Here is a 72,089-nt window from a genome sequence, read left to right as displayed (position 1 = left end):
ATAGTACACTCTTGGCATTCTCTCAACCAGCTTCATGAGGTAGTCACCTGGAATGCATTTTAATTAACAGGTGGGCCTTCTTAAAATTGTATTTGTGAAATTTCTCTCCTTCTTAATACATCTGAGCCAATAAATTCTGTTGTGACAAGGTGGGGTGTACACAAGATAGCCCTATTTGGTATAAGACCAAGTCCATATTATGGCAAGAACAACTCAAAAAAGCAAAGAGATATGACAGTCCATCATTACTTTAAGACAGGAATGGAAGACCCAGAGTTAGGATAAGGAGGATACTGTAAGTTCATTAGACTTACCAGCCTCAGAAATTGCAGCCCAAATAAATGCTTCACAGAGTTCAAGTAATAGACACATCTCAACATCAACTGTTCAGAGTGTGTGAACTGTGTGAATCAGGCCTTAATTGTCAATTTGCTGCAAAGAAACCACTACTAAAGGACACCAATAATAAGAGGAGACTTGCTTTTGAGCCAAGAAATATGAGCAATGTAGATTAGACCGGTGGAAATGTGTTCTTTGGTTTGGAGACCAAATTGGAGATTTTTGGTTCCAACCGATGTGTCTTTGTGAATCATGGTGTGGGTGAATGGATGATCTCCGCATGTGTATCTCCCGCTGTAAAGCATGGAGGAGGAGGTGTTATGGTGTGGGGGTGCTTTGCTGGTGACACTGTCTGTGATTTATTTAGAATTCAAGGCACACCTAACCAGCATGGCTACCACAGCATTCTTCGGTGATATGCCATCCCATCTGGTTCAGGCTTAGTGGGACTATCATTTGTTTTTCAACAGGACAATGACACAACACACCTCCAGGCTGTGTAAGGGCTATTTGACCAAGAAGGAGAGTGAAGAGTGCTGCATCAGATGACCTGTCCTCCACAATCCCCCGACCTCAACCAAATTGAAATGCCTCCAGTGGGATGAATCAGACTGCAGAGTGAAGGAAAAGCAGCCAACAAGTGCTCAGCAAATGTGGGAACTCCTTCAAGACTGTTGGAAAAGCATTCCATGTGAACCTGGTTGATAGAATGCCAAGAGTGTGCAAAGCTGTCATCAAGGCAAATGGTGGCTACTTTGAAGAATCTCAAAGATAAAATATATTTTGATTTGTTGAACACTTTTTTTGGTTACTACATGATTCCATATGTGTTATTTCATAGTTTTGATTTCTTCACTGTTATTCTACAATTTAGAAAATAGTAAAAATTAAGAAACATCCTTGAAAGAGTAGGTGTCTAAAACTTTTCACTAGTAGTGTATGTTATGGGAAAGCTCATTCAGTGAGGCTCAAAAGATGAGCGCTTCAAACCTCCACCTCACTGTGTGGGTAGTTCTGGCAGAGCCACGTGCAGAAGCATACCGACTGAGTGCAATAGTTTGATTATCAACAGAGCAAGAAAAATGGACGCACAGCAGTGACGGCCAATTCTCCACGGCTGAGAAAGTTGACTCCTGCCCACCTCTGTTTTATTTAAGAGCTGCATATGTCCACATTGCCTTCCAGGTCTCAATGCATTAAAGGGGATGATCTCGATACAGCTTTAGCCACTTCAGGGTAATGCAAATCACTTTAATATGTTAAGAAGATTAAACTGGATAAATGTCTAGATAATTTTTTGGGGAAAAGCCACATAAACCTCTAGTGTTTTAATTTAGGGAGGGGGGTGTGTGTGTCAGTTCAGACGATCAACAGAAACCCTCGAAAATCAAATGCGATTGGCTGAAGAAAATGAGGCTTATTCCAGATTTTGCATTTTAAGCTTCTTGGATATAAGACCATCCCACTTCCTTCTTATTATTTAAACACCAACCCTTAGGACAACAAAACACAGGTCACAATCTCATATCTCCGTTATGCTACTCTTGAATTAGATTTGGTTGTTTTGTCTTTTTCTGCCTGTGCCAATACTTTATATGGTCTTAATTTTGATCATGAAATGTTGGTATTTTCTAAGGGTTCATAATCTATTGGTAAAAGTATGAGAGATAACTAAGTAGATATGGTGAAAATAATATGTAAATTATATCCCTAAGTAGTTCAAACTTTCAATAATACTTTGGATAACACTATCAACAACCATTGTATTTCACACGTTTTGTCATTGGTTGATTGGTTTCCCTGGAAATTATTTTGTTTTTTATCAAAATCATAATTTCCATTTATTTATTACTGAGATATATCAAATTACTTAATTCAATCAGGTATATTCCCAATGCAGGATTGCTTGTCAGTCCTTTTCTATCAGAGGAATTGTGAAACTGAGGGTGTCTGGCTGTCAGCTTGCCGTTCTGTTAAACACGGAAGCTGCACTAGAAATCATTGAGTGTGAAAATAAAAGGGAGAAATGGAACAAAATAATTTAAAGGGATTAACAAATCATTTGCATACCATTTTCACTGCTTCTAAACCACAGGATCAGAGGACTGACAAGGAAGTGATGGCTGCTCCGTCTTATCAGCAACTGTATTCTCTAGAGAGGAACAAAGCCAGCTCAGATCAATCAGAGTTTTCCATTAAATCAGATATGGAACAGATATTTTTTTGATCAGTTTATTATCTATCAGAGCTACCTCTGATAGAAAGAGAAAGAGACGCTCTTATTTCAATTAGGCAAATCGTCTTATTCTTCAAACTAAAATGTGCAGGTTGCCAAATTTGTGTTTACCCCATTTTCCTGACATCGTCTCCATCCAGAGTTAAGACAATAACACCACCAGGAGGGATGGAATGGGGACGGCATTATGGAGACTTTAGCATTAAGAGCAGTCCTGGAGCTATTCTTAAAGAAGGTGAATCAGAGGATTGGGACAGAACTGTAACTAAACCCAAAGCTGGACTATGGATGAGAAACATAATACAATTTGGGCAAAATACCACAGAGCCAAAGCCTCCTCGTAGGCTGTCAAGTTTATAGTCTACGACTTCTTTAACTTTATCATCACTCAGAAACATTTGTGGCACACTAAAGTTGAAATCCAATAGTTCTGTCTCTATAGAGAAGAGATGTGGTGGCAAGACATAGGCAGGAACCTGCAGAGAAGAGTCTGAATAAAACAAGCATGATTTGAAATGCCAGCGTTGGATTTCATCGCACTGTTCAGTAAGGCCACAGACAACTAAACACAAAACACGTTTCATGAGCCTACCTCCAGACTGAAAGTGAAAACATCCTACAGTACATCGTTAACATTATTGCTTATACTGAAGGTGGCCGAGGTTGCTCTTGTGGTCTATGCTACAGCATTAGTTGGTTTCTGTGCCCTCATATAAATAGAAATGTAATCTTGTATGTTTCTCCTAGCATTCACAGCAACAAATGCACTTTCCTGCGCAGATTATGAATCTCTGTTCAAACAGATCTGAGAGTCAACTGGCTAAACTGGCAAGACGGAGCTGCCATTTGAATGATATTCACAAAAACCACAGATTGTGTACTGACTGTCTTTTCATCTTCCTCTTTCAGATGTCTTTGCTCTTGATTCTTTCTGTTTTACCCCACCAGAATAGAGCGAACTGTGAAAACGCATGACCAGGGTTCACTGAAAGCAGCCAACACGTTTGGACAATAATCCAGGATTTACAACATGTTATACGTCTGCTTGCATACTAACCTGGCCTTAGCCATTCCCACCACATCGGTATTCCCCTGCTCTGCCCTTACACACCACCCTCATTGGTGATAAAAACATAATTTCATGGTAATTGAAAGCATATTTTACTCATAGTCACTGTGTAATACTAAGCAAGAGAGGGAAGGAGAAAAATAAAAAATAAGATCATGTCAAGTCTACTCCTCCTCTCTGGTGCTCGTTGTTGTCACCCCAGTTGTCTAATCATTACGCACACCTGCCACCATCGTTACACATAAATGTTACTCATGACACTCAGCTGGACTCCATCACTTTCTTGATTACCTCCCCTATATCTGTCACTCCCCTTGGTTCTTTCCTCTGGTGTTATTGACTGTTTGGGTTTCATGTCTGTACGCTTTTCCTGTTTCTTGTTTTGTACCATGTTCTATTTATTAAATGATTCACTGCCTCTACTTGATCCCAGACTCCCAATGTACATGTTATAGAATAACACCTCCCCGAAGTGGAGCATCAGGGAGTGTTTTTTTCTTCTTTTTTTCTGGTGACTTTGGGTCCAAATGCCACTGCCGAGCAACAGGGGATGCCTCAGCTGGCTCGTCAGGCTTTCATGCCTCAGCTGGCTCGTCAAGTTTTCAGGATTTGGTTGGCTCGGTAGGCTCCCATGCCTCAGCCACCTCGTCAGGCTCCCATACCTCAGCCGGCTTTAAAGGTTCCCGTGCCTCGGGCCAAAGCAAACGGGGATGCCTCAGCTGGCTCGGTTGGCTCGTCAGGTTCCCCGCGCCTCAGCGACCGGGCCATTCATTGTCCTTGAGACAGTCTTTCTGATCGGCGTCCTGCGGCTGGAGCCGTGTGTCAAGGAGGGGGTATTGTCATGTCTATTCCCGCTCCTCTCTAGTGCTCGTTGTCGCCTGTTGTCTAATCATTACGTGCACCTGTGCCTCATGACACTCACTTTCTTGATTACCTCACCTATATATATATATATATATATATATATATATATATATATATATTACACAGTGGGGAGAACAAGTATTTGAAACACTGTCGATTGTGCAGGTTTTCCTACTTACAAAGCATGTAGAGGTCTGTAATTGTTATCATAGGTACACTTCAACTGTGAGAGACGAAATCTAAAACAAAAATCCAGACAATCACATTGTATGATTTTTAAGTAATTAATTTGCATTTTATTGCATGACATAAGTATTTGATCACCTACCAACCAGTAAGAATTCCGTCTCTCACAGACCTGTTAGTTTTTCTTTAAGAAGCCCTCCTGTTCTCCACTCATTACCTGTATTAACTGCACATGTTTTAACTTGTTACCTGTATAAAAGACACCTGTCCACATACTCAATCAAACAGACTCCAACCTCTCCACAATGGCCAAGACCAGAGGGCTGTGTAAGGACATCAGGGATAAAATTGTAGACCTGCACAAGGCTGGGATGGGCAACAGGACAATAGGCAAGCAGCTTGGTGAGAAGGCAACAACTGTTGGCGCAATTATTAGAAAAAAGTTCAAGATGACGGTCAATCACCCTCGGTCTGGGGCTCCATGCAAGATCTTCCCTCGTGGGGCATCAATGATCATGAGGAAGGTGAGGGATCAGCCCAGAACTACACGGCAGGACCTGGTCAATGACCTGAAGAGAGCTGGGACCACAGTCTCAAAGGAAACCAAGAGTAACACATTACACCGTCATGGATTAAAATCCTGCAGCGCAGGCAAGGTCCCCCTGCTCAAGCCAGCGCATGTCCAGGCCCGTCTGAAGTTTGCCAATGACCATCTGGATGATCCAGAGGAGGAATGGGAGAAGGTCATGTGGTCTGATGAGACAAAAATAGAGCTTTTCGGTCTAAACTCCACTCGCCGTGTTTGGAGGAAGAAGAAGGATGAGTACAACCCCAAGATCACGTTCCCAACCGTGAAGCATGGAGGTGGAAACATCATTCTTTGGGGATGTTTTTCTGCAAAGGGGACAGGACGACTGCACCATATTGAGGGGAGGATGGATGGGGCCATGTATCGCGAGATCTTGGCCAACAACCTCCTTCCCTCAGTAAGAGCATTGAAGATGGGTCGTGGCTGGGTCTTCCAGCATGACAACGACCCGAAACACACAGCCAGGGCAACTAAGGAGTGGCTTCGTAAGAAGCATCTCAAGGTCCTGGAGTGGCCTAGCCAGTCTCCAGACCTGAACCCAATCGAAAATCTTTGGAGGGAACTGAAAGTCCATGTTGCCCTGCTACAGCCCCGAAACCTGAAGGATCTGGAGAAGGTCTGTATGGAGGAGTGGGCCAAAATCCCTGCTGCAGTGTGTGCAAACCTGGTCAAGAACTACAGGAAACATATGATCTCTGTATTTGCAAACAAAGGTTTCTGTACCAAATATTAAGTTCTGCTTTTCTGATGTATCAAAAACTTATGTCATGCAATAAAATGCAAATATATATATATATATATATTTTTTTTTTACCTTTAACTAGGCAAGTCAGTGAAGAACAAATTCAAATATCTGTCACTCCTTTGGTTCTTTCCTCAGCTGTTATTGACTCTGTTTGGGTTTCATGTCTACGCTTTTCTTGTTTTGGACCATGTTCTACCATGTTCTATTCTATTAAAATGATTCACTCCCTGTACTTGCTTCCAAACTCCCAGGGTACACGTTACAAATAAGGATAAGAATACTGCCAGTACTGTAGCAATAAGGAAAGTCATAATAATTGAGTGAGGGGTAGAGACAGAGGAATACAGAAAGAGAGGTCAAGAGGGGTAAATGAGGCCTCCTGGGTGGCACAGTGGTTAAGGGCGTTGTACTGCAGCGCCAGCTGTGCCACCAGAGACCCTGGGTTCGCGCCCAGGCTCTGTCTTAACCGGCCACGACCGGGAGGTCCGTGGGGCTACGCACAATTGGCATAGTCCGGGTTAGGGAGGGCTTGGCCGTTAGGGATATCCTTGTCTTATCATGCACCAGCGACTCCTGTGGTGGGCCGGCGCATTGCGCGCTAACCAAGGTTGCCAGGTGCACGGTGTTTCCTCTGACACATTGGTGCGGCTGGCTTCCGGGTTGGATGTGCGCTGTGTTAAGAAGCAGTGCGGCTTGGTTGGGTTGTGTATCGGAGGACGCATGACTTTCAACCTTCGTCTCTCCTGAGCCCGTACGGGAGTTGTAGCGATGAGACAAGATAGTAGCTACTAAAAACAATTGCATACCACGAAATTTGGGAGAAAAGGGGGTAAAATTTAAAAAGGGGTAAATGAGCAAGCTGGAACATCACCACAATACTCACCTCAACCCAACACAATAGTCCACTCAACCAGGGCAAACTTCATAGGTTAACATATGCTGCTATGGGCTTTACAGTATGGGGGTCTGTACAGCATTGTACACAACATGTAAATCATTCCTCTTTGTGGAAACGGAGAGGAACACCGACAGACCCAATGCTCTTCACCCATCAGAGTCCAAGCTGGGGGGGGGGGGTTCAACTAAGCTATATGGAATTGCTTTAAAAGGATCATTTAGCTATTTGATTTTGAATTTTAAGACCCCTTGAAGTATCCCAAATATATATATACAAATAATTTTACTTCTATTATCTTACTGCTATTAGCCCACATAAGTGCATTGAATAACATATTCACTACATGGAACAAGAGTTCCAAAAAAATATCAAAGTAAATTTCTTCTGAAGTGTCTCTCCTATATATCCTTTTTTTAAACGTGTATTTAACCCCATATTTTTTGGGCAAAAAACAGTCGCCATATATACTTCCATTCCTTTTTTTCAACTGGTACCAGGGGACATTCAGACGAGTCTTGTGAGGCCTGTGGGTGTCCTAGAGCAAAACAACGGACATGTACATACATGTTCGTGGGAGTCTCACCTTTGCACAGAGGGGTTACTGTGTCGCCCAAACGGTTCGGATGCTACAGACAGAAGTTGGCAGTTCGGCAGTACAGACTTCCCAACAAGTCTCCTGACACTTGTGGAGGTAGTAGAGCAAAACGGAGATAATAGTAATAATAGTTTTCAAGCCAAACCGTTCAGACGCTACAGACGATTTTGTGAGAAGACAGATTTTTGGGATGTCTCAAGGTCTGACAAACATCGCTGTAGCTCTGTCACCGTTACAGAAGTGCGACATAGGTGGATGCGATGTATTGAGACACATCCAATGCAAAACAAACTGATATCAAGTTTAAAGTGACAGATTTTATGGGGATTTTTTGTATTATGCTAATTAGATTTCAGAGGGGGCGCGGAAATCAACTACAGTTTTTTTTTTTTTAAACCTCTAGGCTATCTTGCCTCTCTCCATTCAACTGAATATGCATAATCAATCCATCACTTCTCGTATCAGAGGTAATGCTTTACTCTTTAGAGCATTCCATGAATCATACAAGTTGTGTAAGAATGGGTGATGACTGAATAAAGTGGGTCACAGGTCAGTTTAACAGGGTTGTTATTACGACAAACTGGACCATTAGCTACGAAATAAACACCCTCAATCTTGGCTAAATGAGATGCTGTAATCCTACCAGCCAACTACACCCACTTGATGACATGAGACAGACATCACATTTAATTTGCAGACCTTGGGTCTCATGTTATGATAACTAATGGTATTGTGAAGTATCCTCAGACATCTAAATATAAATTGCTGACTCTTCCACTGAATGAGGACGATCGCCTACAGAAATTCAAATCCACATCTCTGCACTCTCACATCCCCAACAGGAAGACCTTTCAGGAATCCTGCATGGGTGGACGTGTAGGCTTTCCTGGGAATGACAGGGTCTGTTGGAGAGGAACCCCACCCTCGCGTTCTCCACCATGCCAAGGCTGGTGAGAGTGGGCAGCTAGCACTGAAACGGCAGCCTGCCGTGGGCACTGCCAGGCTTAATGCTGCCCTGTCGTCATCAGAGGCTTGCAGAAAAGAACACTGAGATTCACCAAAAAAAGAGGAGGGGGATCTTCGAATTTAAATCCTCTCTCAACGCCCCCACATGGTTTAGCAAAGCGTAAAAAATCATTCACACAGAGTGAGACAGAAAGAGAGAGAAAAAGATATTGAGAGAAATAGAGAGGAAACAGCTATTAGCAGCAGTAAGCAAGCTCAAGAGATCATAGTGAGGCAGTTCTAATCGCAGTAATGGTTTAAGCCCTCATACCCTCCACCAGATGTGGAAAAAAACATCTCCACAAAAACCAAAATCCCCATGCCTAAGACTGTGCCCTGTGGCTCTGGGCCCTTCTCAAAAACCAAACTCCATAACTGACTTACATTTTAGAATACCAAGGAAGTGAAGAGTACTCCAGAGGCCAGATTTGCTTAAACAAAGCTGAAAAGATTGATTTACAATCTTGCAGGTACTGTAAGTTGATGCACAACTGATACCTTAATGCAAAGCTCACAAGTTCAAGTAGTGTAGCTGCACAACAGACAACACACAGCCTAAACACTTCTTATTGATGGATGGACCTTGGGTAGGTGGTAGGTTGATGGTAGGTGAGCCAACACATTTTTTCACTTTTTTCACTTGAAATGTGATTTGCCTTGGTAGTGAAAAGTATGCAAATATTTACCATTAAAGCAGTAGATGGTGAATGCCATCCACATAAATAACACTCAATGCAAAACACTTCTACATATTCTTATGTGTGTTCAATGGCCCATGTTGTTATACAGACTATTCATGGCAGCATTCTGTGGAATAGATTTCAGCACACTATTCCCAAGGGGACCCTCTGTGATCTTAATACATTTCCCACGGGTTATCATTAAATGATAAACAACTTCAATCACTCCCAAGGAGTTTGTCCATATCCCACTCTTGACCCTCATTAACACTTCATGACATCAAAAAAGTTCAATATAAAGGAATGTGTAACAGCACGTAGGTTTTTAAATCTACCGCCAACTGAAACAAACTCCTAGTGCTATCAACAAGCATTTCAACTCATCATGTTATATCATTACTACTTCACATCCACATAATAGATGCTTATGGTGCTTTACGGCTCAATTAGTCATTTCAAAATGCATTGCAACAACATACGTACAGCCTCTCCAAATGGGAAACTAAATTCAAGTCATGTGGTGAATCATTACTTTGTAGTGTGGACAAGGAAATCTGTTGTTTCTGTGGGCCTTTGCTTTTGTTTTTGGTAATAAAAACCTATTTAGAGGCAGCGTTTGCTGGACTTCTGCCCATTCCGCTCCATTACAATTACTCAGCAGGCTAGCATCGGGGTAATGAAGAGGGTGTCACAGTGGGTGGACCGGACAGTGACTGACCACTGCTCTGGAGCTCTGTTCTGTTCTTCAGACACTGGCTCCTGCAGTGGGCCCTAATGGCACTGCTGGCAGCACTACAGTGGCAGCAACAGACACGCTGTAGACCTACCGCAGAACAAACACACGTGTACTGTACAGTAGTACACTACCTGTATGAAACCTCCTGCTCAAGCCTCAGCTAGTACTGCATGTGTTTTTAAAAGTGTCAGGGAAAAAAGGAATTACATTTCAAAGCCCAGTAAATAAAGTTTGTATTGATTTGATCTAACATGTAATCTGTTTTGCTGTCTGCCACCGATTCTGGCAATAAAAGGGAATTATGTAAGACAGTATTATAGATAATACGACCATACATCAATTGGAGTTTGGCTGACATAAGGGCAATAGATCACTGCTTAGCTCTAGAATTTATAAACTACCTCCTAAATTGAGGTGGCTTTCAATTTTAGTTTTCGATTTAAAGACAGAATTTTGTCTGAGTTGATTTGTTTTGTGTTTAGTTTGTCTAAGGGGGGCTCTAGATCTCTCAAACTGAACCACACTTGCCATTGGGCCGATTCTAAAACGAATACATTGCTCAACAGTACACTTGCAGGGTTTCACACCTGTTCAGACCATTGTTTTATATAAAGTTATGGCAGGAAATCATCTGCCATACAGTTGGCTGTGACATTAGGAGCTACTGATACACTATATTTTGTTCCCTTTCACATCATATCTTCATCTTTGGTCATAATGCTGAATGCACATGAATATGAGTAGAATAATGCATATCAAGGGATGTGCTGGTGGTGTCACCTTTTGCTAACATGATAAATGACAGTATGATTATTTCATAGTTTGCCACTATATCAAATTCAAAATAATTTAATTTCCACATTGTATCTTGAAAATCTGCATTTTTAAACTGAGTCAAATTCATACTGATAATACAGTAATAAAATAATGTATGCTGTTACATACAATGGTTTACAATTTTAAAGCATATTATACCGTATCTTAGTGATTGAGTGAAGCAGACTTTATATTCCACTGATTTTATTCCCAATAAGATAAAACATTCTTCTATGATGTAATTACTGAATCATCTGCAGCTATCACAAAAAGACGAGTAATACAGTGATCATTTTCTTTGCTTATGGTACTGTAGTGAGTAGAAACAACATAACTGAAAATTGTGTTCAGTATAGTTCTACGATTTAGATTAAAATGTATTTAAGATCCTCCACATTTATTTGTCTGTATTTTAATTATGTACAGAACATGTCAAATCTATATAAAAATGTACAAATTAGATTTCAAATCACAATGCAGTTCTGGCTAAGAAACATTTAGCTAAAATATAGGGTGCTTACACCACCCTCTGGTAAACAATGGTTATAACAACACTGACAACGGAGAAGGATGTGAAGGCTCAGAGAAGCACATAAACCCGAGTAAAAAATAGGTTATGGTGACAGAGGCCTAGTGTTGTGCCATTAATTGATTAGAGAGTTTGAATAATACATCTATTGTACACACTGAAGACACACAATTGCTCATAATCACTGCATTCAATGACTTAGGCTCAAACAATTATTTTAATTGTTTTACTTAGATGTGCTTTAGTACTCTCTAGTGTTTAAATAAAGAAGTTAATTGAATGGTATTTTTCAATCAGATACATTACAGATTCCTTGCCTTTTTAGCGCTGGCTAGACGGGTGTATCTTTGGAGCACCCTGTCCTTTGCTGATCTTCTCTCTGATTTGATGATCCCCAGGGAATATCAGGCACTTGTTGATGTCCAGTTCTGGATCAGTCAACTCTACCCTCCCAATTAAAAAAAGAAGTTGTTTACTTACATCTCCCAATCTCATCCCTGATTAAGAAGAGAGTTGTGCAGGATTATATAGAAACAAATGTTTTTGTAAAGGGCAAAGCATTCTGAGATGAGATATTCCCCCAACATATACAGTATTTACATCAGGGGTGTCAAACTGACTTCGTCCCAGGGCCGCATTCGGTCTTCAAAGAGGTCCAGAGCCACACTGAAAATGTGTCAAAATTGGCCAATTATTCTATCCATTGTTTTTAGAAAGTGTAGAAATGTAGGTCCATTATCATTTCTACATGGTTTTGATTGGATTATAGTCATGTTAAAGTATATTTGGAAGGTTGTGGTGATTTCCACGTGGAATGGAGAAATAACAACAAGTAGGGCACTGACATTATCCACTGGATAATTTGCAATGTTTAACTTTTTTTGTTGGTCTGTATTAAAATAAAATATACACTATATATACAAAAGTATGTGGACACTCCTTCAAATGAGTGGATTCGGCTATATTTCAGCCACACTCATTGCTGACAGGTGTTTAAAATTGAGCACACAGCCATGCAATCTTCAAAGACAAACATTGTCAGTAGAATGGCCCGTACTGAAGAGCTCATTGACTTTCAACGTGGCACACTCATAGGATGCCACTTTTCCAACAAGTCAGTTCATCTAATTTCTGCCCTGCTAGAGCTGCCTCGGTCAACTGTAAGTGCTGTTATTGTGAAGTGGAAATGTCTAGGAGCAACAACGGCTCAGCCGTGAAATGGTAGAACACACAAGCTCATAGAATGGGACCGGCAAGTGCTGAAGTGGGTACCTCGTAAAAATAGTCTTTCCTTAGTTGCAACACTCACTACCAAGTTCCAAACTGCCTCTGGAAGCAACGTCAGCACAATAACTGTTAGTCGAGAGATACATGAAATTAGTTTCCATGGCCGAGAAGGAGCACACAAGCCTACGATCAGCATGCGCAATGCCAAGTGTCGGCTGGAGTGGTTTAAAGCTTACAGAAAATGAACTTTAAAAAACGTACATTTTTCTATCTGCTGTCATGACAGAGGCCATTAAAATATTTTGCAGCGAGGTGGGGCGCCCCCGAACCAAATCTCGCTTAAGTCCCCCAAAAATGCTATAACCGTCCCTGCCTAGATGACTGGAGAAGTCAGATCATTAATCAACACCCTGTTTGGCGATTGGACCACTTTCTATAGGATCGGAGTCATACACAAAGACATCTGTGTACAGGCTGCTACTTTATATTTATTACATAAACACTATTTACACATTTCAAGAACACATGCTACAGAACTCAAGATCTACAGCTCCTAACAAACAATACAAACATCTGTAACTCTCCAGAACAACAAAAATAAATACCTGTTGACGAGCAAAAATGTCAGACCAGGCTATAAACACTGAGAAAAGATTCAAGTTTTGAATTCAACCATTCAATACAAGTCTTGTTTATAACTATGCAACTGATTGTGCAGCAGATTGGTGTCCTGGTACTGCTACAAGCTCCCTTTGGTTTGTGCTTCTCTGCAGCGGTGATATAGCACCTAAACACATGGAAAAGGGCTTTAAAAGTTCTGAGTTATAACTTTTCTTTTTATCTAGTCATAATATATTTGCAATTAACACCTGAGGTTGCCTACTCATCTAAGAATATGAGCTAAGGCTCTCAGTCTACATAATGCAATGTGCATTTATGGTTTAAACGGCACTGGTGTGCCTATGTCCTGCATAGTGTACAAAATTAGCCAGTATCTATGCTGAAATATGTACAGCTCGGCCACATTATAACAGTTGTAAAACAATTGGCCATTATCTATGTTTTTGATTTATAATCCAACTTCTAATTCCCACACCAAGTCAATGCCATCCACTGTAATGATAATACTGATATTTCTCCATAGTGAAGTTAATGATCAGAAAACAAATTAGAATTGGTATTCTCTGCATTAATTTGATGGGGATGTGCTGACTTTTGTAATTGATTAATGTGTTCCCTAGAGTGGGCTTGTCATGTTAGTCTATTGGTGTGGTGAAAACTGGTTTACTACTAAACATTCCATTCAGAGCATGAAAATATTCAACCAAAACACTGTCTAAACTAACAAAAGCACAGGCTCATGATGCTTTCAAGTGTAGACACATTAATGCCACACTCAGATATGTACACTTACACATAAACAAAGCCTTCAGTACCATGGTACATTGACACATCTTTAGTACACACAAACTAGTGACCATAGTAACAATATCTACATTCAATGTCTCTCACACACTATACATTAAGGCATGAGGTGTCTTCTTGGATGCAGTGCATTAGCAGAAGAGGGCTAATTGAGATATACTCAAATGCATTTCAACCACAGCATGTAAATGCGGATTGTCAAGTGGAATGGACAAAACTGAAAAAAAAGAAACAAAGGTCTGAATCAAAACATAAATCTTCTAAGGGTAAATTTGATAAAATATATGATTAATACAATATTTCAAAGTGAGACAGTGGTTCATTGATGCATTTACCAATTTGACAAAACACAACAAAACCATTTTACAGACAAACAATTCCAAAACATTGAATAATTTCACTACTTGGTAAAAACAGAACATTGACGACTAAACAAGCCTACATACTCGGATGTCCAGTGCAATACAGAATGATCCAAGTGATTAGGAGTTGGGATGGTATGCCAAGTGATTCATCCTTTTACAAGATACATATGTCAAACCTGCCTTTTTCAATTAGATTATAGCAACAAATCACATATGAACTTGATCTAAAAATGTAAAGCTACTGCCTTGTGCTCCTGCACTGCCATAATCTATACCTTAAATTACAGATTACACATCTATATGAGCCTTGTACATGCAGTCTATTTGTATAATTGAGCATTTAAACAACATTCTGAGATATCATGTTAAGTGGATTCATGGTATTTAAATTACTGTGAAGCTCGTTTTAGTGATGTCATAAAGGATGTAGGCTATATTTTCTAAGTGCATGAAGGAGAACAATATCCTACAAGTAACTTACATTATCTTACAAAAAGCTATGTCTACAATCTATTATTTTATATATATATTTTTTTTACAAGTAAATTCTTCACAATAATGTATATTGGCTAGAAGGGTGCTCCATGTCATATTTTCCTTCTCAAGCCATAGAGCCACTTCTTTTGATCTGAAAGCAGTTTGCCTGCATACCATACATGTAACCAGAGGTCAGCACAAGCACTGGAGAAATCTGAAAAAACTATCCATAAAACAAACTAAATCTAGTAGACTATCACACCTTACAATAAGTTGCCCAAATAGCACAAAACAACATGGATTTTCAATTTCATTGATAAGTTAGCAGCAATCATAATTATGTGTGTGAAACAAGTCAAGTTGTGTTATTAATTCTGGTCACCACCGGCATTCCATAGTAATTCCAGGGCACTGCAATGGGGACAACTTCATGTAAAGTGTTGCTAGAAATCGGTGATCCACTTTTGATATACACCTGCTGTAAATACTCACAATAATGAATGAGCACCATGCTTTTAAATCAAAACAATACTGTGGGTTGTCGTTGGTGAAATGACAACAGGGATATAAACATCCTCTTCAGATATCTCTTCAGCGTACACCGAGGATTGTCTTGTAGTGCTGTTATTTTTCTCATCCTATGATCATCTCTCCAAGCTCATTTAGACTGTTTGAAGCTTGTCAGACATGTGTGTCCAGTAGTGTAATGGCCTCGGTGCTCTTCTGATCAGAATGCTGATACATACAGGTGGTGCTCTCACCTCTCTTGAGAAGAGTCCAGTAGCAGGGTGTGAAGAGGAGTTTATAGATGAATGATGAGACCCAGACACGAGACAGTCTCCTGTATGTGTACGTCTGAAATGACCAATGACATGCAATCACAGGGATACCCTATAAGCATAATGTCAAACTTCTAAAAGGCAAGGTCACTGCCATTACAGACAGACAAGCCTAAGACACCACCGTCCAAGAGGGGAACTGCTGTACATGTGGATTCTCCAAGTCCAAGAGTTGGCCTATTGGTTTCTGAAATGCACCAGATCCATTGCTATAATGTGTAATGGTCCGGTTGATAGTGGCATTCACCATAAAGCTGTGGGGTCCAAGATACGTGGATAATTATATCAGACTGTCCTGATAAGGTACAATTGCCGATTTTAAGGAAAAGGAAACTTGGTAGTGCAAAGCTATTCCATTGTTGCAACACAGTGTGGTGAGCTTTGTTTATGTTTGTTGGCGTTTCAAAAGCAAATGCTGAACAATACTCTGTGATTCAGGTTCTCTTGCATCTTGTCAAAAGACAAACGTGGCTGTGTAAAAGAAAGCCCTTTTCTGACATGTAGCCATACGTCACAACACAGGGGTCGTGTATACACTCACATCAATGTCAGCTGTGCAAGTTGTACAGAAAAATGCAAGATACAATAACTGTACAAAAGAGGACAGGAGTCAAATCTCTGCTGTTGTCATTTAAGTCGTAATTCTGTACAGACTTAGTGGTTTCCAGTAGGCAGATGATCTAAGGGGATGTCCTATATGACTTGACTAGATTCATCTTAATGCAGACCTAATGCATTTTGTTGATATTTCTGGTTGAGTGATTATAATTGTACTGTACACATCCTGGTTTGGTAGATTGTGCAAACACTTAAGGGCAAGAAAGTGTTATCACTGAGATTTGATTTCTGTGTTACTTTGCTGGTTATTGGTCTTTGCTATGTCTGTTGCAGCTGATAAGCACTTGGTTGTCAATTCAAGTCAGTCAATGGTTATCATGAGCTTAGGATCACAGTTCTATACCTTGAAGCCAAGCCCCTTCATAACTTGCTCAGTTCTCCCCCTGGTGGTGTATGCAGGAATATCAACAACATATTGAGCAGTCACCAGCACCATCTACCTTGATTGTTCATAAGGTTTAAGTCACTGATCTTTAAGGTTTGAGCTTCATTGTCTTTGCATGGATATGCTAACACAAAAAGAAAGAGACTAATTACGTTCATTATCGGATTTAGCTGACCCTGCAAACCTGGGGGAGTGTAGCTTGGCTGCAGATGCAAAACAGAAATGAGGGAGGGAGAGGTGAGGGCCTGAATGAGTGGGCCTAGCGTCTGGCCAACAGTGCTGATTCTCCACTTTCCCAAGCCATCTCTACAGATCCCCACAGAGGGCCTTGCCTGTAACTTGAGTGCCAATCAGACGACAGCATTGGAACCAGAAGAGGCAGAGTTGGCAGAGGGAGAAGAGGGAAAGTTCCAGAAGAGCCACTTGCGTTTACACTGCCTCCTCTGGTACAAGTAGTCCTCCTTGTCCCGCTCCTTCCTTGCTCTCTGGTAGTGGTCATCCTCCTTCAGGAACCACACTGGTGGCCAGCGGTGCTTCTCAAAGTAGTCCTGGTTGTCTGCAAGAGGCATGGCTCAACAGCTTTAGCAACATCAAATGCAGACAGATGTGCAGACAGAAATGCTTCATATAATGATAACTTTTCTATAAATCCTGCATTGATGTAAAGGGGAGATTCAAATGACAGTCGTAGTTTCACGCACATACAGGTCTCTTTAGTTAGTATTTCACTTGCATTACCTGTAGACGTGGCCTTCATGTCTCGAGGAAACTTGCGGCACACACTATTATAGTTGGTGCAGATGTGGTGAAGGCACCAGCCAGTTAGCTGTTGGGCACAATGGAACTGCCAGAGAGACACAAGATATTATAGAAGACCCTATTCCACACATTCTAACATTCTAACACTTGTTAAAGAAATTAGCATTAGAAATAGAAACAGTTGTGAGATTGGAGAAAAACAGTATAAAGAATAAATACACTCATGGAATTGCAATAGGAACAAGGCCTCCATCTTACCTGAGACATCTCCAGGTATAACAGCACATCTCCGTCAATATCAGCCCCCATCATAGCAGCCTCCATCAGGACTGTCACTGTATAGAGTTCTAAAACAGAGGCATGACATGCAGGGTATCCCAAGAACAACAGAATAATAATCATTTGCAGTAATTATGATAATTGTATTGTCAAGTTTTCTGATGATACCACCATTCTTGGTCTGATGTATAAACATGCTGATACTACTGTGTACAGGTCAGAAATTCAAAGGTTTGTCAAGTGGTGTGATGAGCACCAGCTCATCCTTAATGTAAAGAAAACAGAGAAGATAGTGTTTGAACCCAAATCTGTTAGTGACCATGTGCCTGTGGTTGTCCACAATGTCAACATAGCACAGCTTAGTTTGTACAGGTACCTGGGTGTATATATGGACAATATGAGTCCAACAACACCTCTACCTCCTATTGCTTTCAGGAGTTGTCCTGAAAATAATTATCCTGATCTACCATGCGGTCATATAGATATTCAACTGAAATCTCAAGTTGCCCACCTCATACAAACTGCCATGAAGGTCATGGGTGTGAGGCAGCATCATTTCTGATCCCTCCCATGTACTTCACTCTGAGTATCAACTCCCCCCTTAAGGCAGACGCTATAGGGTCCCTACTTGTAAGCTGAACAGATATAAGCCCTCCTTCCTTCCCATGTCCATCAAATACCTAAACAGCAATACTGTAAGTCAACCTGAGCTATGATAGTACACCACTGACAGAATATAAGGGAATGTGCAACGTATTTGGCTATAAGTGTACAACATGTATAATAAGAGTAACATGTAGTGTATATATTATGTTGAGTGTGTAATGTACATAGTCTATTTTGTTTACAGCAGTAATGTGTCTAAGACAATATTTCCTTCTGGGACATTCGAAGATCATCCTATCCTTTAAAACCCAGTCTGTCACTGTGCACATTGCCAAATCTAACTTGCAACAGAATTATTAAAGTAACAGAAACAACTCTCTCAACACACATATTAGCCTAATAGACACTATGAAGAGAATGAAAAAGATGGGGAAGTGTGTTAAACCATAAGTGTGCATGTCTAGTGTTGCACAGATGTGGCTTTGTGTATGACGGTGTGCTCAAAAACAAGTAGAACCTGTTAGTGCAACTAGGTGTGGGAGGCAAAGACGGTTGGCGAGAACAATGAGTTCCATGGCATCCAGGTCAGTGCGGGAACAGAAACGCCCAGTGTACAGGTATTCCAGCACAGCCCTCATACAGCTGCGAGTCGTGTTAGGAAACAGCACCTGAGACAAAAGGCACAGATTGACATCATTCCTCCTGTTCCTATTCACTAGTGTATTCTACTGTGATCTTGTGTGTTTGGTTATTTAGGTTAGTTATTCAGGCTGGTTATTCAGGCTGGTTATTCAGGTGACTTGCAGGAGGTCTTGTTATTGTGCACAAAAATGTAATATAGTGGCACACTCTCTAACTCCAGTGAGAGGGTATAAAGAATTGACTTACTTCTTTGGTGCAGCTCTCCACAAAGGGCCCCCCAAACATAGCTGCCATCCAGTCACAGCTGGAGATGAGCAGGGGCTTATGGGCCATGATCGTTCCATCATCCAGCTTGAACACTACATCTGGAACACAAAGAGAAATCATACTGCATCCAGGGAGAAACACAGAGTGTACAAAATCCCTCAGTATTATGGTGTGCGCTCACCAGAAAAGGTGCCTTTGGCCAGGCACTCTTTGACTCTGTTGGTGCGCCGTACATGAAAGGCTTTGGTGATTTCCTGGTTCATGAAGGACTCATTGTTAAGGATATTGGCCACCATCATGCGCAGGTCAAAGACCTCCAGCAGCTCAGCAATGTGTGCGATATGCATTAGCTCCTTCTCGTGCTCGTCCAGCTGACCAGTGTACAGGTAGCGCAGCACAGCGCGGAAGGGCCCCAGTTGCATGGACTGGTCCATGTGCACCACGGTCATAGGCCTGGGGCTGTAGGTCACTGGGTCATCCACCAGCTCCTCCTGGATGCTGACAAAAGCCCTGCTCCAGGTAGACAGCAGTCTGCCCCTCCGGCCCCCTTCAGAGTCCCTCAGGGTGCCGTCACTGGTGCAGGCCCGCAGGTTGGCCCTGTCACCTTCGTCAGGGCTCTCACATACATCGAAGCTGGCAGCACGCATCAGCATCTCACGGCCAGACAGAGCGGTGGCGCGAGGGGGCCGCTCGGTCTCCTCAGACCGGGCGTCCAGGACGAAGAGGTCATAGAACTTGGAGGAGGACGTGGCCAAGTAGATCTTGTGGGCGAAGATTCTCTGCTTCTCCTGTAGGACCAGGATAACATCGGAACACAGGGGGTCCTCTAGAAGACGGACAGGATGCTCCTCAGTGGTGGTGGGGGGAGGTGGCACAGTGATGATGGGTGGTGGGGGTTTGGGAGGCAGGAAGGGGGCCTGGAGGAGGGACCGCTGCACGTTGCGCAGGTGTGACTTCCAGAACTGCAGGTGACGTCGTGAGATTAGGGCGGCCCGGATGGCGTTATCAAATACGTCCTTTACTCCAAACTGAGCCACAACGCTGGTCTCATAGTACGGCACGCCCAGCTCTTTGGCCACCTCACGGCCCCTCTCTGGAGGCAGAATCTCATTGTATTTAATGGGTCTGGAAGATATGACCATAAATTAGACCAAAAAGAGGCCAAAGGTTAAGTGAGTTTACAGACTAAATTAACATGATTCAGAGCAGCATGAGGATGAATAACATTGTATATTGTTTACAAATCTTAGTACAAAGTGGTACCTACATTTCTAATGATGACACAGTGAATCTATCAATCACAGGCTATCAACTTTAACTTGAGATGAAAAGCACTGTTTTAGATTGAAAGCACTGGACTTAGGAGTTGTAGGGCACCTTGCTAGTGGCCGTCGTGCCCGGTTGACTGCCTCCAGGTCAGCGTAGCGCAGGTCCAGCTGGCAGCCCACCAGGATGACTGGAGCCCGGGGGCAGAAGTGTTTGATCTCAGGGTACCACATGGTCTTCACATGGTACAAGGAGTTGGGGTTGGCGATGGAGAAACACAGAACCACCACATCCGACCTGCAATGACGGGTGGGGTTATGGAAGGGACAGACAGGAAAGGTCCACTTACTTTACTCTGCACCAGTACCATGACTTGCATGAGTAAACAAGGTCAGCTGATCTCACCTTCCATACGCAAAGCGTCGGTCCTTGTGATGGTCCCCGAACGTGTCCCAGAGCCGCAGCGACACACTGACGTCATCCACCACATCCCTAGATCGCTCCAGAACCTGACCAGAGAGACATCTATCATATGCATGGATATTACCAACAACTACAAAGTGTGAAACTAACACCTGCCCACCAGCCTAATGTGCTACGCCCAAGATATACATTGTCTTGCAGGTTTGCTAATGTGCAACAACGGTTTACCCAACTGTAGCACTTAAAACAGAGGATTTCAGTATTGTTTTCCTTCACCGTCAAGTTGCTGGTGGACCAAACAGTTCATTTCAAACCCCATGCAGTCCATTACAAAAAACATAGCCACAAATAGAGCAAACCGACAAACAAATAAAGCTTTTCATTAATTAACAGTCAAAACCAGAGAACTCCACCACTCACCTCCTGGCAAACTCTGTACTGGTCTATGGCCCAGACAGTGGGTACATGTGTAGCAAGCAATTGGTACTGAGTGAGTGTGGCATTACAGGCCCGGGCACAGATAAGGCGGGTCTTCCCAACAGCGTTGTCCCCTACCACCACACACTTGATAGTCTCAACATTTGGCCTCTCATAGTCCATGTCAGAATCCATCAACTGGGGCCTGTCAGGGCAGAGGAAAGCAGAGTTTGATAAAATTCCAAAGGGATAATCAACTGGAGATATCAAATATCACAGAGGTACTGAGGAGCTTGTTAAAAACATTTCACCTCATCAAAACCCCTCTGACCCCATCAGGTATCAATACTGCAATCAAATCACATTTTATTTGTCACATACTTTGTAAACAACAGGTGTAGACTAACAGTGAGATGCTTACTTACGGGCCCTTCCCAACAATGCAGAGAGAAAGAAAATAGAGAAATAACAGAACACGTAATAAAACACATAATAATAGATACACAATGATACACGCGGTACCAGTACCGAGTTGATGTGCAGGGGTACGAGGTAATTGAGGTAGATATGTGCATATAACTAGGAATATAGTGACAGATAATAAACAGTAGCAGCAGCATATGTGATGAGTCAAAAAAGTTCGTGCAGATACTATTTAGCAGTCTATTTAACAGTCTATTTAGAAGTCTTATGGCTTGGGGCTACCACTCGCCATTCGGTAGCAGAGAAAACAGTCTATGACTTGGGTGGCTGTAGTCTTTGAACATTTTTATGGCCTTCCTCTGACACCTTCTGGTATAGAGGTCCTGGATGGCAGGGAGCTCGGCCCCAGTGATGTGGCTGCCTGGCTGAGTGCCTGTGCCAATTCGGAAGGTCCCTGATGTTCCTTACTCTTTCATTTCAAGAGACACGCTGGGGATTTCAGAGTTCTGGAAGTGAAGTAGGATGTGTTCCTAAAAATAAGCACAGACTCTGCTAACTTAATTTGTCTAGCATCTGGGTTATACTCAGGCAGTATCTGTGTCTTGTCATTTTGTGTTTCCCTGTGTTTTATGCAGACTTACATACTAAGTTATACTGAAAGGAGAGGACATTCCATTTCCCAGAACAATGTGTTATAGGATCACAATCTCTCTCCAACATAAGCCACTTTCAACATAACAAAATATAACATGATTCACATTATTACCCGATGAGATACATCTTTGATCAAATTAAACAGAACACAGGGAGTCCCATTATGCAAGGATGCAGCTGAAATCACAGTTCTCTATAGAGCACTTGCAACCAAAACACATTTTTCAATAAATTCAGCCATGGTCTTACCAATAGGCCTGGCAATGTCAAACAACAGTGTTCTTTTGGACAAAAATACTCACACTGACATCTGTCTCTTGATGAATTTATACATTCAATCATCTAAGCATTATTTGATCAAGAACCCCTCCTTGGCAATCTTAGCAAGCCCCCCCCCCCCCCAAAAAAAAGAATCTAACCATAGATCAGTCTAGGATCCAAGAAAATTGTGGTGAACATAATTAGTTGACAGACAGACAGATGGACACCTATCCACGTCTAGAAAAATAGTGGTTGCTGATCTCGTTATCCAGTTTCCAAGGGAACCAGATTTGCTTCTTGCTTCTGTGTCATACTTTACCCTACTGTAACAGGTGTATGGCAACTGAATGACCTTTACAAAGTAGACTGACAGCCACTCGCAAAAACGTAAACAATGTGGCCAGACATGAGCCAGACTGGACCACGAGGAAAAAATGTAATAGCATATCTGGCCAGCTAATACACCGCCGTATCTTAACTCGTTAATAAAATGTCCATTCCCAATATCCAGACAACCTCCGCAACTATGAGTTGCAACAATGTCACCACCGTCTTTGACAATGAGGGCGCGAAACATGATGACATTGTGTTTCGACGAAATTCGAGTGTCCACTCTGCATGGCTGTACCGTTGGCTGGTTATGCTTGGTCTCTGTGGGTTCCAATATAGGGCTATTAGACCTGCAATGTAGTTAGTAGGCTATCTGCAGCACGCCAATTCATTAAAATAGCTTCAATATTATGTTTGTGAATGGAAGAAGGCTGCGAACTTGGAAGGCGGCAGAAGCTGAATTATGTGGTGGATTGCCAACCTACTCCTCAATGCCATTTTCTCTCGTTGGTAATGTTGACTATTTGTGCTTAAAACTTCTTAAGGATAGGGGGCAGCATTTTCACTTTTGGATAAATAGCGTGCACAATTTCAACTTCCTGCTACTCATGCTAGGAATATATTATATGCATATGATTAGTAGGTGTGGATAGAAAACACTCTGAAGTTTCTAAAATTGGTTCAATCATGTCTGTGACTATAAAATAACTTATGTAGCAGGCAAAACCCTGAGGAAAAACTGTTCAGATTTTTAACATTTTTTTTGCCTCTGACCGGTCCCTCAGTTGTCTTTGCCAAGGGATATTTGATAGCGACCATTTTACAGTTCCTACGACTTTCCCCGGACGTCACCAGTCTTTGGAATTGGGTTGAACTTAATCATTGGTGCAACAAGAAGAGGCACATCCTGGAACAACGTTACACTGTTGAGAGTTACTCAAGAGGAAAAAAGGTGCATGGTTTGTTTAGTTGCTCTATTGAATACAGATAGCCCCGTCTACAATTTGATCGATTATTAACGCTTAAAAATACCTAAAGTTGTATTACAAAAGTAGTTTGAAATATTTTGGCAAAGTTTATTAACTTTTGAAATGTTTTGTAGTGACGTTGTGTTTTGACAAGCTGTTTTTTTTCCAGATCAAACCTTCTTTATAAATTGACGGAATTAATTGAAAAAAAGGACCAATTGTGATGTTTATGGGACATATTGGAGTGCCAACAAAGAAGCTCGTCAAAGGTAATGCATTACGCTTGTTCTTTTGTTTACTGGTTCAGATGGGTGCATGCTATCAGATAATAGATTCTCATGCTTTCACTGAAAAGCATTTTTAAAATCTGACATGTTGGCTGGATTCACAACGAGTGTAGCTTTAATTGAGTATCCTGCATGTGTGATTTAATGAAAGTTTGAGTTTTATAAAATTTTATTTGAAATTGGCCTCTGCATTTCCAGGGGTAATTGGCCACTTGAGACGCTAGAGTCTCACTATCCCCAAGAGGTTTTAACAAATAGCCATGTCATCAATCATAATTTAGCAAGAACTCAACCGAGGTACTTCAGCTGCAGTTCAGACCTCTGTCTAATGCCGAGGTGATGCAACCAAATCCTGTCTGTCATAGAATAGCCTATACAACAACATGTCTAGCGCTATCTTGTGTGCAAAGAATAATTCCATAGTTATTTCGTTATATTATGGACGTATGGATTCTCATGAGCCTATGGACCCTTTTAGTTAGGCAGCTTTAGATGCAAATTAGACTGACATAACTAGTACGTTTGATATATCATAGCCTAAAAAACTCATTATTTCAGAGGATTCCATTAATTAGATAACTTAGCCATACAGACCATATGATAGCCGCTTTATAATATAACTATACTAGAGGCTATATCCGTTCCAAGAACTGACCATACGTGCAGGTCAGCAAATTATAAAGGGTTTAGCTAATAACATTCACCCAGCTTGCTACAAAAGCTATTTCCATCAAGCCGAGTCACTGGTCATTCAGCGCCACCGTTACGTAACACCCAGAGGTTCCTTCCTTGTGCCATTTTGTGTTATTGAGGTGCATGCCAAAATGTTAGATTAGTATAGGCTATTATGGGTTACTAACCCATAAGCCTATCCCGTTGCGCATTTGGCCAAAATGCCTCCTTACCTCAACATAAGGAAATGGTGCATCGGATTGACCGATGTTTGAGACTGAGAAGAAGAGGGCTCCATCCGATGCGGCTAACACTCTACCGTAGCCTGGGCTGAACGTCATTTTCGCAGCAAGGATAACTATAGGGAATTAAATATATTAAATATAGGGGATTAAATAGCGGCCACGCCGCTAAAATCACCAGAAAAGTATACTTGGTAAAAATAACAAGGTTATCATCACCGTGTGCCTGAGGACACTTGTGGTCTACATGAGTCCGTCTTCACCGTCAACCGCAGGCCACGCCGCGTCAAAGAACCAGTTCCAGTCACCTACGTAATTTATTATAGAAGCACGCGCACCAATAAAAACCCCATTCATTATAAAACAGCGTTCCACTGCAAATCTCCCGTAAATCCCATTCAATCCAAACGTAGGCTATTTAGCTGCTGTATCTTCTGGTTCAGATTCTACTGTAAAGACATTTAGTCTCAGCTCGGCTACTGTACAGATCATTATTACGGTTAATGTCTAAACTCCAAATATTATGTCTGAGATAAGCAATAAACTATATATATCTCTTCAAATCGTAAATCGTAGGCTATTGCAAACATAATGGAATGTGATCTGAGTGGACTTTAAAGTTGCCATGACTGCCATCCACTCAATGGGGTTGTTTTTTCCCCTCTCAAGTATTCTGTTCACAAAACATAAAACCTTACAAATATACATCAAATATTTGCATGACTATAATGGACAAATGTACAATCCAGATGTGGAAAGCCCTTCGATAATTAACCATGTGTCATTTGGCAAAGTTCTAACCTAACTCAAAGCATAGCCTTTATAAACAAGATTTTACACACGTTAAAACATGTTAAATAAACACCCACAGGCATCATAAATACTGATCCTTTGAAAATTATTTTAAGCTCCTTACCTGTTCTCTTGTAGGCTGGCCAAACACTGCACCTTAGTTTGTTTAAGAAAGAATGGTCATTCATCCTTCCACTTTCAATATTCCCCCCCCCCCCTTTCCTTTTTTGCCTGCCCTTCCCCTCTCTTTCTCTCTCTCTGTGAGGCATGCTGTAACCCCCTACCTTTCCTTTTTTGCCTGTCTCTCTCTCTCTCTCTCTCTCTCACACACACACACACACAAAGTCACATGTTTTGGTATATTTTAACTTTGTTGAAAGAACAGGAAGATTAAATTACATTTTACCATTAGAGTTGAAAGTTTCTATAAACTTACCCAGAGCAGTAATTTTCCACAGTGTTAAATGTCCTTGTGTGGAAAGAACATCCAGAGTAGGCCTACTGGATACACCAAAATGGTATAATTGTGTAATGACAGTTAGTAATGTATTTTCTATAGATTGATAAATTGCCCAGACACAATGTTTTTAGATAACAATAATGAGCCAGGGGCTGCATCACACCCATATCGGTGCACACTCTCTCATTTTACAGTAAAAAAGCTATTGTTAACAGTAACCCCCTTTGGGAAGGACTAATTAGTTATTGACTTTCATAAACACATGTGTGTTTTTGGCTACAGTAACCCTAATCAAGACATTGCTTGAGACAATGACATTGCATATGTTAATTGACATATGTGAATAAGTACCGAAATGTGTCCACCATGTTATTCTAACCATTGTAATGTGTTATATATTCCACTAGATGAGGCTGCTGCATTACTATTTTCTTCACGTAAGCTACTATTTTGACATCACTGGTAATCAGAATGCGATATTGATTAAACATAACATTTCTCGCATAGACATGTTTATAGATTGATACCAGTACAGGTCAAACTAGATCACAAGGCCAAAAGCATGTCTCGACCCTAGAACTACTAACACATAATGATATGAGACCATTGTGCAATAGTGGGACTACAGGTGAAGAGAAAAGTTGTGTAAGCAGATTTTTGTTGACACGGTTTACAAGTGAACTCTGTGCTGGGGTCCATACAGTTTGAGGTCTGGCTGGGCTCTAGACAGTTTGAGGTCTGGCTGGGCTCTAACTTAGCATACTTACCAGATCATTCAAACTGCACTCTTTCAGCCTCCATGGACACTACTATCACAGACACACAGAAGCCTTTCTCTTTGGACCCCTACCATGTCTCTGAGGAATTTGGCTTCATCCTCCCTGCACCCCTGGTAGGTATTTCAATGGATACCAATTGCATTTGTAATTGGTGTCAGTCAATAGTTGGTATTTGCTGAATCTCATTAGGTCTGCTGCTGCTGCTTATAGTCATTCGTTTTTGTTTGTTGATTGAAAGTGAGTGTAAAGTAAGTAGCATTGATTCATTTTGATATGTGTTTGGCAGGTTATAACTTTCTTAGCCTCACACAGTGACATTCATTTTCCTGAGACACCAAATCAAGCTGTGTTTTTTTTGTGTAGGTAGTTTGGTATTGTTATTTTTTGTCTCTCCAACCCTGTTCCTGGAGAGCTATCCATCTGTAGGGTTTTCACTACAACTCCAGTTGTTACTAATCTGATTCTGCATATCAACCAGCTACTGTAATCATTAGAATCAGCTGGCTAGGTTTGGAGTGAAAACCTACAGGACTGTAGCTCTCCAGGAACAGGGTTGGAGAGCCCTGCTCTAGACTGCATTGGCGCTTGAATTTGGAGTGCAGATGAGAGCATTCCAATCCAGGACAATACCTTGACACTTTTCAATATGACTCAATACCCTAAAGGCAGAGTTGCCGCCATACTACCAGCCCTGGATGGACATTGCCCAGCATGTTACAGAGCTCATTTACTCTCACATGCTGCGCTCCCACATTCTCAAGGTAAAGCTCTCTATACTGTAAAACTCAGCTGATCAGTAAGTAACAAGGGGTGAAATAGGGGGAATGGAATTCTACCACCTGGTTTGGAAGACATTAAACAGTGGAAATTAAATAGATGTATAAGTTCAACAGCTTTTGGTGACAGTTCCACACTGTTAATAACAATGTGTGACTTCATGTGTGAAGAGATGATGACAAAAGATACATCTGGTTTGATGATGAAGATCATTCATTTCATTGATTCATTACATAGCCTGAAGCATTCAAATATCTAACAAAGTAACTGGGTAATGTGTAATATTCCAAGCATAGTGTATTAATAATGACTAACATTTGTACGTGATAGACTGTAGTGCCAGCTCCATTTTTATACTTACTCCCTCAGATGCCCCTGCTGAACACCCAACTCCTGGAGAGCCACAGAGAGCTGCGTCTGGCCCACTTGGCCCTGGGTGTGATGACCATGGGTTACGTGTGGCAGGAGGGGGAGGATGACACAGTCAAGGTTTTTCACCAACCCTTCTTATTAGGAATATTCTGGACCTGGAGAGGGAAGAGAGACACATGTAACCGTTAGATTATTTTCTTCTAAAATCACAGCAGGTGAAAAAATTGCTGATCATATTTTCTGACTATAAATCCAAGGTCAAAATATCCAGCCACTTTGGCACCTTCAGGTTTGAGATCAAATCATCAAATAAAATAAATGTTTCTAGGTCACATGCACCAAATACAACAGGTGTAGACTTTACAGTGAAATGTTTACTCAAGAGCCCATTCCCAACAGTGCAGAGTTAAAAAGTAAGACAAATATTTGCTAAATAAAAAAGGAAATAGCATCACAATAAAAACAATAATGAGGCTATATACAAGGAGTACCAGTACCGAGTCAATGTGCAGGGGAATGAGGTAGTTGATGTAATGCAGTATGTACATATGGGTAGGGTCATAGTGACTAGGCAATCAGGACATACAGTATATTCGGAAAGTATTCAGACCCCTTTCCTTCTTACACCTTTTGCTACGTTGCAGCCTTATTCTAAAATTGATTACATGAAATGTAATGATATATTCTCAATCTACACACAATACCACATAATGACAAAGCGAAAACAGGTTTTTAGAAACTTTTGCAAATGTATTAAAAATAAAAAACAGAAATACCTATTTACATAAATATTCAGACCCTTTGCTATGAGACTTGAAATTGAGCTCAGGTGCATCCTGTTTCCATTGATCATCCTTGAGATGTTTCTACAACTTGATTGTAGTTCACTGGTGGTAAATTCAATTGATTGGACAAGATTTGGAAAGGCACACACCTGTTTATATAAGGTCCCACAGTTGACAGCGCATGTCAGAGAAAACACCAAGCCCATGAGGTTGAAGAAATTGTCTTTAGAGCTCCGAGACAGGATTGTGTTGAGGCACAGATCTGGGGAAGGATACCAAAACATTTCTGCAGCATTGAAGGTCCCCAAGAACACAGTGGCCTCCATCATTCTTAAATGGAAGAAGTTTGGAACCACCAAGACTCTTCCCAGAGCTGGCCGCCGGGCCAAACTGAACAATCAGGGGAGAAGGGCCTCGGTCAGGAAGGTGACCAAAAACCCAATGGTCACTCTGACAGAGCTCCAGAGTTCCACTGTGGAGATGGGAGAACCTTCCAGAAGGACAACCATCTCATGCAACAGTCCACCAATCGGGCCTGTATGGTAGATTGGCCAGACGGAAGCCACTCCTCAGTAAAAGGCACCTGACATCCCACTTGGAGTTGGACAAAAGGCACCTAAAGGACTCTGACCATGAGAAACAAGATTCTCTGGTCTGATCAAACCAAGATTGAACTCTTTGACCTGAATGCCAAGGGGCACATCTGGAGGAAACCTGGCACCTTCCCTACGGTGAAGCATGAAGGTGGTAGCATCATGCTGTGGGGATGTTTTTCAGCCGCAGGGACTGTAAGACTAGTCAGGTTCGAAGGAAAGATGAACGGAGCAAAGTACAGAGAGATCCTTGATAGAAACCTGATCCAGAGTGCTCAGCACCTCAGACTGGGGCAAAGGTTTACCTTCCAACAGGACAACGACCCTAAACACACAGCCAAGACAACGAAGGAGTCTCTGAATGTCCTTGAGGTACCCAGCCAGATCCCGGACTTGAATCCTATCAAACATCTCTAGACAGACTTGTAAATAGCTGTGAAGCGACGCTCCCCATCCAACCTGACAGAGCTTGAGAGCATCTGCAGAGAATAATGGGAGAAACTCCCCAAATACAGATGTGCCAAGCTTGTAGCGTCATACCCAAGAAGACTCGAGGCTGTAATCACTGCCAAATGTGGTTCAACAAAGTGATGAGTAAAGGGTCTGAATATTTATTTAAATGTGATATTTCCATTCTTTTTTCAAATATACATTTGCAAAAATGTCTGAAAAGAGTTTTTGCTTTTTCATTATGGTGTACAATTTAATCAATTTCATAATAAGGCTGTAAAGTAACAAAATGTGGAAAAAGTAAAGGGGTCTGAATACTTTCTGAATGCACTGTATAATCAACAGTAACAGCAGCATATGTGAAATGTGAAAGTGTGTCTACACTTTCTAGTGTGAGTGTGTATGTGTGTGTGTGTGGCATCAATATGCATACGTTTGTGTGTGTGTTTTATGTGTGTGAGCGTATGTAGTGTGTGTGTGTGAGTTGGAGTGTCAGTGTAGTATGTGTGAGGGTGTTGGTAGAGTCTAGTTAATGTGTATGTGTGTGTGTGTGTTGTATGTGTGAGTGTGTGGGTATTCTAGTGAGTGCGTATGTGTGTAGTGTGTGTGTGCCAAATCTTTTCAGTCTCCTGAGGGGGGGAAGAGGCGTTGTCATACCCTCTTCACGACTGTGTTGGTGTATTTGGACCATGATTGGTCCTTAGTGATGTGGACACCGAGGAACTTGAATCTCTCGACCCGCTCTACTACAGCCCCGTCGATGTAAATAGGGTCGTGTTCGGCCTTCCGTTTCCTGTAGTCCTCGATAAGCTCCTTTATCTTGCTGACACTGAGGGAGATGATGTTGTCCTGGCACCACATTGCCAGGTCTCTGACATCCTCCCTATAGGGTGTCTCATCGTCGTCAGTGATCAGGCCTACAAAATCAAATCAAATCAAATTGTATTTGTCACAAGCGCTGAATACAACAGGTGTAGACTTTACAGTGAAATGTTTACTTACAAGCCCTTAACCAACAATGCAGTTTTAAGTAAATAAACCCCCCCCCCCCCAATAAAAAGTAAGAGATAAGAATAACAAATAATTAAAGTGTGGCAGTAAATAACAATAGCAGAGCTAAATACAGGGGGTACCGGTACAGAGTCAATGTGCGGGGGCACCGGTGTTGAGGTAATATGTACATGTAGGTAAAGTTATTTAAGTGACTATGCATAGATAATAACAGAAAGTAGCAGCAGTGTAGAAGGGGGGCAATGCAAATAGTCTGGGTTGCCATTTGATTAGATGTTCAGGAGTCTTATGGCTTTGGGGTAGAAGATGTTTAGAAGCCTCTTGGACCTAGTCTTGGCACTCCGGTACCGCTTACCGTGCAGTAGCAGAGAGAACAGTCTATGACAAGGGTGGCTGGAGTCTTTCACAATTTTTAGGGCCTCCCTCTGACACCGCCTGGTCTAGAGGTCCTGGATGGCAGGAAGCTTGGCCCCGGTGATGTACTGGGCTGTACGCACTACCCTCTGTAGTGCCTTGCGGTCGGATGTCGAGCAGTTGCCATACCAGGCAGTGATGAAACCCGTCAGGATGCTCTCGGTTGTGCAGCTGTAAAACCTTTTGAGTATCTGAAGACCCTTACCAAATCTTTTCAGTCTCCGGACGGGCAGTAGGTTTTGTCATGCCCTCTTTTTTTTCTTTTTTTCTTTTACCTTTATTTAACCAGGCAAGTCAGTTAAGAACAAATTCTTATTTTCAATGATGGCCTAGGAACAGTGGGTTAACTGCCTGTTCAGGGGCAGAACGACAGATTTGTACCTTGTCAGCTCGGGGGTTTGATCTTGCAACCTTCCGGTTACTAGTCCAACGCTCTAACCACTAGGCTACCCTGCCGCCCCAGTCTTCATGACTGTCTTGGTGTGCTTGGACCATGTTAGTTTGTTGGTGATGCTCCACTGCAACCGCATCGATGAGAATGGGTGTGTGCTCGGTCCTAATTTTCCTGTAGTCCACAATCATCTCCTTTGTCTTGATCACGTTGTGGCAGAGGTTGTTGTCCTTGCACCACATGGTCAGGTCTCTGACCTCCTCCCTATAGGCTGTCTCATCGTTGTCGGTGATCAGGCCTACCACTGTTGTGTCATCGGCAAACTTAATGATGGTGTTGGAGTCGTGTGTGGAATCTACAAAGACAGCTTGTTGGAATCAACTTGTTGGAATCACAACACAACCACCGTTGTGTTGTTGGCAAACTTAATGATTATGTTGGAGTCGTGCGTGGGAGAACAGGAGTGGACTGAGCACGCCCCCAGAGGGGCCCCCGTGTTAATGGTCAGCGTGGCAGATTTGTTTGTTGCCTACCCTCACCACCTGGAAGTGGTCTGTGAGGAAGTCTAGGATCCCGTCCCAGGGTCCTTAGCTTAGTGATGAGCTTGGAGGGCACTATGTTGTTGAATGCTGAGCTGTAGTCAATGAACAGCATTCTCACATAGGTGTTCCTTTTATACAGGTGGGAAAGGGCAGTGTGGAGTGCAACAGAGATTGCGTCATCTGTGGATCTGTGCGAATTGGAGATGGTACCAGGGATACGAATAGCAACAAATCATTACTAGATCCATGCACATTAGGGACTTACTGTATGTACATTGGCTATCTGTAAACGTAACCCCAGTCATCATGCACTACACTGAGTATCAGCTGTTATATAACAGCAAGTCCCTCTGATATGAACTCTTATCTCCCATAAGATGCTTCCGCGCAACCTGGCCATTCCATACTGTGAGGTGTCTCAGCGCCTCGGACTTCCTCCCATCCTTACCCATGCAGACGCAATACTGGCTAACTGGAGGAAGAGGGATCCACAGGGGTAAGATTAGAATACTCAACAGTCTCCTGTTACACTTCTATTTTTGTCTGTCAGTGATATTTAAGGAAAATGTGTTTATTTTTCATGTCACCACCTCATCTTCCATACCAGACTGTTTGACATGGAGTAAGTATCGCCTTAAATAACTGATTCCAACAAGCTGTCTTGGTAGATTCCACACATTCCAATAGTCTTTGCTTGTTAGCTAATACAATTTGTAAATCTCATAAAATGTTTGCTGGAACTTTGACTTCTTACCTACCAGCTGTCATTGTGGCCTTGGTGATAGTTGTTGTTTTCATCGCTTTCCCAGGAACTTGGAACTGCTTGTCACGCTACCTGGTGGGGACAGTGTGAGAGGGTTCTTCATGGTCACTCTGCTAGTGGAGCTGGCTGCAGTGCCAGCCATTAAGGTGGAGGCCTCTCCTGAAACACACAACGAGCTGTATAATCACATGTCCAGTTGGTCACACATGTATTGCACATTCTGAGAAGGACAGGCATGAAACCGTCAGAGGAAACAGTGGTCTTTTAGTTGTGACTAGTAAAGACAAAATAGACAAGACACACAAATAAAAAATACTACAGTAGCTCACATAACTGAGCAGATAATATCCATAGTGTTATGTTGATTTGTGATGCTTTGTTGTGTTTCAGAGTATTCCTTTGGTTATTAATGGGGTCCAGTGCGGTGATGCTGAGACTGTAACCAGAGCACTAGAGGAATTCAGCCAGGCCATACAGGGCATGACAGATGCACTTAAACTGATGCATGGTACTACAGCTGAAACATGAGATTTTTTACTGCATTGACATTCAGTCCAGTTCACCTGCATTCTCAGCATGTAGATGTCTCTTATGTTGTTCCAGTGTATGTCAAACCAGAAGTCTTCTATGGCATTATGAGGATCTATCTGTCTGGGTAGGTACTGAATACCCCTAGGCCTAGGCGAAATAAAATTTGTTTTTATGTCTGACAAAAGTTAATGACGCATATAATATACATGTAATTTATGACTATATACTGAGAATACCAAACATTAGGAACACCTTCCTAATATTGAGTTTCCCTCAGAACAGACTCGATTTGTCTGGGCATGGACTCTACAAGGTGTCGAAAGCATTCAAGCTGGCGCATGTTGACTCCAATGCTTCCCATAGTAGTGTCAAGTTGGTTGGATGTGCTTTGGGTGTTGGACCATTCTTGATACACATGGGAAACTGTTGAGCGTGAAAAACCCAGCAGCATTTCAGTTCTTGACACAAACCAGTGTGCCTGGCACCTACTACGATACCCTGTTCAAAGGCACTTACATCTTTTGTCTTGCCCATTCATCCTCTGAATGTCACACATACACAATCCATGTCTCAATTGTCTCAAGGCTTAGATATCCTTCTTTAACCTGTCACCTCCCCTTCATCTACACTGATTGAAGTGGATTTAACACGTGACATCAATGAGGGATCAGAGCTTTCACCTGAATTCACCTGGTCCGTCTATGTCATGGAAGAACAGGTGTTATTAACGTTTTTGTATACTCATTGTATTATATACCTGTATGTATGTTGGTCAGGTGGAAAGACAACTCCTCCATGCCAGCTGGGTTGGTGTATGAGGGCGTCCAGGCAGAGCCTATGGAGTATTCTGGTGGGAGTGCTGCCCAGAGCAGTCTGCTGCACTGCTTTGATGAGCTGCTGGGTGTCAAACATGAAGCAATGAGTGGTAAGAAAGCAAAGGTCCAGAAGAGTCAGTGCGTACAAAAAATATTACCGCACAAAAATCCATCAATGTTATGCAGAGATACTTTTTAACAGGCCTTTTCTTATGTAATAAGGAAATGTTCACCACAAAGAGTTGTAACACGTTGTAACACGTTGTAACACGTTGTTGTAACACGTTGTTGTAACACGTTGTAACACGTTGTTGTAACACGTTGTAACACGTTGTTGTAACACGTTGTAACACCTCCCGTGTTATACAGACATAGACTTCTATTTTATTCTACATAGACATATCTTTTGTACTTAGGTATCCTAAAGACGTAATTTCCAGTGAGGGTGAATGTGCTATCTACATGTACAGGTGCCTTTCTGACCCGTATGAGGAACTACATGCCCCCTTCCCACAAGCGTCTGATCCAGGACATATCTCTGCAGCCCTCCCTGCGAGGCTTTGTCCAGCAGCAGGCCTGTGAGCCGCTAACCGCAGCCTTCCAGCTCTGTGTGACCAAGCTGCTTGCCCTCCGCAACTACCACATCAACGTGGTCAGCCTCTTCATCATTGTGCCCGCTGCCCGTGCCCGACAGCTCCGAAACCAGGGGAACATTTCCCAGGAGGAGACTGTCAGCAGGGCACCCAGGGCACTGGAGGAGAAGGGCACTGGCGGATCGGACATCATGAGCTTCCTAAAGACTGTAAGGGACCGCACACGGGACGTCTTTAATCTAAAATAGAATGTAAAATATGTATCGGATGACTAGTCCAGACCGACTGTGCTCATACCACAATCCCCAATTCCTGCATGAGGGTCAGACGCCTTGACTTTTTCTACATTTTGTTATGTTTAAGTATTATTCTAGAATTGATTAAATAGCCTTACGTTTTCATCTTCTGTTTGACGATAATGGGATGGACGAAAGCATCACACCAAATTCCATCAGAGACATGCCATGAGACATAAAGTGTTCAGGAAAAACGGGCTTATTCTTAATGTCTGTAGTCATTGTGTATACAATCTATTTCCAAGTAGGGCACTAACATTTTTAGCACAGTGGATATAAACTGCCATTGTCTGTCCTCTATATAAAGGTGTCTTATCTCCATCAGGGAGTTATTTCAGAACACAATGCAGTGGAGTGAAGCTCCATCAGTTACCAGAGATATTCCTTCACTCCTCTAGACCAGCGCTCCTCCTGCCCACATACACCCCTCACATGCCCCAGCTATCATTTCCTGGAGTGATAAAGCATGGAATACCCAAAGAAATAAAGAGCCGGATTGTGCCATGAATGGCCTGTGTGCCGTGGCATTATCTTCAACTTTCCTGGCTCGCCTCCATTGGCGTTTCATTACAATAACTGTCAGGCACCATCAGATAAAGCTGGTGATGTGTGTCAATCTGCCATGGAAATCCAATTCCACAAACGTGACTGATCTATCTTACCCTCCCTCTTCTCCCACATACTAAATAGGGAGGACATGCAAAAACAAGAGATTGTCATTGAGGGGGAAATGATATCAGGCATCTGTCCCAAAAGCCATGTTTTTATGGGCTGTATACTAGTTATTTTTCACTAAACAAGCAAACAGAGAAGGAAAGAGCTCCTTTACTTACTCACACATACCTCTTTTACAATCGGAGAAACTGAGTAGTAAACATGACAGGAAGGGAGGGACGGTCAGACAGACAGACATACAGGAGAGTAGAGTAGAGAATAAGAAGGGAGGGAGAGAATTGGGTGGCGAAAAATAAAATACTGCACTCACATGTCGCAGTGATCTGATTAGAGCCCTCTTCTGCAGCCAAAGCAAATAATCCCTTCCTTATTACCTCAGCGTGGAGGAGTCCCTGACAACCCTCCAGTAAACACTGGCCATCTCTAAGGATCTGTTCATTGTGTGTCCGGGCCTGTTAGGCCTGTCTGTCACGTGGGAGAGGGTTCAGTGGAGCTTTTTCAGGGGACGTGATATACAAACACACACAAAAACATACGCAAACCCTTTATTCTTTCATATGTTGTTAATTCAAGGTGAGTCCATTGTATTGCCTATGTTGTTATAAAACATTTGCGATCACAATGGAAAAACTACATGGTGAAACCCCACCTTAACCTATGGCCATGGAAATCAACCTAGAGATGGGGGATTTATTGGTCTCTGTCCTCATTCTGTAGTGTTGGCACAAGGTCCTGTAACAGCTGTCAAACCTCCATAAGATAATGTAAATTTAGTAATATTGCTGTCAATGATTGTATTGCACTGTATTAAACAACCTGGAATTTCACAATCTGTTATATTACAAACAAGGAGACAAAACTGCTTTTATGATTCACCTTTGGAGTTGATGAAAGATTTTCAAGATATTTTTTTGAGTTGTTATAAAATGAGCCATCGTTGGAAGAGAGAAGAATAAATGTAATTCAAGGCGCCTCCCCTCACAAGGTTAGTAGGAGCCTGAGCACGTCAGGGCCTTTTGTCTTAAAGGTTAACAGAGCCACGATCAGAGTGACGAGCATAGCGGCTCACACTGACACCACTAGTGAGTGACTCACTGGCCAGGTGTGGAACAGAAACAGTGGCAATGATTTGATTTGATTTATTAGGGTCCCTATTAGCCAACGCCAATGGCGACAGTTAGTCTTACTGGGGCCCAACATATAACAAACAATATATTACAGGCAAAATACTTCACAATTGCCATACATTTAAAAATATGAACATGTAGTTTGTGTGTGGATCTATCAGGTACACATACATGTCAGTACATACACACAACAAGTAGGTCACGTGCCGTGAGGTGTTGCTTTACTTGTTTTTTTTAAACCAGTGGGTCACACACACTCACACGTACACATCCGCACGTGCTCACACATGTGCACAGTCAAAACACACACACACACACAGTCATAACACCCGTGACTACCCGCATGTTCCTGTGTCTGGCCTGTAGCCAGAGATTCCCCTGTGCACCACCACACGTCCCACTGCTGGCTGTCCACCTCCCTCCTGCTCCACTGATTGACTTCCTCTTCCACTAAAGGTTGTCTCTAATGTCACCTTCCCTGATGGCGCCCACACAATCATGTTATCAACAGCTTCTCATCCGTGTTTTTAACAAACTTACAGGAAGCTCTCGGGGGCTCTCCAGCATGGAGAGGGAATGTCCATCTATCCATCAATCTCTCTTTCTCTCGCTCTCACTCTCTCTGACACACACCCCCACCCCACACGCCTACGAGTACTGTACATGCAGATACACTAAAAGATACATAGCTTGATATGGAGAGCATGACTGAGAGTTAAAGTAGAAACTGAATAGATTACACAGCAGGTAATCGAACATAAACACAGATCAACTATGTATGAGGGTGATGAATTTGCAAACACTCAGGAACCATTAGGTTGTGTTCACACATCTGCCTGTTCAAAACCCAGCTAAAAGCAGTCCTGTTGAGCCTGTGCTGCAGTTGAGTGACAGCTGTTTGGATCTGTGGCCCTTTAACACAAGGCTTTAAAAATACACTATATGACCAAAAGTATGTGGACACCTGCTCGTCGAACATCTCATTCCAAAATCATCTCACTCCAAATTAATATGGAGTTGGTCCCCCTTTGCTGCTATAACAGCCTCTACTCTTCTGGGAAGGCTTTCCAGTAGATGTTGGAACATTGCTGTGGGGACTTGCTTCCATTCAGACACACGAGCTTTAGTGAGGTCAGGCACTGATGAGGTCAGGGCTCTGTGCCGGCCAGTCAAGTTCTTCGACACCGATCTCGACAAACCATTTCTGTATGGACCTCGCTTTGTGCACGGGGGCACTGTTTCCTTCTGAAACAGGAAAGAGCCTTCCCCAAACTGTTGCCACAAAGTTGGAAGTACAGAATCATATATAATGGTATTGTACTGTATGCTGTAGTGTTAAGATTTCCCTTAATTCCCTAGACCATTATTCCTCCTCCACCAAACTTTGCAGTTGGCGCTATGCATTGGGGCAGGTAGTGTTCTCCCGACATTCACCAATTTCAGATTCGTCCGTCGGACTGCCAGATGGTGAAGCGTGATTCATCACTCCAGAGAACGCATTTCCACTGCTCCAGAATCCAATGGTGATGAGCTTTACACCACTCCAGCCGTCGCTTGGCATTGTGCATGGTGATTTTAGGCTTATGTGCGGCTTCTTGGCCATGGAAACCCATTTCATGAAGCTCCCGACAAACAGTTATTGTGCTGACATTCCTTCCAAATACCGTTCTGTGAGCTTGTGTGGCTTACCACTTCGCGGCTGATCCGTTGTTGCTCCTAGACCTTTCCACTTCACAATAACAGCACTTACAGTTGAACGGGCATCTCTAGCAGGTCAGAAATTTGATGAACTGACTTGTGACAATCTATGACGGTGCCACATTGAAAGTCACTGAGCTCTTCAGAAAAGCCATTCTACTGCCAATGTTTGTTTTTGGAGATTGCATGGCTGTGTACTCGATTTTATACATCTGTCAGCAACAGGGTGTCCACATACTTTTCTGTATACAGTGTACGTCCCTGTGCATATTGGGGCTGATTCCGACCCGAGTTAAGTGTTCGTAAATGGAGCGTAATTCCCTTTTTGCGCATTGTTCTCTCTACGTGTATTCTGACCTTGAACTTAATTATGAACGAGAATAGCATGCTATTCATCCGGGATGGAGATCTAAGAAATAAAGGTGTGGCAGAGGTGTGTCAAGGTCAGCCACACTCTAACCTTGACTTAATTCCCTCATAATTCCACCACCTTTATGTGCGAGAAACCTTGAATATGGTCGAGCGAACCTATCGGTTCCATGTGGAAAAATAATCTACTTCATTTTTCCTGATAGAAATAACAGCATTCTACATGCACTGTAATGTATAAATATATAAGAGCTATTGATAAGAGCTAGGTGAATGAGTAATCCGTTTGGAAGAGGGGATTACACAATTGTTTTTATGAGCCCTGGAGGCGAATGTGAAACCAGTCATATGGAAACAAACTGAAAATCATATCAGCATGACAGGTATTACGGCCCCTTTTCCACAGGGAAGTCGGCTATAATTAGCTGTGCAGTTATTCCGAATTGTTATTGTGTGCCCTCAAAATTATGAGACACAAGTTATAGGGCTGAACCTGCCGAGTTGATGTATGAGTTGATGTAAGTTTTAATTATATGCCCAGGCTTTTCTCTATTTTATTTTACAATTTGTAACATGTTAAATATTAGCTACTATCCAGAGCCACCGTCAGTAATAGGCACATACATTTATAACTCTCACTTCAGTGTTAGTTTTCTTCCAATTGCAGCATACATTTAGGCTCATTCCATTCTGTTTACTTTTCATTCCTCTGTCACGTCTGTGTGGATGATCCTGAGGGTCGCAAGCTTTAGTCGATTATATTAGGCTAACATTGGGACTTGTAGTCTATTTGAATCATTATGGAACTCAGACCACACATAAACGTTACAGTGCCTTCAGAAAGTATTCACACACCTTGACTTTACCACATTTTGTTGTACAGCCTGAATTCAAAATGGATTAAATGTAGGTTTTGCGTCACTGGAATACACAAAATACCCCATAATGTCAAAGTCGAATGATTTATTTTCAAATTATCACAAATTCATAAAAATGAAAAGCTAAAATGTCTTAAGTCAATAAGTATGCTACCCTTTTGTTATGGCAAGCCTAATAATAGGTTCAGGAGTAAACATTTGCTTAACAAGTCACAAAATAAGTTCACTCTGTGGACTCACTCTGTGTGCAATAATAGTGTGTAGCAGGATTTTTCAACGACTACCTCAGCTTTGTACCCCACACATACAATTATCTGTAAGGTCCCTCAGTTGAGCAGTGAGTTTCAAAAAAAGATTCAACCACAAGACCAAGAAGGATTTCCAATGCCTCGCAAAGCAGGGCACCTAAATGCAGACATTACACTTTGGGTGGTGTATTAATATACCCAGTCACCAGAACGATGCATAAGGTAAGTCTACATGACAACCACTGAGAAGTGCATAAGAAGGGCATGTGTAGGAATTGGCCCCATAGAGCATAATGCTTATCGCTCTGATCAGGCATACTACAGTAACATTACATTACGCATATCAATTCCTTAAACCTCCAGCAAGTAATATTGTATAGGAAAAACTATACGGATCTACAATCAACTGAAAAAGTAGCTGAGTGTAATATATTACCTTGATGATACATGATAATGGCAAAAAGTGTGATAATAAACCCTATGACAGTAGAGGGATGGAGAGGTTCTAACTCCAGACAGAGAAAAGACACATGGTGGTGCACACACAGTCAAGAACATTGTGTACTGTAGGACACACTGTACAGTTAGCTTTTCTGCGTGGGATAAACCTCATTAATCCATAGTGATGTTTTATTTATGTAAGGGATGGGTTCTTTGGAGTGGAGCTTCCCTGGGAAAACATTCCTCTTCCTCCCAGGGGATTGGGACTAGTCCGCCGTGCCACAGCAGGATCAGGATGAGGGGGGCAGCACACACCAGGACAACCAGGACACGAAGGTGTTAGAGAAGTACACTTCGGGTACACTGTACTCCTGGAGACCCAGAGGAGAGGACCACATCTGTTTATGCACTCTTATCCAACTCCATAAGTATCCTCGCATTCAAAGAGCACATTCATGAGTACAGTGTGATAATAGTAGCTTGATACTTGGTACATTGGTTAGACAAGGCCAAGCTTTGTAAACAAACATAGCTCAAGTATAGCTCGAGTCGCTCCTCTGTGGTTGTATGTATTGTGCTACCACCGCTATCTTTGATGTATGTAGTACTAATAGGTCTCTGCTCTTCCTTCAGTGGCTTCCTGGACAATTCCTAAGGTCATGGAAACACATATTTACAGAGAACTCTAAGTTATTACAACATGTTCTGCCAAATCATGTCCGCCACTCAGGCCAAACACAACCAAAATAAAACTCAAAACTCAAATATTATGCCATGCGATATACAAGTCCCTGAATTTGGAAACCAAATATTGTGACTTACTACAGTGATATAAGAATACTACAAAATCGTTAAAAAAAATATTAAGCAAATTATTTGCAGAAGAAAGCATGAGAGATCCAACTGAAATATTGGTTCAAGGCTGAAGTTATTTCTTCAGCTAGCCACCCACGGTGTACTCTTCATGTACAGTATTCAGTATATTTTAAAATCATGTACTGGATACCTAAATGATATTCCCTGAGAAAAAAATGTGGTATATGCTTAAAAGGAGACATAGAAAAGGAGGATCTCTTTTTAACCTGCTGTGCAGTGGGATAAGTCAGGGTCACACAGAGAGATTCTTGGAAGTCTTCAAAAAATCTACTTTGAAGCAAAAGAATACACCTCACACACATGGCTATGGGCTTAAAAAAACAAGACACCTGTACCATGTCAGATAAAACATATTCAATTTTGAGTTATCATCCCAATATTACACTGTATGTACATCACAGAAGACTGAAATATAACAAAACTGTTTGACATAGAAACACTGATTATTTTATCAGAAAAATAAATACATATCTTTATTAAATATTAATAACATTCTACCCATGAGGCCAAATAAGTCATTGACTGCAGGAAAGGGCTACAGAATAAATATTCAGTGTTTAACTAAAGGATTGGACCCTTTTTTTCCATTTTCGCCTAAAATGACATACCCAAATCTACTGCCTGTAGCTCAGGACCTGAAGCAAGGATATGCATATTCTTGATACCATTTGAAATTAAACACTTAGAATTTTGTGAAAATTTTAAATTAATGTAGGAGAATATAACACATTAGATCTGGGAAAAGATAATACAATGAAAAAAAAACGTGTTTTATTTATTTTTTTGTTCCATCATCTTTGAAATGCATGAGAAAGGCCATTATATGACTTAGGACTCTAGGTGCAATTTAGATGTTGGCCACTAGATGACAGCACTTTATATGCACAGTTTTAGACTGATCCAAAGAACCATTATATTACTGTTCAAAATGTTGTATCAAGTCTGCCCAAATGTGCGTAATTGGTTTATTGATAAATTTTATTTTTTTGTTTAGAATTTTAAGATAGTAGCTACTATCTTGTCTCATCGCTACAACTCCCGTATGGTCTCGGGAGAGACGAAGGTTGAAAGTAATGCGTCCTCCGATACACAACCCAACCAAGCCGCACTGCTTCTTAACACAGCGCCATCCAACCCGGAAGACAGCCGCATCAATGTGTCGGAGGAAACCCCGTGCACCTGCCAACCTTGGTTAGTGCGCACTGCGCCCGGCCCGCCACAGTAGTCGACATATAATGTCCTGGGAAAGTTTCTTGTTACATACAACGTCATGATAATCACATTAGCTCAACTGGGGGGACACTGATCCCATAGAGGATTTATTAATCAAATTTTAGAATTTATGTAAGAATATTTGTTATGTGTCCTTACACCTATAGCCTGGCAGTTCTGCCCTGAACATTCTCCTAAATTGTTGTAAATGGAGCAGAGATGAGTGGTTAGCAGAAGAATCACATGCAAGTAAATTTGGGAACACCTGGGTATTTTTACTCATATAACGATAACCCCAAGCAAAAATACCGCAATTGATTTTTTAAGTGCACATTTGATTATGATTCGGGGAATGATGCCCATCAATGAAGCAGAGTCACAATGATGTCCACAAAACAGTTTTATTCAATAAAATACATTTTAATGTTTATAGTATGTACAGAAACGGAACCCTCATTTACTCACCAAAGGAACTCACTCACTATTAAATATTCTTTCAAGTAAAGCTACCCTAATTTATGGCTTCCAGGGTTTTAGTCTGACCCTCCACAGACTGTATACCACACCACACCACTCTGCCTGCCTGATATTCTGCAGTCCTTTCATGTTTATTGTTCTTATATTAATTAGACAATCTTCCAAAAATAATTCCCTAGGAGGATCCTCCATTGTCCAGTAATATCAAGAGTGTGTCTAGCCAGACCTAACAGACAAATTTAAATGGCCTAATGGTCAAAATAGTAGACAATTTACCATGCTTGGTATTTGCAACTCTAACTCTCTCTCTCTCTCTCTCTCTCTCTCTCTCTCTCTCTCTCTCTCTCTCTCTCTCTCTCTCTCACACGGACAAACACAAACACACACACACTACACTGCAGGGGCCAGGATCTTCACTTTCCAACTCCAGTCTTCAAGCAAAAAGGTCTATAAAATGTAATTACCCAGAACAAGGTCTTGTAACACGGCAGTGTACTGTGACCTGTATGCAACTTTATAATTTTTGTTACATCATAAATCCAACACTCAACTAGCTCTCCCAAATTCTGTTTATTCACTATGAGGGACAAATCAGTTTCCGACAACTTCTATAATTTAGTCCAATGTAAAAAAAAATATTTGTAGGATTAACAAACAACAGGAGTAAAAACAGCAGTAATGACAGAACAATTTGGATCCATTTACAGCACATGGCCTTCACATAATCTAGGTAGTTTACCAAGTAGTAGCAGCGTGAAAGGCAGACGAGATGATTATGATAAAGTACATTGTCCTGCTGAGAGGGATGCTGGCTCTAATAAGCACCTCAGCTACAATATCATGGATTCTCAAGACAGTGGATCACTGTAAATGAGTGTTTGTGGGAGTATTAGGCAGCTATCGTTTTCCTAGAATAGATTGAAGAGTACATTTTTATGGTAAATTTAAGGTTCCCAGGTACTGGAGTATCAAACATGAATACTATTGCTTGTAGAGAATTGCACTGGTCTGGTAAACATGACTAAGCACATTCAATTCCCTTGTGTTCTAGCTCCCTGACGTTTTAGTGTATACAGCAGTGATTTTCTTGTCATTTTACTACTTTCGAAGGAATCGGGACAGTTAAGGTCAAACAGCTCGAACCCATTTCTAAATGCCTTAGGTAATAAGTGCTCAGGCCTCATGTTGAATTTCTATGTAGCATGCTGGGTGCCATTCAAAATCACTGGGACACAAATGGATTTGACGGCTATGCTTATTCTCATTGTGAATAAAATAATAAGTATCTCACTGGATTCTGTGTTGTTAATATATGGTTGAAATAAAGATTCTTTAGAGGAGTTCTGGGGACAAAAGGGATAAAACAGCAATCATTAGCAAAGTGGTTGGGGGTAGAGTTGTTTTTTATGGCACGGGTGAGGGGCAAGGCCTTTTTATCTTAATAGGCAGGATGCTACATACGGCTGTGTGCCAACACTGCCCAGGCTGCTGTTTTCCCACCCCTCACCCGCTGCTCTGGCACCAAGCAGGCCCGGGAGAAATTGCCCGTCATGCAGTAGCTCAGCAGCAGCTTGAAGTAGACAGTCTCACGCTTGTTTCATTAATAGAGAGGGTCGGAGCCCGGCATGTTCCAAGGTAGGCACTCCTGTTGTGTCTTCGGCTTCAAGCTAAAGAGCTGGATGTTAATTAGAGGGTTGAAAATATAATTTAGGTGGAAATTGTCTAACTAGATGCAGCACGAGTGGCCACTGTGGAGCCTCAGAGGATGCTCCCCTCACAGGCTTCTTTGTTTGATCTGCCAATTGGGATTAGCGACAGAATTAAAGTATACAGCTGAAACCCACATGAATCTACATCTCAACCTGGAAATCTAATTAGGCTAATTCCTGCAATTTCTGAGATGTTTTGGAAATATCACACCTACAATGACAATATGTTTTTATTGAACCTTTATTTAACTAGGCAAGTCAGTTAAGAACAAATTCTTATTTACAATGATGGCCTACCCCGGCCGAACTCTAACCTGAAAGACGCTGGGCCAATTGTGCACCACCCTATGGGAATCCCAATCACGGCCGGTTGTGATACAGCCTGGAATCAAACCAGGGTCTGTAGTGACACCTCTAACACTGAGATGCAGTGCCTTAGACCGCTGCACCAGTTGGGGGCCATCAAAGGTGGAATGGAAAAAAAACCATCATGGGTTTTATTTCACAGGCAATTAAACGTACAGGTACCACATTACACATGGACTTTGTGCATTTATGCCAGACAACTAATGCACATTTGAATGTATATTTGCTAAGTTACATGCTGCAGGAGCCAATGAAAGGCCAAGGCCTCATGTTCATTCTGAGAGTCAGTGAATGTAATGTAGTTGATATCAAGATAAAGAGGTTATTAAACCTCTCAGGGGAAAATAGTGCAGGTAAAGCGTCTGCAGCTCTGTGGGAGCTGATGCCATTTTTCCTGTGGAAAGGAAAATAGAGCAGCCCCTCTGTCCTCCACCGCTGGTGGGAACGTCTGTCAGCGAGGCACAGCCGGGTCACATTAACAACCAGTTTTCCCACAATCTGGCCTTTATTAGTGCTGCTAATAGCAACCCTAGAATCAGGTAGATCTGAACTGCCCCACAGAGAGAACACTGAAAACTACTTCAATTCATTGGAACTAAAAATATCTCACACATGCCAAAAGTAGCTTTTAATTCCTCGGCTACCACAAATGATATTGTTAATTTGGGCTACATAGTGTCTAGTCATATATTTGATGGATGGTATTACTTAGGAAGGCCTTTGCGAGTAAGGCTTGCCAAAAAAAGAGAGAAGAAACTGTTGAGGACATCTGCAGGTCTGTGTTAAATACGTTTATGTTCTTATTGTAGTTGACCTAGCCTTCACTATCAATAATCATTCACTATCAGAAATATCATAAGAAGTATTCAGAAATATCTGAAGTGTTGTCACACCCTGACCTTAGTGTTCTTTGTTTTCCTTGTTATTTTGGTTAGGTGATGGTGTGACATGGGTGATGTATGTGTTTGTCTTGTCTAGGGGTTTTGTATGTTCATGGGGCTGTTTCCTTTCTAGGTAGTTTGTATGTCTATGGTTGCCTAGATTGGTTTTCAATTAGAGGCAGCTGTCTATCGTTGTCTCTGATTGGGAACCATATTTAGGCAGCCATATTCTGTGGGTACTTGTCTTCTGTCTTTGTGTCTATGCACCAGATAGGACTGTTTTGGTTTTTCTCATTTGTTGTTTTGGTATTTTGTAGTGTTCACGTTTATGGTCTTTATTAAACATGTTGAACTCTAACTCTAATTTGTAAACATTTAAACTGTATTAAATGATTACTTTTTAAATTCAACAAAAAATGAACACCCATCAAAATAAAGTTATCTTTCATCTCTTTCTTGTGATGTAAGTGTCGATACGATGCGTTCAATCCCCGACAAAGCTTCGGCGTTCTTATAGATGCAACGGAAATCCGTTATATTCCATTAAGGCCATTTCAGCCATTACCGGGGTGTGTTTGACAAGTCATTACAAACATTTCTTCATTACAGACAGATCCTCAAATGAGCGGGGTATGCGCGTTGCTACTGAAGTTCCATGGCCTTCAAATACAAATAAATAGATAAATACCTTTGTGTGTGCTCAAGCTCCAGGGCAAATCTCAGTGCTCAAACAATGGGCAAATCTCAGTCTCCTGTTTGTGTTGTCTACTATATTTAGCTCATGGTTTAATCAAATTTAGTTTAGCCTCACGTAATTTACTCAATATATACAGTATAATGAGTAAATTATGTGAAGCTTTGCACAGCGGTAGAGTGGCTGTCAATATCTAAGAATGATTTGTTTGGCAGATGTGAGCTTCTTTGAATAAGAACATGTATCGTTAAACACACCTTGCCAAACATCCTCACTCATGACTCCTAGGAAGTCAACCATCCATGTGGCCTTCCACCACATCCGCCACCATAATACAAAATGAGATATGTTTGTGGAGTCACAAAGGACGAAAGGAACCACAGGGAAGTATGGCATCTTTCCCATTTACAAATTACTCATCATAGTTTTATCAGAAGCAATGTTTGACTAAAATAAAGTACAATAAGCCCCTATCATTTCCTGTTTTAACCCTTGCCTAGAGCCTATAATGTGTTTAATAACAGTGGTCGTCATACAGAACATGTGCTCTCCTATACAGAACGCTTGCCAGATGATACTAGCGAGACTATTGTTTTCTCTGATCCTCTGACACATTGGTTACTCACTCCAAACCTTTTACTGAGTGTCAAAGGAACATTTGTAATTACTTTTCGACCAGTTTCATACACTGCCAAACAAACACATCTCATCATTCATTACTGTGAGTATCTTTACGCAAAGAAACTTCAAATGGCCATTCTTCCGCTACCTGTATACCTGTAAAACATTTCATCATAGTACCAAACCACACCCACTATCAAAATAAAACAATTATAAAAGACTTAGGTTTGGAAAAATAAAGACATCTGTAAGGCCTGATAAGTCAGCAGTTGCAACATACGGCTCCTATATTGCCACTCCACAATATCACCACAATCACATGTTCACACCACTCCACTGCTCCATGATCTACTTAAGGAAATCCTGAACCCCCAATGCTGTCTATAGATAGACTGGCCATGAGCCACCAGGGACCCTGACTGTTCTAGATACAGTATAATTGTCCTGTTTTCAGCACTAAGTAAACAGGGGCTAAATCTAATGTTATCTTCATGAAGATTGTGTTTCCAGCAAGTGGAGTGCAGATAGCTGCTACATGTCCTGGGGAGAGTGGAGACAGCCTTTGGAATGCTAATAGCCTCTGATGAGTCCAAATATGAGCAGGTGAGGATTGAGCTTCTTCCAAACACATGGGGACCCATTTAGTGAAGTTTGAAGGGGAAAGGAAATTTAAAACAGACAAGGGGGGTTGGCCATTTAAACTGTGCAGTACAATCAATATCCAATCAGGAGGGCAGAGTAGCCTCTTACAAGAGAGAATAAATATGCGTGTTAACAGAAAGTAAGTATGTGGAGGAGGAAACACAAGGGAAAACAATGCAGCAACAGCAACAGGCAGGGAAATGAAGTCAAGTGAAAAGGAAGTTCAGCAGATTCCTATGCAAGCTGTAGATGATTAGCGTTGATGACTCTGAGTGCTCCAGAGGGCAGGTGTTCACAGGACTAGTTTCTTGCTATTAGCTCAGCTATCTAAATATTGAGTGTACACAACACAGTTTCTGCTGTGAATGATTCCCAAAAAGAAGCAGCAGGGAGGCTTGATAAGCAAGGAGGCCTAGGAGGCTGCACATACTGTAGTCATGAGTCAGAAAACATAACAGCGTGAGCTCACAGTTCTACTGCATTCAGACACACTAAGCTAATGTTAAGAGTTCAAGGCTAATATTCCAATCTGCTCTATCTTGATATTGCCGCACATTGCACATCGCTTATTACAAGCATGGGTAGGGCACTCAGGTTAATCAGGCAAATGTGACCTTTTTAATCAAAACGTATACTGTACGAGTATTACATAATTCAAATATGTTATTCAGTTCAAGTATTTGTTTTTGTGGCAGAAAAAATACTTATTCAACTTGAGTATATAAAACTCAGCGTTCTCAAACCTATGATTTTCCAGAGAACACACATGCACTTTATGAGACACAGGAAATTAAATTACAGCGGCCCGTATATTTACAACCATCACTGAGAGAAGATAATAATGTAGCAATTTTGTACACCAAAAACTTTGCTTTCCAGTAACAACCTTTGGATCAGACCATTCAGATTGGGGAACAGAACATTAATTCCAGGCTTTCGCATCCTTTAAAGGGAACATGTTAAAGGGGGGAAATTATATTGTTAACTGAAGAAATAATGTCCTGCTTTTAAATCGAAAGTATTACAGACATTAAATTAAAGATCTAAACAATTGACAACCTTTCTAGCCCGACAGAAATCAATCAATCAATAAATCAAATGTATTTATAAAGCCCTTTTTCAATCAGCAATTGTCACAAAGTGCTTACACTGTACAGAAACCCAGCCTAAAACCCAAATCAAATCAAATCACATTATATTGGTCACATACACATGGTTAGCAGATGTTAATGCGAGTGTAGCGAAATCACAGTAATATCTAACAAGTAATCTAACAATTCCATAACAACTACCTAATACACACAAATCTAAGTAAAGGGATGGAATAAGAATATACATACATATATGGATGAGTGATGACTGAGTGGCATAGGCAAGATGCAATAGATGGTATAGAATACAGTATATACATATGAGATGAGTAATGCAAGATATGTAAACATTATTAAAGTGGCTAGTGATCCATTTATTAAAGTGGCTAATGATTTCGAGTCTGTATGTAGGCAGCACACTCTCTGTGTCAGTGACCCCAAAGAGCAAACAATGCAGATGTAGAAGCACAGTGGCTAAGAAAAACTCCCTAGAAAGGCAGGAACATAGGAAGAAACCTAGAGAGGAACCAGGCTCTGAGGGGTGGCCAGCCCTCTTCTGGCTGTACAAGGGTACATGGCCATTAAGTTCTTCAAGATATTCAAATGTTTATTGATGACCAGCAGGGTAAAATAATAATCACAGTGGTTTTAGAGGATGCAAACAGGCCAGCACTTTAGAGGGGGAGAGAGACGGTCGAAACAGCAGGTCTGGGACAAGGTAGCATGTCCCGTGAACAGGTCAGGGTTCCATAGCTGCAGGCAGAACAGCAGAAACTGGATCAGCAGCACAGCCAGGTGGACTGGGGATGGGGACACCCAGGAGTCGTCAGGTTAGGTAGTCCTGAGGCATGGTCCTAGGGCTTATGTCCTCCGGGAGGAGAGAGAGAGATGGTGTGGGGGGGTCACTTGTCAGCTCTGAAGTTAGTTTTGAAATACAGTAAAATATTATAGCAGTGAGCAAATAAAATCTATCTCTAAAATGTAACAACATTTCACAAGGCAACTAACCATTTGAATTAAAACACATCACATTGAGCTTAGTGGTCTGCAAATAAAAGCAAAATCCCAGAAAATAGCTAAATGAGAGTTTATGTTGGGAAATGCAACCCACCATATATCAAAGTGTGTGACTCAAACTCGTCGGCACAATGGCAGCGGTACGGGTGCTCACAGGTGGCCCCTTTCAAGTTAGCAAACATCCTCTATAAAAGTGCAGAGTTGACAAGTGACTTTGTATTGAATCATCCTTACCAGACAAGGGCCCCATATGCACCTGAAAACCGACCCTACCGAAATTCTCACCGCCCACTTCAAACCCCTTTAACAAGCTTAGTAACTGCTTGGGTTGGCTAAATGTCTACAAGCAACCCACCATGGAATGAGGCCAGGGCAAGTTTTTCAAGAGGAGTAGCAGTACGATAGAATGTGGGTTTAGGGTTTGGGAAAGGGGTAGAGTTGAGGCCATGGCTAGGGATAGTAGGGTTTAACAGGTAGGTGCTTGGGAGCTGTTCTTGAGCAAACACAGTGGGAGAAGAATGTCAGTGAAAAGAAGATTAGTGATATTTCTCTCCAAACAGACTGGTTATCGTCCCAGACACAACAAGCTTCCCAGAACAGAGGTGTTTACAAGCTCATGATTTTCTTAATGGAAAATATTTGCCCCAAATATAGTCCCCGCCAGTGCAGAGGTCTGTTTCTGCAAGCACATTAGCTTTTCCACATAAAAACACTGTCTCAAAATTGTGCCGTTTTCAATTAAAACTTCCTTTAGCTATTGTGTCTCCTCTAAGTCCTTTATCACTGCTAGTGCCAGCAGCAGCAAACCAGTATAATGCAGTACCAAAATAAATGAAGTATGTTATGTAAGTAAGTTATTCCAGGAACAGTTTTTGTTCTGTAAAAATAAAATAAAAACTGAACATTTCATGAAACATGTTTAAAAAAGTACATGAATCCAAAATCTAGTAAATTAATTAATTGTTTTGAGTAAAAAAAAAAGATTGCACCAATTAAGGATAGTTTTCTTTTATTTCTGTTCCAAACTTTACTATTTTCATTGCTTCATTTTATGAAGCTTTTACAGCAGTGTTATTTTTAAAACTAAGCACAGTGACAACAGGGTTTAAGGGTGTTATTCACACTTTCAGTAAGACTGTGGCATTCTTACGGGATCAACAGACTCCAGTCCAAATGGTCTCTCTCCTTTTCTCTATGAAAGCTGCCATCAAAGAGGCCACCACTAAAGTGAAAGCCAAGCTGAAATAGCTCTACCGTTCATCTGAATGTCTGGGCTAGTGATGAAAGACATACAGCTATAAACACCCATTCCCTACTGCTGCTCAACAATATACAGTAATCTGCAGTCTGAAAGAATTCACATTTCGCTGAGAAATCTAAAGTAAAACCCCAAATTACAGGAAATTAAGTTCTATGTGAAATTAAATTTCCTAACTAATCAAGTAGCTTTAATCTTTTCTTTTGTAGGCCTATATGCCAGGCTATTTCCTGCTTTTCTCAGATAGAGATCTTATAGGCTTGGCTTTACTTAACACACTAGGAATTGCAAGCTCTTGGATTGTAATACTCATTGAAGCAAAGAATATGATCTAGGGTTATTGAACCCTAAAAATAGTGGTACGCCAAACCCTAGCTGCTTGTCTACAACCCGGCTCAACACTAAAACTAGCCTTAAAACCTCTACGGGATCAGTGTCCCCCCCACGGGACGGTTGAACTAACTTGCGCTAATGTGATTAGCATAACGTTTTAAGTAATAAGAACATTTCCCAGGACACATTTGATATCGGCAGAAAGCTTAAATTCTTGTTAATCTAACTGCACTGTCTAATTTATAGAAGCTGTTACAATGAAAGAATACCATGCTATTGTTTGAGGAGAGTGCACATTTATGTACTTGAAAATGTATCAATAAACCAATTACGCACTTTTGGCAGACTTGATACAACATTTTGAACAGTAATGTAATGGTTCTTTGGATCAGTCTAAAACTGTGCATATACACTGCTGTCATCTAGTTGCCAACATCTGAATTGCACCTGGACTTCTAAGTCATATAATGGCCTTTCTCATGCATTTCTAAGATGATGGAGCAAAAAATAAATAAAACACATGTTTTTTTGCATTGTATTATCTTTTCCCAGATCTAATATGTTATATTCTCCTACATTAATTTCACATTTCCACAAACTTCAAAGTGTTTCCTTTCAAAGGTATCAAGAATATGCATATTTCATGCTTCAGGTCCTGAGCTACAGGCAGTAGATTTGGGTATGTCATTTTAGGCGAAAATTGAAAAAAAAGGGTTTGATTCTTAAGAGGTCCTAACACTAATCCTAACCCTAATGTCAACATGCTATCTCAACCCTAACCCTAGCCATAATCCTAATCCTAACCCTTATTCTTGACTGGAGATATCAGCAGTGAATTAATTAACATGTAGTGGGCTCAAAGTTTCATGACAGAGGACAGAATACTAGCAACTGGCTTACCACAACCCGCAGTCACCGTAAGGCGGAGGTTGCAGAAAGTTATTCTCCCCCCAAAAAACTGCCACTGGTAGCTGCATGCATAACTAGAGGTGAGCTAGAGGTGAGAAATCCACCACTGCTGGTGACTGCAAACACCCCTCTGTCAGAGCTCCACAGGGGTCCAATGAGGACACTCTAAAGATCAAGCGGTACATTCCCTTCAGTTTAGAAACCCATACTTCAGTGCTACTATTCATGCAAGCAATACTTGGTCATCTGTCATCCTGAACAGGAATGCAAACAAGCTCGCTAACAAATACCAGGACGGAAACGCCACGTGAATGTCTGCTTCTTCACAAGCTAATATCAGAGAGATTAATTCAGATATGAGGCTACACTATGTAGACCATACTGGGCCATGTTGGAGTAAGCCAAAGTTGTGAGCCAGACACTACAGCAACTCAAACGAGGGAGCGTTTCAACAATCATAGAAGCAAGTTGGTGTCAATTTTGAACCAGAGGATGTGTGAGGTTGTTGTAGGAGCATAGAAAAAAGGTACCAGATAATACTGCAGGTTGGGGATATGTGGCCATCCAATCTTGATGAACACAGCTAGTGAGAGATGCTCTTATTGATTACAATAGGATAAATCTATTTTACTCTGTGATTCACTCGTGTCAGATGTGCAGTTAGCCAGCAATGTACAAGGGAAGATTATCCATTTCATTGTGAGGTCAACTCATCATGCCACCACACCCAACACCCTTAGGGGACACGATCTGTGGGAGCAAGACTCCCATCCAACAGGGAGAGGGCAACAAGTGTGGGCTCGCTGTGTGTATCTAGATGTCTATTTAAAGATGCGGTCAACAGTCAAACGCTCTCAGATCCATGATCAAGGCTGTTGGGAGGGCAGTGATTGAAGTCAGTGCAAAACCACTCACACCTGAATTTTACAGCTGACAATTAATGCATCATAGCCCCAGTACTTTCAAAAGCCTTTCTCACAGGGAGGCCGAAATCTAAAACGTCTTTGGGAATTTGACATGCGGAACTGCCAAGAATTCTCACATGAAGGATTATAACAATCCCTCTTGTTTCCCTTTTTAGCATCAGTCACTGTGAGTGTTCTATGTGGTACATGTTGCATACTTATTCAAACCCACAAGACCAAAGTGCTACAAAGGAGTCGTAAAGACAGAACTCATTTATTTGACTTTGACATACACACACAAGCCACACCCAAATATATTTGGACTTACTCCACCTTTCTCATCAACTGAATAAAGATCATTTTGATGTGGATTGGGAGTTTTGGCTGAAAAGCCAAAGTTTAAGAGGATCTGCCTTTGAGTCATTAGTTTCACATTCTATATGTGACCAGTCACTGAGACTGGTTCACTAACATGCCTGGTCTCACAGAGCATCAAAGCTAATATCGCTCTACCTTTAAGAACTACTATAAGTCAATGACGTGTCGGAAGTCAATGATGTGTTTGTTCCATCATTGTTGATGACAACAAATAGATCTCATCTCATCTATTGACTGTGAATAGAAATGATGTGTCATTGTCATCCACTGAAAAACAACATCAGTTCCCAACACATATCAAACTCCTCTCAGTGTAATTGTAGAGCTGAGATGAGAGATAAAAGGAAAATAAAATATTTTGGAGCATGTGAGTCCCAAAGCGTTCTCTCACCTTTTGTATCCCCTTTTAATTCATTTGTCTAATTGCCACTGTGTGCACTAAATCACATGTAATATCTGCTCTAAACAGAGTGAGACAAAAGAGCAGAGGGGCCCCAGCCTGCAAAGTTTCCACCTGAGAAGGATTTGTGCCGTTTTGTTCAGGGCATTATGGATCTGTGGAAAATGTACGGCCAATTCTCCCTGATTGTCAGGTCTGGAGCTACAGCAGGCTTTAATTGGACGTTCTAAATGGCTTTTCTGTCACTAGGGTAGACATCACTAAATAGATGCTAAGGAAACCTCCCAATACTGCCTGTAGCTGTACAGACAGCAACCTTTGTCACAGACCAATTCATGAGAGAGGGAAAGTTTCCAGTATATTGTACCCTGACTATTCGGGGGCACTATGAGGAACCATGATGCAAATATCCAGTCTGATATAACCACTGGATGGATAAACAAAAAATAATTCCTTATAGAAACCATCCCCTCTTTTTGGGTTGACACAGGCACAAACATCTTAAAGGTCTAATGCAGTTGTTTTTATCTGAATATCAAATCATTTCTGCGTAACAATGGAGTACCTTACTGTGATGTTTTCAATTAAAATGGTCAAAAAGAAACAAAAATAGCTTCTTAGCAAAGAGCAATTACTCAAGAAAGAATTTTGCTATGACTGTCTGTGAGTGGTCTGAGTGGGGAGAGGAAAAGTGAACTAGCTGTTATTGGCAGAGAGGTTTGGAACTGTCATTCTTATTGGTCTATTAACAAATTTACCAGACAGGCCAAAACTCCCACCAAAACAGGCTGAAATTTCAAACAGTCTTTTCAAACAGCTCTTACACTAAAATGATATTATCATCATTGTAAAGAACAGGAAGTCCCACACACTGTTTATGCAGGTCAAACAGACTGAGTGCTCACATTCCAAAATATACACATTTCACCTCACATGACCATAACGCACAAGACAGTAAGGTGTGTAAACAATTAAATTCACATTTGTACATAGTCAATCATAATTAATCACAGAGGTACATATGGTCATAAACTATTATATACGTACACATTGATCCAAATTCAAACCTAGGGAACAGTAAAAACAAGATTAAGTTGAAAACTGTTGAAATACCTACCCATATGACCATTACACGCAGGACGCACTGTGGCCGTAGATATAATTCCAATGACCTATTTCAAAAACAACTGGCTTACCTCTAATAATTTGATATTAATGAGATGGGCACATGTAGTAGTTACAGAACATATAATATACTGTATACATACGCTGAGTGTCCTCCCCCTGCTTTGCCCTCAGAACAGCCTCAATTTGTCGGGGCATGGACTCTACAAGGTATCGAAAGCGTTCCACAGGGATGCTGGTCCAAGTTGACGCCACAGTTGTGTCAAGTTGGCTGGATGTCCTCTGGTTTGTGGACCATTCTTGATACACATACAGGAAACTGCTGAGCATAAAAACACAGCAGCGTTTCAGTTCTTGACACACTCAAACCGGTGCACCTGGCACCTACTACCATACCCATTTCAATCTTTTGTCTTACCATTCACCCTCTGAATGTCTCACTTGTCTCAAGGCTTAAAAATCCTTCTTTAACCTGTCATGGAAAAAGCAGGTGTTCATAATGTTTTGTACAGTCAATGTATGTACAAAATGACCAAGTGGAGACCTGGATGGAAAGACAAATAAATGTAACATATTCATGTAGGAAATGGTATGACATAAAATTCTTGGTTCAGACCTTTAGAAGACTTGGTAGACAAATGGTGAATACAATACAATTTTCTTCTCAGTAATAGATTATCAGTATCTCCCTCCTCCTAGGAGCCTTAACATGTTCGATACCAATGTATCTCAGAGAGCTGATGTTGTGACAACCCTCCACAGGATATTGTACTTATGTTCTGCTATCCTTATTTTCAGATATCGTTTTGTTTTTCCTGCATAGCATAGACCACAAATACACTTTATGATGTATACCACATTTTTTTGTAGAACAAAAAACACCCTTAATGGCCTTGCCCGTGATGGGGTGATTGAACATTGTGCATTTGTTTGTAAAGTTACACTTGGTACATTGGCAACATCTGTAATTACCTTCCGGCACATTGTCTAGGAAGGTGCTACTGTCCGTGGCACCGGTGGAAGATCAGACCTCACCACCATTTGACTGATGTTGGGGGTGTGTCTGAAGACTACTCGCAGGGGTTCTTTAAAAAGAAAAATTCAGTTGTGGGTCAGTGGTCAAAATGTACCAGTGTTTTTTAATGATATGGTCGAGCCGTTTGCCAAGTGGGGAGTATTGAAGGAAGCATTGGACTCGTTGGTCAGGGGGATAGGGTGTCACCCTGGTTCTTAATTTTGTAATGGTCCCGTGTGTCATGCAGCCATTCCTCTGGGTAACCCCGCTGTCTGAAGCATTCATCCAGACATTGCGCTTGTTTGTCATTGTCATTCTGTGTGCTACAGATCCATTACTATAATTTTTTACAATTTCAAAGTATTATTCCAACCTCATACACAGTACCAGTCAAAAGTTTGGACACACCTACTTTTATACATTGTAGAATAATAGTGAAGACATCAAAACTATGAAATAACACATATGGAACCATGTAGTAACCAAACAAGTGTTAAACAAATCAAAATATATTTTATACTTGAGACTCTTCAAAGTAGCCACCCTTCGCCATCATGACAGCTTTGCACACTCTGGGCATTCTCTCAACCAGCTTCAGGAGGTAGTCACCTTGAAAGCATTCAGTTAACAGGTGTGCCTTGTTCAAAGTTCATTTGTGGAATTTCTTTCATTCTTAATGCGTTTGAGCCAATCAGTTGTGTTGTGACAAGGTAGGGGTGGTATACAGTAGACAGCCCTATTTGGTAAAAGACCAAGTCCATATTATGGCAAGAACAGCTCAAATAAGCAAAGAGAAATCACAGTCCATCATTACTTTAATCAATCAAATCAAATTCATAAAGCCCTTTTTACGTCAGCCGATGTCACAAAGTGCTATATAGAAAACAGGCCTAAAACCCCAAAGAGCATGCAATGCAGATGTAGAAGCACGGTGGCTAGGAAAAACTCTCTAGAAAGGCAGGAACCTAGGAAGAAACCTAGAGAGGAACCAGGCCCTGAGAGGTGGCCAGTCCTCTTCTGGTTGTGCCAGGTTGAGATTACAACAGTACATGGCCAAGATGTTCAAACTTTCATAGATGACGAGCAGGGTCAAATAATAGTAATAATTACAGTGGTTGTAGAGGGTGCTACAGGTCAGCACCTCAGGAGTAAATGTCAGTTGGCTTTTAATAGCCGAGCATTCAGTTAGAGACAGCAGGTGCGGTAGAGAGAGAGTCGAAAACAGCAGGTCCTGGACAAGGTAGCACGCCAATTGAACAGGTCAGGGTTCCATAGCCGCAGGCAGAACAGTTGAAACTGAAGCAGCAGCATGACCAGTTGGACTGAGGACAGCAAAGAGTCATCAGGCCAGGTAGTCCTGAGGCATGGTCCAAGGGCTCAGGTTCTCCGGGAGGGGAGGGAGAGGGAGGGAGAGAGAGAGATTTCGAGGGAGCATACTTAAATTCACACAGGACACCGGATAAGATAGGAGAAATACTCCAGACATAACAGACTGACCCGAGCCCCCTGACACATAAACTATTACAGCATAAATACTGGAAGCTGAGACAGGAGGGGTCAGGAGACACTGTGGTCCTGTTCGATGATATCCCCGGACAGGGTCAACCAGGCAGGATATAACCCCACCCACTTTGCCAAAGCACATCCCCAACACCACTAGAGGTATTTTTTTCATGTATATCTGTCTTTGTCTTATCCCATGTCTTATCCCACGTACTGTAAATAGCCAGTCTTTTTTGTATATATCTTAATCTCTCTTTCTAACTACGAACTAAATAACCTTTCATGCAACCCACCTCACCCAATGTGGTATGGATCTGCTATTTTTATTCCTTATAACTGGAACTTCCATCGGGAGCTAGCCAGCTAACTAGCTACTAGTTTTTTTTTAGCCACGGATAGCGGTCCTCGCGTTTTTTCCCCGGGATCAGCCAGCCTTAGCTCGGACAATCACCTGCCAGTCTGCACAGCGCGATATCAACCCAGAGCATATCGGACTGCTTCTCTATACCATATCACCGGATTCCTGCCGCTCTGGATCATTGCAGCTAGCTGCAAACAAGTGGCTACTGTTAGCTAACGCCTCTGTCCTGAAGCAAGCCTCGAGCAAGCCTCGAGCTAGGCCCATATACCAGCTAAATCTAGGGCTACAATACCTCCTTTGCCAATTGGCCTGGACCCTTTATTGGCGACATGGAGCCCCGCCAATCCATCCCGACTGGACTGCCGACGTGATCGCCCGATGTGGTCTCAACAGGCAATTATGTTATGATATCGCCGAAGAACCATCTACTAGCCCCGGCCCGCTAGCTTTTCTGAACGCTGTGTCCCCTGCACGCCTAGCGTAGTAGTGACTACCGAACAGCACCCTGACTCACCTATTGCTGCTCTTTTGACCCTATGATCACTTGGCGACACACCTGATGCCCCCTGGACTGTTTCAATAACACAGAACCTCATTTTGTTTACCTGTTGGCCCCAGCCTCGAACTCAGGTCCTGTATGTGGCCTACCTGACCCACTGAAATCTGCTCCTTTTTTCTCTGTTCCAAACACACTAGACTACCAGTTCTTATAGCCTTTAGTCGTACCCTTATCCTACTCCTCCTCTGTTCCTCTGATGATGTAGAGGTTAACCCAGGCCCTGTAGCCGCCAGTACTACATCTATTCCCCAGGCGCTATCATTTGTTGACTTCTGTAACCGTAAAAGCCTTGGTTTCATGCATGTTAACATCAGTAGCCTCCTCCCTAAGTTTGTTTTTCCCAATGCTTTCGCACACTCCACCAACCCTGATGTCCTAGCCATGTCTGAATCCTGGTTTAGGAAGGCCACCAAAAATTCTGAAAATTCCATCCCCAACTACAACAGTTTCCGCCAAGATAGAACTGCCAAAAGGGGTGGAGTTGCAATCTACTGCAGAGACAGCTTGCAGAGTTCTGTCATGCTATCCAGGTTTGTGCCCAAACAGTTCGAGCTTCTACTTAAAAAAATCCACCTTTCCAGAAACAAGTCTCTTACTGTTGTCGCTGGACAACATATGTGAATATGTGAGTTTGCACTGTTAGGTGACCTAAACTGGGATATGCTTAACACCCCGGCCATCCTACAATCTATGCTAGATGCCCTCAATCTCACACAAATTATCATAGAACCTACCAGGTACAACCATAAATCCGTAAACACGGGAACCCTCATAGATATAATCCTGACCAACCTGTCCTCTAAATACACCTCTGCTGTGTTCAACCAGATCTCAGCTATCACTGCCTCATTGCCTGCGTCCATAATGGGTCCGCGGTCAAACGACCACCCCTCATCATTGTCAAACACTCCCTAAAACACTTCAGCTAGTTGGCCTTTCTAATCAACCTGGCCCGGGTATCCTGGAAGGATATTGACCTCATTCGATCAGTAGAGGATGCCTGGTAATTCCTGTTGTGACTAGGGGGCAGTATTTTCATTTTTGGAAAAATAACGTACCCAAAGTAAACGGGATATTTTGTTAGGACAAGAAGCTAGAATATGCATATAATTGACAGTTTAGGATAGAAAACACTCTAACATTTCCAAAACTGTAAAAATATTGTCTGTGAGTATAACAGAACTGATATTGCAGGCGAAAGCCTGAGAAGAATCCAATCCGGAAGTGCCTCGTGTTTTGAAAGCTCTGCTTTCCAATGCGTCCCTATTGAGCAGTGAATGGGCTATCAACCAGATTACTTTTTCTACGTATTCCCCAAGGTGTCTACAGCATTGTGACGTAGTTTTACGCATTTATGTTGAAGAATACCCGTAAGCGGCTACAATGTGTAAGTGGTCACCTGATGGCTCTCAGAGTGACTCTCGTGTAAAATACAGTAACATTTTTCCAATCGGTCCTACTGAAAAACCAATTGTCCCGGTGGATATATTATCGAATAGATATTTGAAAAACACCTTGAAGATTGATTATAAACAACTTTTGCCATGTTTCTGTCGATATTATGGAGCTAATTTGGAATATTTTTCGGTGTTTTCGTGACCGTATTTTCTGGTCGATTTCTCAGCCAAACGTGAAGAACAAACGGAGCTATTTTGCCTACAAAAATAATATTTTTTGAAAAAATGAACATTGGCTATCTAACTGGGAGTCTCGTGAGTGAAAACATCCGAAGCTCATCAAAGGTAAACATTTTAATTTGATTGCTTTTCTGATTTCCGTGACCAAGCTACCTGCTGCTAGCTGGACGAAATGCTATGCTAAGCTATCGATAAACATACACAAATGCTTGTCTAGCTTTGGCTGTAAAGCATATTTTGAAAATCTGAGATGACAGGATGATTAACAAAAGGCTAAGCTGTGTCTCAGTATATTTCACTTGTGATTTTCATGAATAGGAATATTTTCTAGTAATATTTATGTCCGTTGCGTTATGCTAATTAGTGTCAGTCGATGATTACGCTCCCTGGATCCGGGATGGGGAGTATCAAGAGGAAGTTCCTTCCTCACCATCTTAAATAAACATGCCCCATTCAAAAAAAAATTGAACTAAGAACAGATATAGCCGTTGGTTCTCTCCAGACATGACTGCCCCAGCACAAAAACATCCTGTGGCTTACTGCATTAGCATCGAATATCCCCCTCTATATGCAGCTTTTCAGGGAAGTTAGGAACCAATATACACAGACAGAAATATGCATCCTGTAGCATAAACTCCTAAATGTTCTGGAACACTGTAAAGTCCACAAAGAATAATAGCACCTCCTCCCAGCTGCCCACTGCACTGAGGCTAGGAAACACTGTCACCACCGATAAATCTACGATAAATTAGAATTTCAATAAGCATTTTTCTACAGCTGGCCATGCTTTCCACCTGGCTACCCCTCACCACTCAACAGCTCTGCAACCCCAGAGCAACTTGCCTCAGCCTCCCCATTTCTCCTTCACCAAATTAAAATAGCTGATGTTTGGAAAGAGCTGCAAAATATGGACCCCTACAGATCAGCTGGACTAGACAATGTGGACCCTCTCTTTCTAAAATTACCCGCCGAAATTGTAGCAACCCCTATTATTAGCCTGTTCAACCTCTCTTTTGTATCGTCTGAGATCCCCAAAGATTGGAAAGCTGCCGCGGTCAACCTCCTCTTCAAAGGGGGAGACACCCTAGACCCAAACTGTTACAGACCTATATATCTATCCTACCCTGCCTTTCTAAAATCGTTGAAAGCCAAGTTAACAAACAGATCACCGACCATTTCGAATCCCACCGTACCTTCTCTGCTAAGCAATCTGGTTTCCGAGCTGGTCATGGGTGCACCTCAGCCACGATCAAGGTCCTAAATGATATCATAACCGCCATTGATAAAAGACAATAATGTGCAGCGGTATTCATCGAACTGGCCAAGGCTTTCGATTCTGTCAATCACCACATTCTTATCGGCAGATTCAACAGCCTTGGTTTCTCAAATGACTGCCTCGACTGGTTCACCAATTGTGTGTCTATTCGGACCTCTGGCAGTCTCCCCAATTGTGTTGTCTGGACCTCTGGCAGTCTCTATGGGGGTGCCACAGGGTTCAATTCTCAGGCCGACTCTTTTCTCTGTACACATCAATGATGTCGCTCTTGCTGCTGGTGATTCTCTGATCTACCTCTAAGCAGACGACACTATTCTGTATACTTTTGGCCCTTCTTTGGACACTGTGTCAACAAACCTCCAGATGAGCTTCAATGCCATACAACTCTCCTTCCGTGGCCTCCAACTGCTCTTAAATGCAAGTAAAACTAAATGCATGCTCATCAACCAATTGCTGCCCGCACCTGCCTGCCAGTCTAGCATCACTACTCTGAACGGTTCTGACTTAGAGTATGTGGACAACTACAAATACCTATGTATCTGGTTAGACTGTAAACTCTCTTTCCAGACTCACATCAAGCATGTTCAATCCAAAATTAAATCTAGAATCGGCTTCCTATTTCGCAACAAAGCATCCTTCACTCATGCTGCCAAACATACCCTCGTAAAACGGACTATCCAACCGATCATTGACTTCAGCGATGTAATTTACAAAATAGCATCCAACACTCTACTCAGCAAATTGGATGCAGTCAATCACAGTGCCATCTGTTTTGTCACTAAAGCCCCATATACTACCCACCACTGCGACTTGTACGCTCTTGTTGGCTGGCCCTCGCTTCAAATTCGTTGCCAAACCCATTGGCTCCAGGTAATCTATAAGTCTTTGCTAGGTAAAGCCCCGCCTTATCTCAGCTCGCTGGTCACTATAGCAGCACTCACCTGTAGCAAGCGCTCCAGCAGGTATATTTCACTGGTCACCCCCAAAGTCAATTCCTCCTTTGTCCGCCTTTCCTTCCAGTTCTCTGCTGCCAATAACTGGAACGAATTGCAAAAATCACTGAAGCTGGAGACCCATATCTCCCTCACTAACTTTAAGCATTAGCTGTCAGAGCAGCTTATAGATCATTGCACCTGTACATAGCCCATCTGTAAATAGCCCACCCAACTACCAATCCCCATATTGTTTTTGTTTTTTTGCTCCTTTTCACCCCAGTATCTCTACTTGCACATTCATCTTCTGCTCATCTATCATTCCAGTGTTTCATTGCTGTATTGTAATATTTCGCCACTAACCGCCTATTTATTGCCTTACCTCCCTAATCTTACTTCATTTGCACACACTGTATATAGCCTTTTCTATTGTGTTATTGACTGTACTTTTGTTTATTCCATGTGCAACTCTGTGTTATTTGTGTCGCACTGCTTCACTTTATCTTGGCCAGGTCGCAGTTGTAAATGAGAACTTGTTCTCAACTGGCCTACCTGGTTAAATAAAGTCAAAATAAATCTAATCAAATAAAAACATCTTCAAACCACCAAATTACTGCCCTGAGACAAGGCTAAGAAACAGCCCACGAAGATCTCCCCCACGGCACCAACCCAAGGGGGGTGGAAGGGGGGAGGAAGATCACATCAGTGATCACATCAGTGACTCAACCCACTCAAGTGACGCACCCCTCCTTTGGACGGGATGGAAGAGCACCAGTTTAAGACATGAAGGTCAGTCAAATGCCGTTGCAAAAACCATCAAGCGCTATGATGAAACTGGCTCTCATGAGGACCACCACAGGAAATAAAGACCCAGTGTCACCTCTGCTGCAGAGGATAAGTTAATTAGAGTTACCAGACTCAGAAATTGCAGCCCAAATAAATGCTTCACAGAGTTCAAGTAACAGACACATCTCAACATCAACTGTTCAGAGGAGACTGCGTGAATCAGGCCAACATGGTTGAAATGCTGCCAAGCAACCACTACTAAAGGACACCAATATTAAGAAGAGACTTGCTTGGTCCAAGAAACACGAGCAATGGACATTAGACCGGTGGAAATCTGTTTTTGGTCTGATTAATCCAAATATGAGAGTTTTGGTTTCAACCGACGTGCCTTTGTGAGATGCAGAGTAGTCGAACGGATGATCTCCGCATGTGTGGTGAAGCATGAAGCATGGAGGTGGAGGTGTGATGGTGTTTTGCTGCTGACACTGTCTGTCATTTATTTATAATTCAAGGCATACTAAACCAGCATGGCTACCACTGCATTCTGCAGCGATACTCCATCCCATCTGGTTTGGGCTTAGTGGGACTATCATTTGTTTTTCAACAGGACAATGACCTAAACATACCTCCAGGCTGTGTAAGGGCTATTTGACCAAGGAGAGTGATGGAGTGCTGCATCAGATATCTTGGCCTTCACAATCACCCGACCTCAACCCAATTTAGATGGTTTGGGATGAGTTGGACAGCAGAGTGAAGGAATAGCAGCCAATAAGTGCTCAGCATATGTGGGAACTCCTTCAAGAATTTTGGGACAGCATTCTAGGTGACGCTGGTTGAGAGAATGCCAAGTGTGCAAAGCTGTCATTAAGGCAAAGAGTGGCTACTTTGAAGAATCTCACATTTGAAATATATTTTGATTTGTTTAGCACTTTTTTACTAGTTACTACATGATTCCACATGTGTTATTTCATCGTTTTGATGTCTTCACTATTATTCTACAATGTATAAAATAGTAAAATAAAGAAAAACCCATGAACGAGTAGGTGTGTCCAAACTTTTGACTGGTACTGTATATATATATATATATATATATATATATACAGTGCCTTGCGAAAGTATTCGGCCCCCTTGAACTTTGCAACCTTTTGCCACATTTCAGGCTTCAAACATAAAGATATAAAACTGTATTTTTTTGTGAAGAATCAACAACAAGTGGGACACAATCATGAAGTGGAACGACATTTATTGGATATTTCTAACTTTTTTAACAAATCAAAAACTGAAAAATTGGGCGTGCAAAATTATTCAGCCCCCTTAAGTTAATACTTTGTAGCGCCACCTTTTGCTGCGATTACAGCTGTAAGTCGCTTGGGGTATGTCTCTATCAGTTTTGCACATCGAGAGACTGAAATGTTTTCCCATTCCTCCTTGCAAAACAGCTCGAGCTCAGTGAGGTTGGATGGAGAGCATTTGTGAACAGCAGTTTTCAGTTCTTTCCACAGATTCTCGATTGGATTCAGGTCTGGACTTTGACTTGGCCATTCTAACACCTGGATATGTTTATTTTTGAACCATTCCATTGTAGATTTTGCTTTATGTTTTGGATCATTGTCTTGTTGGAAGACAAATCTCCGTCCCAGTCTCAGGTCTTTTGCAGACTCCATCAGGTTTTCTTCCAGAATGGTCCTGTATTTGGCTCCATCCATCTTCCCATCAATTTTAACCATCTTCCCTGTCCCTGCTGAAGAAAAGCAGGCCCAAACCATGATGCTGCCACCACCATGTTTGACAGTGGGGATGGTGTGTTCAGGTTGATGAGCTGTGTTGCTTTTACGCCAAACATAACGTTTTGCATTGTTGCCAAAAAGTTCAATTTTGGTTTCATCTGACCAGAGCACCTTCTTCCACATGTTTGGTGTGTCTCCCAGGTGGCTTGTGGCAAACTTTAAACGACACTTTTTATGGATATCTTTAAGAAATGGCTTTCTTCTTGCCACTCTTCCATAAAGGCCAGATTTGTGCAATATACGACTGATTGTTGTCCTATGGACAGAGTCTCCCACCTCAGCTGTAGATCTCTGCAGTTCATCCAGAGTGATCCTGGGCCTCTTGGCTGCATCTCCGATCAGTCTTCTCCTTGTATGAGCTGAAAGTTTAGAGGGACGGCCAGGTCTTGGTAGATTTGCAGTGGTCTGATACTCCTTCCATTTCAATATTATCGCTTGCACAGTGCTCCTTGGGATGTTTAAAGCTTGGGAAATATTTTTGTATCCAAATCCGGCTTTAAACTTCTTCACAACAGTATCTCGGACCTGCCTGGTGTGTTCCTTGTTCTTCATGATGCTCTCTGCGCTTTTAACGGACCTCTGAGACTATCACAGTGCAGGTGCATTTATACGGAGACTTGATTACACACAGGTGGATTGTATTTATCATCATTAGTCATTTAGGTCAACATTGGATCATTCAGAGATCCTCACTGAACTTCTGGAGAGAGTTTGCTGCACTGAAAGTAAAGGGGCTGAATAATTTTGCACGCCCAATTTTTCAGTTTTTGATTTGTTAAAAAAGTTTGAAATATCCAATAAATGTCGTTCCACTTCATGATTGTGTCCCACTTGTTGTTGATTCTTCACAAAAAAATACAGTTTTATATCTTTATGTTTGAAGCCTGAAATGTGGCAAAAGGTCGCAAAGTTCAAGGGGGCCGAATACTTTCGCAAGGCACTGTATATATAAACAGGAAATCGTACGTTTTGGACTGCACTGGGCCTTTAAGTCTGGCAAGGCTGTTGGTGAGGCTTTGGCATTGAATATAATCCAACCACATAACTGAGGGCCTTTGTGAAAATGAAGAGGCTTCTGGATGACAAGAACATTCAGAGTCACTAGATCTAAACAGAACATTTCTCAATGTCCTCTTTCATTTAGGTTAAAGGTTCATAAAACTCCACTGGAGTGACAATCTGGTAGATTTTGTAATTATACATGGATGAATTAGCATGTTTGCCAATTCTTGGAGACCAAATTTTCATTGCACAATTAGGGCATGCAAATAACTAAACTTCTTAAGCAAGGAACCATGGATATGGTTTCAAGTTGAATCCAAGCCACACATAGATATATTTGATCACAGACGTCAGAGTGCTGACAATGGGTGATGGGGGTTGTGGTGCAGACAAGGATAAAGACGTCTGTCTATATGTGGGAACAGTGACACAAGAGCAGGTTATGATGGTTACCATTGTCAATAAGATACTTTAGACGAGGTAACGTCATAATGAATGTTGTACTTGGTGCATATGGGAATAATGCTTTCCTTTGATAGTATTTTCTTTAAAAGCTCACTATATTTAAAGACGAAAGAAAGTGTCTATGAGGAGAAAACAGAAAACAGGGCACAAGGACATTCACCCCCAATCAATAAGATTTAAAAGACGTCAGACAGAATAGAATCAAAAGACTTCAGTGGTAATTGCAGTGTGGGTTTTGAGTGATTTTACATCACAGATCAAATCTGTGAGGTAGACCTTATTGGTAGACTGCGCTGTGAAGGTAGACCTAACTGTGAAATGATTACTTACAAGCCCTTAACCAACAATGCAGATAAGATCTGCTTTCACTATACATGATCGATTCCTGAAAATTAAAATACACTCACCGTATACTCATCATATACAGTGGGGCAAAAAAGTATTTAGTCAGCCACCAATTGTGCAAGTTCTCCCACTTAAAAAGATGAGAGAGGCCTGTATTTTCATCATATAGGTACACTTCACCTATGACAGACAAAATTAGAAGAAAAAAATCCAGAAAATCAAATTTTTTATGAATTTATTTGCAAATTATGGTGGAAAATAAGTATTTGGTCAATAACAAAAGTTTATCTCAATACTTTGTTATATACCCTTTGTTGGCAATAACAGCGGTCAAACGTTTTCTGTAAATGTTCACAAGGTTTTCACACACTGTTGCTGGTATTTTGGCCCATTCCTCCATGCAGATCTCCTCTAGAGCAGTGATGTTTTGGGGCTGTTGCTGGGCAACATGGACTATCAACTCCGTCCAAAGATTTTCTATGGGGTTGAGATCTGGAGACTGGCTAGGCCACTCCAGGACCTTGAAATGCTTCTTACGAAGCCACTCCTTTGTTGCCCGGGCGGTGTGTTTGGGATCATTGTCATGCTGAAAGACCCAGCCACGTTTCATCTTTAATGCCCTTGCTGATGGAAGGAGGTTTTCACTCAAAATCTCACGATACATGGCCCCATTCATTCTTTCCTTTACACGGATCAGTCATCCTGGTCCCTTTGCAGAAAAACAGCCCCAAAGCATGATGTTTCCACCCCCATGCTTCACAGTAGGTATGATGTTCTTTGGATGCAACTCAGCATTCTTTGTCCTCCAAACACAACGATTTGAGTCTTTACCAAAAAGTTATATTTAGGTTTAATCTGACCATATGACATTCTCCCAATCCTCTTCTGTATCATCAAAATGCTCTCTAGAAAACTTCAGACGGGCCTGGACATGTACTGGCTTAAGCAGGGGGACATGTCTGGCACTGCAGGATTTGAGTCCCTGGCTGCGTAGTGTGTTACTGATGGTAGTCTTTGTTACTTTGGTCCCAGCTCTCTGCAGGTCATTCACTAGGTCCCCCCGTGTGGTTCTGGGATTTTTGCTCACCGTTCTTGTGATCATTTTGACCCCACGGGGTGAGATCTTGCGTGGAGCCCCAGATCGAGGGAGATTATCAGTGGTCTTGTATGTCTTCCATTTCCTAATAATTGCTCCCACAGTTGATTTCTTCAAACCAAGCTGCTTACCTATTGCAGATTCAGTCTTCCCAGCCTGGTGCAGGTCTACAATTTTGTTTCTGGTGTCCTTTGACAGCTCTTTGGTCTTGGCCATAGTGGAGTTTGGATTGTGACTGTATGAGGTTGTGGACAGGTGTCTTTTATACTGATAACAAGTTCAAACAGGTGCCATTAATACAGGTAACAAGTGGAGGACAGAGGAGCCTCTGTGAGAGCCAGAAATCTTGCTTGTTTGTAGGTGACCAAATACTTATTTTCCACCATAATTTGCAAATAAATTAATTAAAAATCATTTTCTGGATTTTTGTTTCTCATTTTCTCTGTCATAGTTGAAGTGTAGCTAAGATGAAAATTACAGGCCTCTCTCATCTTTTTAAGTGGGAGAATTTGCACAATTGATGGCTGACTAAATACCTTTTTGCCCCACTGTATAGCAGGCAGACAGGCATAGAGGCATTCAGTTACAGTTAATTTGAACATTAGAATAGGCTAAACGAGTAACCTAAACGACTTTGAGTGTGATATGATCACAGGTGTCAGGTGCGCCGGATCCAGTATCTCAGAAACAGCCGCCCTCCTTGGCTTTTCACACACAACAGTGTAAAATCAAATCAAATCAAATTAGCATTTTATTGCATGACATAAGTATTTGATCACCTACCAACCAGTAAGAATTCAGTCTCTCACAGACCTGTTAGTTTTTCTTTAAGAAGCCCTCCTGTTCTCCACTCATTACCTGTATTAACTGCACCTGTTTGAACTCGTTACCTGTATAAAATACACCTGTCCACACACTCAATCAAACAGACTCCAACCTCTCCACAATGGCCAAGACCAGAGAGCTGTGGAAGGACATCAGGGTTAAAATTGTAGACCTGCACAAGGCTGGGATGGGCTACAGGACTATAGGCAAGCAGCTTAGTGAGAAGGCAACAACTGTTGGCGCAATTATTAGTAAATGTAAGAAGTTCAAGATGATGGTCAATCACCCTCGGTCTGGGGCTCCATGCAAGATCTCACCTCGTGGGGCATCAATGATAATGAGGAATGTGAGGGATCAGTCCAGAACTACACGGCAGGACCTGGTCAATGACCTGAAGAGAGCTAGGACCAAAGTCTCAAAGAAAACCATTAGTAACACACTACGAGGTCATGGATTAAAATCCTGCAGCGCACGCAAGGTCCCCCTGCTTAAGCCAGCACATGTCCAGGCCCGTCTAAAGTTTGCCAATGACCATCTGGATGATCCAGAAGAGGAATGGGGGAAGGTCATATGGTCCGATGAGACAAAAAAATAGAGTGTTTTGGTCTAAACTCGACTCGCCGTGTTTGGAGAAAGAAGAAGGATGAGTACAACCCCAAGAAAACCATCCCAACTGTGAAGCATGGAGGTGGAAGCATAATTCTTTGGGTATGCTTTTCTGCAAAGGGGACAATACAGTGCAGTCGTCCTAAGGGGAGGATGGATGGGGCCATGTATCGTGAGATCTTGGCCAACAACCTCCTTCCCTCAGTAAGAGCATTGAAGATGGGTCGTGGCTGGGTCTTCCAGCATGACAACGACCCGAAACACACAGCCAGGGCAACTAAGGAGTGGCTCTGTAAGAAGCATTTCAAGGTCCTGGAGTGGCCTAGCCAGTCTCCAGACCTGAACCCAATAGAACATCTTTGGAGGGAGCTGAAAGTCTGTGTTGCCCAGCGACAGCCCCGAAACCTGGAGGATCTGGAGGTCTGTATGGAGGAGTTGGCCAAAATCCCTGCTGCAGTGTGTGCAAACTTGGTCAAGAACTACAGGAAACGTATGATCTCTGTAATTGCAAACAAAGTTTTCTGTACCAAATATTAAGTTCTGTTTTTCTGATGTATCAAATACATATGTCATGCAATAAAATGCAAATTAATTATTTAAAAATGATACAATGTGATTTTCTGGATTTTTGTTTTAGATTCCGTCTCTCACAGTTGAAGTGTACCTATGATACAAATTACAGACCTCTACATGCTTTGTAAGTAGGGAAACCTGCAAAATCGGCAGTGTATCAAATACTTGTTCTCCCCACTGTAGTTGATGAGAGGTCGAAGGAGAATGGCAAAAATCGTGCAAGCTAACAGGCGGGCCACAAATAGACAAATAACGTCGCAGTACAACAGTGTTGTGCAGAACAGCATCTAGGAATCCACAACTCGTCAATCCTTTCACTTTCACGGATGGGCTATTGCAACAGGCGACCACAAAAGGTTTCACTCCTATCACCAACACTTGACTGAGGAGTGGAAAAACATTGCCTGGTCCAACGAATCCCGGTTGCGTCATGCTGAGTCAGGCATAAGTAATTTAAATGTAATAAAAATATTTACCTTTATTTAACTAGGCAAGTCAGTTAAGAATACATTTTTATTTTACAATGACAGCCTACACCAGCCAAACCCTGACGACGCTGGGCCAATTGTGCTCCACCCTATGGGATTCCCAATCACGGCCGGTTGTGATACAACAGGAATCAGGAGGATAGAATCATGGTCAGATTTGCCAAATGGAGGGCAAGGGAGAGCTTTGTACGCGTCTCTGTGTGTGGAATAAATGTGGTCCAGAGTTTTTTCCCTCTCGTTGCACATTTAACATGCTGATAGAAATTTGGTAAAACAGATTTAAGTTTCCCTGCATTAAAGCCATTAAGAGCACCGCCTCTGGATGAGCATTTTCCTGTTTGCTTATGGCAGAATACAGCCACTGAGTGCGGTCTTAGTGCCAGCATCGGTCTGTGGTGGTATGTTGACAGCTACGAAAAATACAGATTAAAACTCTCTAGGTAGATAGTGTGGTCTACAGCTTATCATGAGATACTCTACCTCAGGCGATCATAACCTCGAGACATCCTTAGATATTGTGCACCATCTGTTGTTTACATATATGCATAGTCCGCCACCCCTTGTCTTACCAGACGTCGCTGTTCTATCCTGTTGAAACAGCGTATAACCAGTCAGCTGTATGTTGATAATGTCATCGTTCAGCCACGACTCCATGAAGCACAAGATATTACAGTTTTTAATTTTCCGTTGGTAGTTTAATCTTCTTCATAGGTCGGCAATTTTATTTTCCAATGATTGCACGTTAGCTAGTAGAACGGAAGTCAGGGGGGGTTTATTCGATCGCCTATGAATTCTCAGAAGGCAGCCCGACCTCCATCCACCTTTTCTTCGTTGTCTCTTCACGCAAATGACAGGGATTTGGGCCTGTTCCCGGGAAAGCAGTAGGTCGTTCACGTCAGGCTCGTCGGACTCGTTAAAGGAAAAAAAAGCCTTTACCAGTTCGTGGTGAGTAATCGCTCTTCTGATTTCCAGATGTTCTTTTCGGTCATAAGAGACGGCAGCAGCAACATTATGTACAAA

General features: G+C 41.8%; 2 protein-coding genes across 4 annotated transcripts; one reads left to right on the top strand and one right to left on the bottom strand.

The window, feature by feature from the left end:
• Nucleotides 1-12,982: 12,982 nt before the first annotated feature.
• LOC109879374 (rho-related BTB domain-containing protein 2) lies at nucleotides 12,983-26,121 on the bottom strand. Of its 2 annotated transcripts, XM_020471556.2 has the most exons (11): nucleotides 25,339-25,785; nucleotides 25,111-25,235; nucleotides 21,286-21,487; nucleotides 20,848-20,951; nucleotides 20,554-20,739; nucleotides 19,358-20,301; nucleotides 19,156-19,274; nucleotides 18,785-18,935; nucleotides 17,641-17,729; nucleotides 17,362-17,467; nucleotides 12,983-17,179 (listed from the first exon to the last, which is right to left on the bottom strand). In XM_020471556.2, the coding sequence occupies exons 2-11, from the start codon at nucleotides 25,173-25,175 to the stop codon at nucleotides 16,974-16,976; spliced, it is 2,172 nt and encodes a 723-aa protein (XP_020327145.1). In that variant the 5' UTR covers nucleotides 25,176-25,235; nucleotides 25,339-25,785; the 3' UTR covers nucleotides 12,983-16,973. The 2 variants fall into 2 exon arrangements, with proteins under 2 accessions (XP_020327145.1, XP_020327159.1); XM_020471570.2 differs by lacking the exons at nucleotides 25,111-25,235; nucleotides 25,339-25,785 and adding an exon at nucleotides 26,036-26,121.
• Nucleotides 23,803-36,985, top strand: LOC109879368 (indoleamine 2,3-dioxygenase 2). Of its 2 annotated transcripts, none has more exons than XM_020471543.2 (12): nucleotides 23,803-23,902; nucleotides 24,088-24,187; nucleotides 27,166-27,263; nucleotides 27,816-27,911; nucleotides 28,297-28,416; nucleotides 32,863-32,981; nucleotides 33,093-33,107; nucleotides 33,295-33,394; nucleotides 33,639-33,756; nucleotides 33,852-33,903; nucleotides 34,556-34,704; nucleotides 35,065-36,985. In XM_020471543.2, the coding sequence occupies exons 2-12, from the start codon at nucleotides 24,142-24,144 to the stop codon at nucleotides 35,433-35,435; spliced, it is 1,284 nt and encodes a 427-aa protein (XP_020327132.2). In that variant the 5' UTR covers nucleotides 23,803-23,902; nucleotides 24,088-24,141; the 3' UTR covers nucleotides 35,436-36,985. The 2 variants fall into 2 exon arrangements, with proteins under 2 accessions (XP_020327132.2, XP_031675738.1); XM_031819878.1 differs by having other exon boundaries at nucleotides 33,831-33,903.
• The last annotated feature ends 35,104 nt before the right edge of the window (nucleotides 36,986-72,089 follow it).

The sequence above is a fragment of the Oncorhynchus kisutch genome, linkage group LG3, assembly GCF_002021735.2.
Source record: "Oncorhynchus kisutch isolate 150728-3 linkage group LG3, Okis_V2, whole genome shotgun sequence".
Taxonomy (NCBI): Eukaryota; Metazoa; Chordata; class Actinopteri; order Salmoniformes; family Salmonidae; genus Oncorhynchus; species Oncorhynchus kisutch.
The sequence above is the reverse complement of the archived record's forward strand: the minus strand, read 5'-3'. Positions and strand labels throughout refer to the sequence as shown.

Bases quoted from the DNA above. Each gene is read 5' to 3' on its own strand.
- LOC109879368 (XM_031819878.1), top strand. From the start codon at position 24,142: ATGTTTATGGGACATATTGGAGTGCCAACAAAGAAGCTCGTCAAAG. The intron at 28,417-32,862 runs GTTTTTCACCAA...ATCTCCCATAAG, and splicing joins GGGAGGATGACACAGTCAAG to ATGCTTCCGCGCAACCTGGC. The intron at 33,395-33,638 runs GTGGAGGCCTCT...GTTGTGTTTCAG, and splicing joins CTGCAGTGCCAGCCATTAAG to AGTATTCCTTTGGTTATTAA.
- LOC109879374 (XM_020471556.2), bottom strand. From the start codon at position 25,175: ATGGAGCCCTCTTCTTCTCAGTCTCAAACATCGGTCAATCCGATGCAC. The intron at 20,952-21,285 runs GTGAGTGGTGGA...CTCTCTGGTCAG, and splicing joins AGTACAGAGTTTGCCAGGAG to GTTCTGGAGCGATCTAGGGA. The intron at 17,180-17,361 runs GTAATGCAAGTG...TGCCTCTTGCAG, and splicing joins CATGAAGGCCACGTCTACAG to ACAACCAGGACTACTTTGAG.